The sequence below is a fragment of the Triturus cristatus genome, chromosome 12 (genome assembly GCF_964204655.1).
Source record: "Triturus cristatus chromosome 12, aTriCri1.1, whole genome shotgun sequence".
Classification (NCBI taxonomy): Eukaryota; Metazoa; Chordata; class Amphibia; order Caudata; family Salamandridae; genus Triturus; species Triturus cristatus.
The window spans coordinates 115,939,517-116,011,605 of NC_140595.1; the positions used below are offsets into that span (position 1 = coordinate 115,939,517).

The following is a 72,089-nucleotide window of genomic DNA, read 5'->3' on the forward strand; positions in this document are numbered from 1 at the left end:
ACTCGCCTTTTAGTTTCCTACACTCGGGAGTATACCACGATTGTTTATTAGCCACATGGGGCCTTATGGGCTCTACCCGTGAAAAGACGTCGAGGAGTTGACTTGCTAGCTGGCCATGAATTGTGACAGGGCTGGATGTGCTCTCAGTAGTAAAGCAGTTTAACACTGCTTCAGCCATTTCATTAAGGCAAGGTAATGCCAATCTATAAGTTTCTGCCAGTTTCTCTGGACAAGCAAAAATGCTAGGCCACCTAACTCTGCGTCTGTTATTAAGCAGTATTAGGGGTTGGGGAGACATGGGTACCGCAGTGCCATAACTTGTGAGTCCCCAACTTCCAGATTTAAGTTTCAAAGTGAGGGCGTTGTGATCGCTATCATCGCGAACTATCACCCTAAAATCAAGCACCTTATCCCAGGATTTTATTTAGATGAGAATGTAATCCAAAATCGACATTTGTCCTGTTCTGTTAAAGGTAGTTTGTCCAGGATGATCTGATTTGAATCTGCCATTGCAGGCCCTCAGAGATAAAGAAAAGGTAAGAGCGAGGATTTGTAGCACTAGTGGGGTCCAGGCTTTGACCGTAGGAATCAAAGGCTCAGGGATATTCCGATGTATATCTTCCGCCACAAGGTCGTTGTGGTCTAGCAGACTTAGCGGCTCATATTGGCAATTAAAATCGCCACCTACTATAACAGAGTATTCTGGATCTAAAGTCAGGGTAAAATCATTCAAAGTTGAAATCACCTTGGATTCCCTTCCACCTGGAGAGGGTCTTGAATAAACATTCAAAAGGGCTAGATGGTTATTTCCGGGCAGATCTAATAGGACACATTGAATGTCATCAGAACCCGTTTGAAGTTGCCTAGCTATAGCACCCAGGTGGATTGCAACCCAGGTGCTGAGGCCTCCAGAAGGTCTCCCCCTACCACTTGATAGTGCAAGAATATCAAAAGAAACAAACCACGCCCATTGAAAATTTTCCAGAGCCCATGTCTCTTGCAATAGACAAATATCAAAGGTGTCTATAAAATTGCCCCACTCTTCGCAAATCAGTTTATTCTTTAATCCCGCTACATTCCAAGAAGTGAGATTAATATCAGTCTTAGACTCTCCGTTAGTGGACAGGTCACTTGGGGAAATACTTTCCCTACCCACATTTTCGCGGTCGTGTTCGTGCCCCGGCCCGCCCAATAGTGTCAATGGAGGTAGATCTTCCAAAAGTACTGTGAAACATCCCAAAGGTCGATCTTTCTTGGAATTTGGGCTGGACGGTGGGGCGGATAACACAAACTGTGGATGGTCATCCCCCCCACCAACCTTGGTGTTATGTAGCCCTTTCTGCTCCTTGGTCAAGGTTGTAACAACAATGGGGGCCAGACGTCAATCCACCTGATCCAGAACACTGTATCTGTTAATATGGTGGAAAGTTTCAAGAGTGGGTGGGCAAAAATGATTGTTAAATTGGGTCCCAATGGATGGAAAACCAGCCTGTGTCCTCCCCAAATCATCCACACCACCTCCCCAGGGGGCTTCGCGACCAGAAAAAGAGGGACCCAGGTAAAATTAGGTAAGAGGGAGGGCTTTTATGGTTGTTTCAGAACTGCCAAAATTACGTGACTGCGTGTTACAGATAAATCTGGCTGTTCTAAAATCTCTAAAATTAATTACAACGCAGTCACCCTGTATATCTTTAGTTCTAGGACCCACCCAATCTAACCGTCTTGCGAAAAGAATTTCACTCCTGCAACGATTGGGAAGGGGTTTGTGGCAGTTCAGCCAGTGAATACACTTATTTTTAAGCATACTAAAGTCCTCCCTTGTACCCTGGGTTAGAGAGGGGACCCCCGTTAGGACCACCACATAGGAGGCAAATCCAGACAAGGCAACTTTGGTGTAGTTAAAGTGTCTGGGTTTGAACAACTAAGAATATTTTGAGGAGGATCAAGGGTCCCCAAATCAACTGGGGGGTTAATGGTAACATGATTTACCTTACTCAATGTATTCTCTATTAAGGCTCGTGTAGTTGGGCCATGTGGTGCTATTTGGGCGATGGTGCCTGGTCTATCGCACTGCAAGGAGGATTGACCTGCTAATTCTGGCCTTATGTTAGGTAATTTGGGTACAGAGACATTTGGTCCGACTGGATCTTTAGCAGGTAAAAGAAAGTCAGTGTTAACACCCTCCCACTCATTTAGCTCTTTAGCCCCCGAAGGAGCAACAAACAATAGTTCAAAAGCAGAGAGTTTTTTATCAATTAAATCAAGTCTGTTGTACATAGGGAGGCATGTTGCAGTGAGTAGCTGTTCCAATTTGGTCCAAAATTCTCCTCCAAGCTGCACACCCAGGGCACACTCAGTGCTTTGAGTCACCAGGTTGTCAGAATCTGTATTAACTGCACAGTCTAAAGCACCTGATTTTGCCCGTTTTGGAATTTTCGATCTTTTGTTGGGCAGGGCTGTGCCTCTTCGCTTACGTCTAGCATCCTGCTGTATCGGTTTGGCGTTAGATGCCTCTAAGCGAATTGGTAAGCCAGATCTGGTTGTCCCGACAGAGGTTATAGGTGTGGAGGGATCTTGGTCAATAGACTCTCCGTGCTCAGATAGGCAGTTGGTACTAGAATTTACAGCAGAGGATAGGCTGTCTTGGAAATTGGGAACTAGTACTTGACTAGCGGTACGGAGATTTATAGGTGACTGCACTAAAGCAATGTTACCCAGTGAAGACCGTTTAGTAAAAACTTGGTCCAGCGAGAGCCTTTTTTCCGTTAGCTCGATTTCCCTCTGTAGAACTGAGGTAGCCCTTATAATAAAATTATCCAGTGTACCAACAACTCCAGACCCAGTGAGGGACTTACTCCCCTTCCCCGAGCCTGCAGTTGCCATAGCCAATGATCCTGCGATGTAGGTACACAGAGAGGGGCAGGATTCCTAAAGGCGTTATAGGCAAATATTACAAACAGAACTCTGTACAGCACAGAACATCGATGACATGGAGAAACAAGTAAGGACTCACAAAACCGAAGAGCCAGGGGTTATGCCCCGTCCCCTCCTCTGCCGTACTCGGACGGGCTCAGACAGGCCCGTCCTTTGCCCGGGCTTCGCCCCGCTCGCGTCCCGCTCGCGCGCTAGTAGGCGTAGGTTATGTAGCGGGAGGAGGAGGGGCCGGGAATAGGCACCAGGTGCGGTGAGCAATTACGAGGCAAGGCACCCTGGGCCTCGCAGTCCCAGCAACAGCAGCAGCCTCCAGGAATGTCAGCGCTATGCAAAGTTTCCCAAGAGCTCCTCGATGAGATGGCAGGAAAAATAAATTCAAAACCAAAGTCCGCGCCTGCGAGCGGCTCCCGCGAAGCGGGGGCCGCGAGGCGTTTTGTAGACAAGGTAATGAGAGGAGGGGCCGGGAAGAGGCACCAGGTGCGGTGAGCAATTACGAGGCAGGGCACCCTGGGCCTCGCAGTCCCAGCAACAGCAGCAGCCTCCAGGAATGTCAGCGCTATGCAAAGTTTCCCAAGAGCTCCTCGATGAGATGGCAGGTAAAATAAATTAAAAACCAAAGTCCGCGCCTGCGAGCGGCACTATTTTTTTAAGTTTTGTAGAGCGCGAAATCGACCCAAAGGTATTGCATCACCGTACATGAATACCGGTTACATTACATATGGTTACTTGAATTTTTTAGGCACGGGGAGAATAAGTGATTTGCTCATAATCACAGGATGTTGAGCAGACACCAAGATGCCAACCTGGTTCCACAGTTACAAAGTTGGAAGCTCTGGCATAGAGCTACATCCTCTCCTGAGAGGGAGGAGAGCTGTAGCGGGTTGCAACCAATTGTGTATTGCTTTTCTTGCAGTTTTATATAGCACAAACTCACCCCGAAGGAATTGAGTGCTTTACATGAGCACCAGTTACATTACACAAGGACACATTCCTTTTTGTAGGCAGAGGGAGATTAAGTGATTTGCCCAGAATCACAGGATGTTGAGCCAACGCCGAGATTCAAACCTGGTTCCCCAGTTCCAAAGTTGGCAGCTCTGGTTGTTACAATACATTACCCCCACCTCTGTCCTCATTGTCAAAGCCATAACTCATGAGGCCGCCGTAGTGTCTTGCGAGTTAGAAATGATGGAGCCCTTTTGGTTCCTGATGGACTCCATAGAACTGTGACATAAGTGGTATAGCAGAATGCAATGAAGGCTGGTTTAGAAACTTAAGTTTGCAGTTACACGCAGTTGAATAAAGACGTGTTAGAGTAAGCTCCGTGTGTGGCGTAGTCCTTTGTGGGTACCAGGCTGGGGAGGATGCTACAGCTGGTGACGAGCCAGGGGATAAGTAACCTGAAGATTTACATTGCTCTTCCAGAGTTTGCTATGGTCCAAACAAACTGCTCATGCGTGCCACACATGTTGCATTCGAGGTGCTGAACTGACGCTGAACGCATGTGGAGTCAAAGCGCAACTCCAGTTGCTGTAAAGTAGTTGAAAACAATGAAAACTTTGCAAAGAAATCTTCATATCGATGACTAAGAACCTGCTGGTCAGACTATACATAAAGGTACCGCACTGCTACCCAATATACAGTCACAAGCAATACAGAGTGATAATGCTAATAGCAGATGCAACCAGATTTTGAAAGAGCCACAAATAGTGACAGAATATTGAAAGATAAAGCTACGATCAGAAGCACTACGAGGCAGAGATCAAACAGGTGTCAGACAATGCAAAGAGATGCCTGAAAACAAAGCAAGTAAAATACAAGAAATGGTCATCGGCTTACCACAACTGAATACTAAGAGTCATATCACCGCATTGGGCAGAGTAGCCCCAAAATAAGTGCCCAGTGTTGTGTTTGCAGCGCTGTTTATACCTGAAGCGGAACGCAATCAAAGATGCTGGGTAGTAACTCAGAACAACTCCATAGATCACCAGCAAAGTGAAGGGCTCCCATGGAGGCCAAAAGGGAGCTGAGAGTTCCACCGATTGGCCACGATGACCCAGAGGCCAGAACCGCACAGGGCCTTAGAAATGGTATTCGTGAAGCAGGTCCTAGCGGACAGTAGACAATGTCAGAGAGAGCTTCACCCTCAATGTCAGCCACTCCCAGAAATGGTTACAGCACTGCCGTTTTCCTAAAACCACTGTTACTGTTTGAAGCATTGGCGATAGATTGAATGCTTGGATAGAAACATTTGATGATTTAATTGATGCACTTGAAGAGACTGATAAAAAGATTATCAAGTATCTCAAAAATCTTGCTAGGGATAGCGTAAAAAAAGTCATAAAGAAAATGCAGAGAACCATGGAAGAAATCACATATTGTCAGATTCAAGAAGTTTAATCCAATTCCAAATGTTGATTACAAAAGAGAGATCTTCAACCAAGAATGGCAGAAAGTTGGTGAAACTATTGAGGAATTTGTGGAGAGACTCGACACAATAATCAGACATTGCGAGTTCAATAAGTTTAATGCGAATAAGCTATGCGTCTGATAGTTATTGACGGATGCTTGTCAGATTCATTCAGACGACGAATGCTGAGAGAAACTCTTCGTCAGAGCGAGTGTTAATGGGTGCCAGAGCTGAAGAGCGAGCTGATAAACAAGCTGCTCACACAGAGGCCAGAGTTGTCCAGAATTAATCTGTCATGAGTGCGAAAAACAAGTCAAAACAAAAGACTGAAGAACACAAAGTGATATATACATATAAAAAGAAGTTGTGTTTTAGATGTAGATTTTCGTTTCCACACAAAGGTAAATGTCCTGCTCTTGGATAGATATGTAAAGGCTGTGGGAAGAACCATTTTGTGACGGTTTCCAAAGCGAAGGAAAAATTAGGTGTGTCACTGTGTGAAGACAAAATAGCCGCCAGGACGTCCTAGAAGCAACGTTCAACACACACCCACAAGGCCAAGCGGCGATATCAGTTAAGACAAATCGACACTGAACGATGCCGATCATCATCTAAATCAATGTCAAATAGTTCTTCTGTGTCAGCATCAAGTGAAAGTGATAACAATAATTGTGCCATGTCGATGTTTACCTCAGAAAAACACGTACATATTGGTTTGGCCACTTGGGAAGAAAGATCGACTGCCCAAGCACCAAAGTTGTTCAAACATTGTCCTAAGATTACACTGAACGTAAATGGTTGTTTAATACCTTTCATTATCAGCAGTGGTGCATCAGTAAACATTATGCCTGGAGAGAAATACAATGAATTATCTCCATTCCGTAACTTATGGCACTGAAAACCAAAGAGTATACATGGGCTGCATCGACGCCCTTAAAAAATAACACGGTTCCTTTGTAGCAACAATGAAACACAAGAAAACAAAAATGCAAGCACCAATCGATGTGCTTCAGGGCACAGCTCCAAGTGCCTGTCTACTCATTTTAAGCACAGCCACTAATATGGGACTGATCTTTGTGAAATACAACATGATGCTCACCCTGAAAGAGAAAATCATTCCCTTCGTTATTTCATGATTAGGGAAAGCTTAAGACTATGAAAGTGAAGTTACGTAATAATAAGTTAATCAATCCTGCTGTTCAGAGACATAGACAAATTGCTTTTCATCTGCAAGAAGCAGTTGAAAAAGAACTTGATGTGATACTTAAACATGATATTATTGAACGTTCAACTAGTCCAACGCCATGGTAGTTGTGCATAAGAAGGACAGTGAACGAGCTGTAAGCATATGTGTTGGCATAAGGCATCAGGCAAACAAGGCAATTGAACTAGAACAACATCCAGGTCCATACATTGCTGACATGATCATGCAACTGAATGGTTCAAAGGTCTTCAGTCACCTTGATTTAAATAAAGGTTATCATCAGATAGAACATGAACATTGCAGATAAATTACAACTTCTACAAATGTTTGTCTGTTTTGATACAAGCAGTGTTATCCGCTGCCAAACTGTTTCATGACCTCTTTCGACGTATCATACAGCCTGTCATGAATCCGTTCAATTACAGTGGTGAAACATTGGTGTTCGGAGCTACACAAAAAGAACATGATAAAGCTCTTACACAAGTATGTGATTTACTTGCTGAAGCAGGTTTGACTTTGAATGTAAATGTGAGTTCCATAAGACAAAGATAAAATTCTTTGTCCATATATTATCTGATGGGGATATGACACCAGATTCTGCTAAAGTACAAGCCCTGTCACATGCTGATCCCCCACAAGATGCTTCTATGGTGCGTTTATTTCTTGGCATGGCCAGTTACTGTTCCAGATACATACAAGACTTTGCCACTGTAAGTGCTCCGTTGAGAGCAGGTACTGGCGGTACAGGTAAGAGCGGTGGGGCGGGGGGAGTCGACAGCAGACAAAATAGGGTAAATAAATTTAAATAAATAATTTAACCCACTTACCTTGCGCTAGCCGCATCGCCAACTCAGCCATGCAGCAAGCGCAAGGTAACTCGGCGATGCGATGTGACATGTGTTTTTTTTTCTATTTCGTCATCTGTCAAATCACCCCCGGCCGGCCTCGCCCCACCGGACCACCACTCTTACCTGTACCACCTGCGTCTGGTTGAGAGACTTGATGAAAAAGAATATTTCATTTAGTTGGTCACATGAATGTGAGAAAATCTTTAAAAGAATTAAATAAGCCATTGAAATTGGCATACTTCAATCTGAAGCTTCTTACATAGATTGTTGATTAAGCTAGCCCAGTCGGGTTGGGTGCTATCCTTGCCCAGCACAGCAGGCACCCGAATGGTAGAAGACATATTAAGGCATAGGCAAGTGGAAGTTTGTCCCAAACAGAACGTGGTTATTCACAACCAGAATAAGAAAGTTTAGCCGGGGTATGGGCTTATTAACATTTCCATGTATTCCTGTACGAAAAATCTTTTACTCTGGTAACCGATCATCAAGCTTTACTGACTATATTTGGCAATCCAAATGTCAAAATGCCTCCTTGCATTGAACAATGGGGTCTACGGTTAAAAGAGTATAACTATACCATTGAGCATTGTCAAGGATGAGTACCCAGCCGACTACTCTTCCAAAGTGCCTATACAAGGTCACCTTACTCAATCCAAGACGGCTGTAGCCTGTGTTAACTTCATTGTAAAATCAAACAAACCGGCTACCATTTCGTTTGCCCAGATTATCACAGCCACAAGTCATGACAGTGACATGTTATAGTTGAAGGAAATAATTTCACGTCAGTCATGGAACCAACACACTCGACTGCTCACCAGTGATGGTGAATATCAAAAATGTTAAGGATGAACTGTCCATAACTTAGGAAGGAGATATACTACAAGGGTCGAGAATTCTGATTATTGATTAATTGATGATCTTATAGCCCCAGCATTGGCTCAATCAGGGAGACAGTGTTTACAATGCAGTCATCACATCGCAGTTCCTTTACAACGGGGTTGTTATGACCGGGTTGTTAGAGCGCGATGCCTTTACAACGCTAGTCATTAGATTGACTTGCTGTAGGGGGTGCTCTAACATAAGGAATAGTATAATTTACTATTCCAACACCTTCCCTACGGTTGCGCAGGCTGAAGTTGGAATAGTGAATTATACTATTCCTAAGTCCAGCCCGCCCCCTACAGCAAGTCGATCAAATGACTTGTGCTGTAAAGGTATCGCGTTCTAACAAAGCGGTCGCTGTAACGACCGTGTTGTAAAGGAACGTGATGTGAAAGCATGCGTAGTATCATGCTATTTTCGCTCAATCATTGCCCAAAAAGCATGAACTGTCTCCAGAGGATTCGGAGGATTAGGAAGAGGGTCCCAGAGCCAGATATGTGCAGGGCTCTCAGTTTCAGGACATGTTTAAACATATGAGAGAGATGTTGTGTTTTCAGGAGGCGCAACTGTTGGAGGATGAATTTATCTCACAATACAGAACCCCAGCAGCAGAGGACTTACCTATTCATGAATTTATTTAAGGGGTCTTTTTAAAAGAATGGAAAGACATTGATAAGACCAGTTTTCCACACTTCCTGGCAAAAAGATATGTGCTTCAGTCATTTGAGAAGAAGTTCCCACACCAGCCTAAAGTTAATTTGATTTTGGCAAGTAGGGTTCGACCTGGTCTTTGGCCTCTGGAGAGGCATCTTTGGCAGATGCTGTCGATAAGAAAATGGAATCCTCATTAAAGAGGGCATATGTTGCCTCTAATTTTTCAATTAGAGCTGTTAGCTATGTAGCATATTGTTCTCAAACATTGCTAATGGATTTCCAGCTTCTGTCTGATGCCCTTCAGGAGCAGAAGGATACTACTGCCATTTTTAGGTAATCTAAAAACGTTGGCACAGTTTTTGTAAGGCGCCTCAATTGATTTCCTATGGTCTTCTGGAACTGCAGCTGGAGGGTCTATTGTTGCTGGTCACCATCTGGGACGCACATTGTGGAAATTAGATCAATCCCAAAAAGTGCTTATCCTGCAGCCATTTCATCCTTATCAAGGGAAAAAATATTTTGTCTAAAAGAAATACAATCAGGCTTTTTGGAACAAACAGCCCTTTCTTGGCCAGGGTCAGAGTTGGAGAATACCAACTGCAGCCCCAACCGCAGCTTCACGCAAACAAATGACAATCAATCCGATACGGTAGCAGGAAGAATAGCCCACTTATTTCCAAATTGGCAAAACATAATTTCGGACAAATGGGTGCTCAACATTTGCTAAAGAATCATCTGAAACTTCAGACAATTCATCTTGGAGTACAGAACCTTCTTCAGAAGGGTGCAATTATTCCTGTTCCACCCAACCAACATCACCAAGCTTTTTATTGCACTCTCTTTTTTGTGCCGAAACCAGACAGAAGTTTCCGACCCATCCTGTATTTGAAAAACCTCAACGCTCTTGTCCAGTATCTTCCATACATAATGGTGACGCTGCAGCAGATCATCCCAGCAATCTCTAAGGGGGATTAGATGGCCACCATAGACTTACAGGATGCTTATTTTCACATCCCTGTTCATCCAAACTCTCAGAAGTAACTTTGTTTCACGGTGGCAGACCATTATGCTCAGCTCAGAGTGTTGCCTTTCGGTCTGTCCGCCTCATCGAGAATCTTCACGAAGGTACTTGCTTCAGTGGTCGCTCGCTTACATTTGCTTGGGGTTCAATTGCTTCCATATTTAGATGATGTTCAACAGACCATTCAATTGCTGTCATCTCTGGGACTGATTTTGAACCAGGATTTTGAACCAGGATAAATCGAATCTCCTCCTAGTACATCAGAAACAATTCATGGGGCATTGTTCGATTCAGAGAAGGCAAAGGTTTTCCTGCCAGAAGACAGGATGGAGACTCATGAGTCGAAACTCTGACTTTTGTTGCAGCAGAAAACAGCTACAGCCAGGCAATGGTTTCAACTTCAGGGTCTTGTGTCAACTTGTACCGCAGTTGTTCCCGGGTCACGTCTTCACCTCAAACCATTGGTGCGGCGTGTTCTGCCTCACTTGTCTCCCACTTCCCTAGATCACACTGTTCAAATCCCGATTACAACTTCGATCATTCTAGATCTCTAGTCGTGGCTGTCACCACAGGACCTTCTACAAGGGACCCCAAGTCAGATCCTCTTCCCCTGATAATTACAACACACGCCAGTGAATGGGATGGGACAACTCTGGGTTCTCAGGAGGTACAAAGGAAATGGTTGGAGTCAGAAAGCTCAAATTCCTCAAATTGGAGGGAGTTAGCTTCAATAAGGACAGCATTGTTAGCCTTTGCGAATGTGATGGTGAGGCAAGCTGTCTTTGTCAGGACAGACAACAAGGTGGCAAAGGCAAAGACAAGAGGGACAAGGTGTTCGGTTCCTGCTTCTCTGGTCCAGTAAATCCTAGCTTGGACAGAGAAGAATCTGTACTCGATTTTATGCGAAGCGCTGGAAATCTTTTACTTCCTGATGTTCAGTAATGGATCTAGATCCAGTGGCTGGGGATCCTTGTAGGACTGGACTTTCTTAGGGATGGATTTGCTAAAGGCCTGTCTCCTTCCACCTTGGCTTCCCATTGGGCATTCATTAAATCTTGTAGAGGGTCTAGGGGAAATCTCATAGTCTCCTCTAGTTCAGAAGCTTCTTAAAAGCTTCTGAGTGAAAACACCTATCAAGTCCCCTCCTCTGCCTTTCAGGGCTCTTTTGTTGGTTTTGAAAGAGTTTAAGAAAGAGCCTTTGAGCCACTGGAACAAGCAGTCCTGATTGGTAATCTGCAAAAGTGGCTTTTTCATTAGCTATTACTTCGGGTAGGAGGTTGGTTGAATTGTCAGACCTTATCATTACTTATCCATACTTAAAATTATTTTCTGACAAAGTTGTTTTGCGTTCGGATCCATCTTTTAAGCCAAAAATACTATCTGTTTTTCACACACATCAGGAAATAATTCTTCCGGTCTTCACTTCTGATCAGATTGTTCCATCCTCTCTGGATGTGAAAAGGGCCTGGTTTATTTATCTGGATAAGACAACGCCTTTCAGATCCCCCCATTCCCTATTTGTTTCTTATGGGTTGTCTTCTAAAGGGAAGAAGGCTTCTTCAACTACCATCAGTAGGTTGGTCTGACGCCTTCTGGGTGTGAGGTTACACCGAAAGGTTTGATCCAGGTCTACTAGAGCAGTAGGCGCCTCCTGGGTTGAAGCAGGGGGCGTTTCCCTACAGGAAATTTGCCAATTTGCTACTTGGGCTACACCTCATACTGTTCTCTCTCACTATAAGTTGGACAGGTTTTCTTCAGACACTAATAATTTTGTTTTTTCTATGCTCAAGTTGGCGTTGCATTAATTCTGTGAATACATATTTCTATTTTTGCATCATATAATAGTGTCTGTTGTTCGCTGCTTTGGTCATTGCTCATGGGGTTATGGCTGTGACAAGGAGGACAGACGTGGGGTTAATGAATAGATTACTTACCGGGGATCTTCATTACCCTTAGGATAGTCCTCCTTGTCAGAGCACCACCCTGCCCCCGTCACCCTTCCTGGGATACAATTATATGTGGCTTAATTACTTACAATAGGTGTTTAGGGAAAGGACCCTTTTACCGTATTGGTGTGCTCTTTTTAATGGAAATAAAGGAAATCTTAGGTAGCGTTTCACTGTCGAGAGGCGAGGCGGCCTCATGGGTTATGGCTATGACAAGGACTATCCTAAGTGTAATGAAGATCATTGGTAAGTAATCTATTCATCCTCTCCCCGTGATTCCAACCCTGACTAAAGTTACTGGTCCTACAAGCTTTAAAACCCTTTCATTATCACAAAACGTTCCCGACATTAGCGCCATGGCCCTAACTAAATGTTTTGCAAAACACTCAGTTCTGCAAATTTGTGCCACTTCGTTTGACTGCCCGGCCTTTTTGCTATCCAAATCCAACCCTAAGGACAGTTGTACATAGACTTCCGTTTGCGATTTCCTAATAGCAAATATTTGAGATTCGCCATTAGGAAATTGCAAACAGCTATAATCAACAGTGTGTTTTACAGTGTTTGCAAATCCCAATGGGTCGCAAGGGACCTGCCTCATTAATATGTATGCGGCAGATCGCAATTTGCAACCCATCGGGAATGGCTGGCACTCACAGGGATGGGGCCTGCTGGGGTCAGCAGACCATCATATCTGTGACTGCTTTTTAAATAAAGCAGTTTTTAGGTCTCACCTAGCCAGTGCTTGTGCTGTCTCTTCGAGACCTGCTGTATTCAGGATAGGACATGAAGCTCCGCCCATCTTTTTAATTGGCTCCGGTCTCTGTCCTTTGTTGGTGGCTATTCATTGTTCAATAGCCATAGTAGTCCCTCCTTAGTACCGCCTTTTCTCTTCTTGTAACCTGCCATGAGGACACCCCCTGTTACATGTGTTGTTACTCGGTAGGCTTTAATTACAGCCTCCCAGCACTATTTTCTTAAATAGTGACACTTTCTTTTTACGTTTATTTTTTTTTTTTTATTGGTGACACCCGCGCTTTAGCTTTAAACATCTTAAGCTAAAGCACGGGTGGCGCACTTGCTTTAAAAGTAAACAAATAGAAAATAAAATGTGTTTTGTTTTCTGTTTACTTTTGAAACAATCGCGGCACCCGCGCTTTAGAGTACGATGTTGAAAGCTAAAGCGCAGGTGCCGCAAAGGTCTCGCATTTGCGAGAGTTTGAGCTATTGGCATTGTAAATGACAATGCTTTTTATTTATGTGTTTACAAAACCTGTAATTCTGCTACGCTTGCAGGTTTTGCAAACACATAAATAAAAGGCCTTTGCAGGGCGAGGCCAAGGCACTTACCTCTGATCGCAATAACTCATTGTAAACAACGGCAATGATGTTTTTAACTAGAACATAGAATAAAGAACAACGCCAGGGCAGAGCCGAACTCTTGAGAGGAAGACTTTGTGTTGCTGCGGTATTCGGGGATCTATGACTTAAATCCCCCACACGTTTAAAAGTGTGCATTCATTGCTGTCGGGTGATATGCTAAAATACACGGAAAACTAACAAAATAATGCCTACAATCTTTGTACCTGCCAACTGGCGCTATGTGCCTTCCCAAGACCAAAGCCATGTCTGGTACACTGACTGCACATTTCCATGCCATGTGAAATGCGGTGTCACAGCAGGGAGATGCCTTCTCCCATGCAACTATTTCATGGAAAGGGACGGGGCCCAGAGTGCAGTTTCACTGTAGTGGTACACCGGAGCAGGCTGCTTTTCTAATTGCCCACAGCCCTTCATACAGCGTTTACAACCCTTCCCTGACCCGAATGCATTTTGTTCTTCATTTCTTGCTACACATTGTGTGTGTAATGAGCTAAAAATGCATGCAATGTAAAAAGAAACACAGTCTGCCCCAAAACAAGCAATCAGTGTATCACTTCCCCAGATACATTGTGACTTCGTTGCTTCTTTAGTTCCTCGTAAATGAAAAACACAACTTTATTGTACATAGTGGAAGTTGGATGAACCACAGGTTTTGTTACAAACAGTAGTATGCGGTGCGACCCTACGGGCAATTGTTTTTTTGTGCTTTTTTTTAGTGCAAACTTGAAACAAGATTTTTACAGCGCTTTACAGGAGGACATAAGCAGTTTAAGTGATTTGCCCAGAATCCCAGGATGCCGAGTGAAGGCCGGGGTTGGAACCTGCTTCTATCGTTCCCAGGTCACCTGCACTGGTCGCTAGGCCACGTGTCCTCCATCAATTTTAACACAAGCTGATTACACTGACTATGTATATTGAATCATTTATTTCCAAGGGATGCAGTTCACGTCAGCGCCTCAGGTTCTTTCCCAGCACCACCTCCTGCGAGACCCTTTCCGGGTCATAGTGCACTTCTTCTCGGACCTGATCCCAGGCCACCCTCACACCCTCACAGTTGTTCAGTGCCCGCACCTATCCAGGCTGAGGAGGCCCATGATGTCCTGCCAGACGCCCCGATTGTGTTGGACTTTCGAGGTCCGAGGATACTGTACCATGCATAGCTGTCTTACATTCTTGCTGTAGCTGTTGCCATTTTTGAGTTTTGTAACTCTACCTTCAATAAGATTATTTAGACCACATGGATGGGAGAATGGGTCCCTCTTAAGATAATTCAAAAGAAGAGGGCTGGCAGAGGCGCAGTGGCTTTACAAAATTGTTAAACCACGCCCTCTTTTCTGTATCGTCACCACAAATGGAGCTGGAAGTCCTCGAGTTATGGCTGTCTCCCCCATACCCATTCAGGGAGGAAAGTCACCATTAATCATCCCTGTGGTTGTAGGACCCCCCCCCCCAGTATGTCCCAGTAGTGAGGACTGAGGCCATGTAATTGTGACATACTGTTTTCGGCTCATTCTTCATGCCATCTCTCATAAACAAGGCCTTTACTGATGTAGCGTAACGACCAGAGCTGCAGACTTTGGAGCTGGGGAACCAGGTTCGAGTATCAGCGTCGGTGGTGCTGGGGAACCAGATCTGAGCATCGGCGTCGGCTTAACGTCCCGTGATTCTGGGCAAATCACTTAATCTTCCCGTGCCACCAAAAATAAATGTGTCCTTGTGTAATGTAATTGAACAGTATGCACAGTGCTTTAAGTGGGAAAAAAAAACTGGGGGTGCTCTAAAAGGGGCGTGGTTAATGTCTTGAAAGGGCGTGGCCTATCCGAGTAGGGGCGTGGTCTAAATCAAAATAACTAGCACTGTGTGCTTAAGAAAATCATGAAGTCGCATCCAGCAAAGGATAATAAAATAGGCAAAAAGGTATATTTATTAAGTATAACCCATAAAAATACCAAACACTTTAAAAAACATGTAAAGAATATTTATATTACTTAGAAATCTATTGCAGGATTCCCCAAAACCCTCGAAGATATTCAGTGTGTTTGTTTTGCTGGGGTTTCTCACAACAATTTTCTTCAGCAGACCTTCTACCTTTTGCAAGCCAACTCTTTACATACAGCTTTGGGTCAAATGTTTCAAATGGAGGACCATTGAGTTTTATCCATAGGCATGAAGATTTTTCCATTTTCTTTCACACACGGCCAGATGATATAAATTGAGGATTTCTTAACTGTGACCTTTATCTGTCACATGGCTGTAGTCCATAATTATATACTTTAACTCCTGTCAATATTTTAGTAGGAGGACACACACAATTTTCTTTTGTTAAATTCAATTCATGCTAGATGTGACATTAATTTTTGTAAAATTACAGTTTATGAATCTTATCCTTTTTCAGCTCAGTCCAAATGGACTTCAGTACCACCGCCATCGAATCGGGGAATGGGACCGCTGGCCTTCAAGGTGGAGGCCCCACGATAGGCATTACAATGCGACTGCCACTACGGTGTTCGCAGTGCCTATCTTTTACATTGCAGCAGGTGCTGCTGGCTGCATCATCCGCCGCAAAGTAAAAAAAAAAGGAACATGTTAAATATATCGGTGCCTGCCACATGGTTCAGTGATATGTTGTGGGGCATCATAGATGCCCCCCAGGACCCATGTCTGAGGGCCAGGGGTAAAGGGGCCTGCTACGGGCCCCCAATGTCCCTTTCGCCAGCATTTCCATGGCAGGTGAACCGCCATTGATAAGCTGGCGGCTAAGGGACATCGTAATCCCTGCTGCAGTGCATGGTAGGCACCACCAGCATTGTAGGAACCACGAGCCCCTCCACCACACCGGCGGGCTCAAGAAGCCCGTCGGGTGCGTGGTGGTTGGTCTGTCCGACCGCCAGGTAACCACCCGTCATTGTAATATGGCGGGCTGTGACGCAGTCACCAATGGCGGTGGGACCCCCACCGACGGGGTGACGTGGTGGTCCCACAGCCATTATAATCACCCCCTAAGTTTGGTGTGCATGCAAATCCTACATTGCCAACCCCTGGCAAGTTGCACTGCTAGTGCTGGAAAAAGGCCAATGGAGGTACCAATGGGTGAGGTGGACTGGCCTCAAGGGTCTTGTGACCTCAGTGACAGATTCACTGTCGATCTAGGATGTGCTTCTTCATATGCCTGCCCGTAAGACTGGAATTGAACTGCAGTATGGATTGTGGTGGACAGGTCCACCTGCGGGTGCTAAGACACCTGGGCTTCTAAGGTCTATCGGGCCTTCTAAGGTGTAGCATCGGAATAAGCTCTGTCAGGAGTGTGGTATAGTGAACTGGTCATGAAGGTCTGAACATGGTTCTCCAGTTCCAAATTCAGCAGCTTTGGCCAGAGTGCCACATTCTCTCCCACACTGAACACCATACTGCCCCACTGAGAGAAACTCGCACTGCCTTCAGCACAACTCAATTGTGCTGCGACTAAATTCAAATTATGCACTAAGCAACAGTAAAATGCTGCCTGAAAAAAAAGGAATAACACCCTGGAAAAAGCAAACACTCATAGGGAATGCATGAATAACCAAAGCTTGCGAACTGTAATCAGAAAAAAACATGGTTACATTAACGGTTTTAAACTCATTATTCAGAAATCAGTAAGTGATTTTGCCTGAAAAGTTCAAGACATGGCTACTGGACCAGGAAGGGACCCCTTTCAATGTCCATTGCTTATATCCTTTCAAAATGTATGCAGTTTGGTTTAAAAAAGACCACATCCCCAAACACAGAGCCGCATTTTATAAGCTAAAATAATTAAAAAGTTGGAAACGATCATATTAAACGTTTCCACTCTACCCATCAACCAGGTATTGCAGTCCCTTTAGGAATGGCGCACTTACCCACCCTGGGAAAACAATGTTGTTCAAAGAAAGAAGATAAAAAGAAACTAGCGCTTTCACTGGCAAACTCTGTAAAGTGGCGCTAATGTGTGTGGGTGTAAATAACAGTCTGGCCTGTCTGCTGTCCACTCTGTATTGCTTTATTTAGGTATTTAACTATTTTTTCTCTCCATTCCGAGGTTTTTCTTTTCAATCGAAAATGGTCAGAAAATGAGGACATTTACAGCCAAAGAGTTCAGCCTTTTTTGGATCAATTTCACAGGGGAACAAATAAAGAAAAGGAGAGGCTAGAGAGAGTACCTTAAGAGCTGCCTCTTGAAATCAGCACGTAAGCAGGAGCGAGACAGAGACAGAAAGAGATGGAGGAATAAAGAGAGGAGGGCAGCCGCCAGAGGCAGGTCAGGAGTAGTGGACACGGTCCTTGCCATGAAGGAAAAGAGACAGCGTTTATTTTTTCTCCTTTCTCTGCCCTTCCCAGAACGGCTGAGCCTTCCTGCAGCATAACAAAAGGCAGAGGGCGGGTGGCCTCTGACTCCAGGCAGGTCAGGTGCAGGGCCATTAGGTAGCGCTTTCACGTGCTAATGGCCCTGTGATAACAGAAGGGAGAGGGGAAATTCCTTTGTCCCCTCGTCCCCCCCACCCTTGTCCCCCGTGTCCCCCCCACTCCAAAATCTGGGGGGGATATATCCCCCGCGTCCCCCACACTTCCTACGCCCATGAATGCAGCAACAGTGGGCAGAGTCTGAGCACCGGCAGTTTTTTTTTGGGCCCTCAAAACGGGTCCGAAAAAAAAATAAATAAAGAACGGACTACCTTTAGTAGCCACGAAAATAGAGCCCGATAGAGACCCGTTTCGAGGGCCCCCCCAAAAAACTGCCGGTGCTCAGACCCGGCCCACTTAAAGCCCTGAGTATGCAAGCAAAATTAATAAACACAAGGTGCCCATGTAGACATAACATACCTATAAAATATATAACCAAAGAAAGAGGAAAACAGCAAAGAAACGCAAAGGAAAAATATATTAATACTATGATGCAATCAGTAATTCCAAATATTACGTGATGACAGTGTGAGAAATGGCACACGTGAGACAACCTCAAAAAGCAAACTTGTTATGGGTGGGATGGTGAGGGTTGAAACAAGGCTGTGTAAAAAATTTGGCAATTGAATAACGCTCTGTAATATAAGCACTATATGAAAAAAACAAGCATTGCGATGTAATAGGTCTGACATTACTAAAAGTTTGAGCTACTGGCGTTGCAAATAATAATGCAACGCCACTAGTTTAAACTTTCAGTAATGTGAGACCTATTGCATTGCAAATGCTTGTTTATTTTGAAATGCAGTCCGTCTTCCTTGAAGGGAAATGGGATACATTCAAAAAAGAAAAAGTTTATTTTCATTTGTTAAGAGTAGTTAGTAGTCCGTGGGACCACTGCCTGCTCCTCAAAGATGTTGGCGCCCACATTCAGAAAGGGAAAGGGGTCAACACCTCCCCGAGTCGGTAAAGCATTAATGTTTTGCAATCTATTCCGGCCACAAAACATTCACAGATGTCCCTGCGACTTGTCATTAGGAAGGGACACCCTTGGCACACCCCTTCCAAATAGCGATTCAGTAATAGCTTACGGAATCGCAAATATGGCTTTGTACATCTAAAAAGGATTTTTCAGGGCGCAAACGGCGATCCGTTTGCGAGCTGAAAAAAAGCTTCATATATCTACCCCCTCCTAGTTACCTACCATTCCATGGCTGAGTATCTCTCAGTTTCCCCCAGTGCTTGAAATGGAAAAATAGAAGTGCAGAGTACCTGCTTGTTTCTGAGAAGTGCCAGTACTCTCTAATTAAAAATATTATGGCTCTCTTGAGAAGTGCCAGTACTCTCCCTTTCAAAATAAAAAAAGTTCCGGTACTCCGTACCGTGCAGTACCGGCCCCTTTAAAGCAGTAGAACTTTCCCCGCATGCTGCCCTGACAGCTGGGCCACTGCAGGCCTCCGGTGCTGCATCTCTAAGTTAGTGACTTTCCTCAGGAACACGCGCATCGGTGCAGGGAGATCCGCCCCATGACCTGCGCAGGGCGGTGATTCGGTGAAGAGCAGGAGGAGGAGGCGGGATGGGAAGAGGCGGTGGGAGCGGGGCTCACACACAGGGACACGCCTGCAGGGGGCGGGACCAGCACATTGCTTCTCTCAAGGTAGAGAAAGCACTTCCAGGGTAGGGGCCTCCCTCCCGCCTCACTGGCAAGCTTCGGAAATGGAAGCCCTGCGGCTCGCCCTGTGACCGCCGCCGGGATCGCGTCCCCGAGCCGGGCGATGATGATGGCCTGACCGCGCTGGACCACCGGAGAGAAGCGGCCCCCGGGAGCCGATGCAGGTACTGTGGACAAAGGGGCTGCGGCGGGCCCTGCTTTCTACCTCCCGGGGGGCCAGGGGTGGCGATTTGAAACCTGCCTTAAATGGAAGCAGGGGGATTGTCCGACATTCCTTCTTTGTTGAGGGTCGTAGGGCTGAGGTTGTGCGCTGCCCCACAGTCCACTGACTCCGTTCCAGCCCTTCGGAAGCAATGACATCACGAAACGCCCCCATTATCCTCGCGACCACACTTCCCCTTATGCTTGTGTGTTTGTTTGTGATGTTTGTTTTTGGGTTGCGCTTCGAGGATGCCGCTGGTGAAATGGCCACGCACTTAAACAATATATATATGCATTGTATCGTATCCTCCGCAGACTATATCACGTTGATGTTGTCTGGCACATTAGGCTTGGAAATCACAGCTCTACGAAGCTGCAAGAGTAGTTCGGGCGCTATATAAATCCATGCATATTACTGTAATGTGCATTATGCAGATGGATGGCTTCAGAGGTGTAGGGGGCAGAGGTAAATGTGAAAGCGCGCAGAGCGCTATATGAATACACAGGCTTGAGGAGCTACGGAAGGAGGCCGGGCTCTAGCAGGTGCAGGGATGGGACAGACAGGTGAGGGGGCTGGCACCCGTTGTCAGGGGGTGGGTGGGCATCCGTTGTCAGGGGGTGGGTGGCCTCCCGTTGTCAGGGGGTGGGTGGCCACCCGTTGTCAAGGGGTGGGTGGCCACCCGTTGTCAGGGGGTGGGTGGCCACCCGTTGTCAGGGGGTGGGTGGCCACCCGTTGTCAGGGGGTGGGTGGCCACCCGTTGTCAGGGGGTGGGTGGCCACCCGTTGTCAGGGGGTGGGTGGCCACCCGTTGTCAAGGGGTGGGTGGCCACCCGTTGTCAAGGGGTGGGTGGCCACCCGTTGTCAGGGGGTGGGTGGCCACCCGTTGTCAGGGGGTGGGTGGCCACCCGTTGTCAGGGGGTGGGTGGCCACCCGTTGTCAGGGGGTGGGTGGCCACCCGTTGTCAGGGGGTGGGTGGCCACCCGTTGTCAGGGGGTGGGTGGCCACCCGTTGTCAGGGGGTGGGTGGCCGTTACAGAATAATGACAGGCAGGAAGTGGAGGGTGAAGGCAGGTACTAGTGGCGCAACGTGAACAGAAGCAAGAGGAACGGCCGGTACATTAGTTGATTTCTTTAGCACAGTAAACGACAGTGAGTGTGGTCTTTATCCAGCCACCGTGGCCTAGGGTAACAGCGGGACACATTTCCCTGTAGACACTTCTCTATTAGACACTCTGGGCCCCTTTCAGAAAGTGCAGGCGGAGATTGACGCTTCTGCGAACTTTAACTTTTTTCGCAAAGATACCCATAAGTACTCCTGGCCAAGCACGCGGTTCTAGGTACACTTATTGGAATTTCATGTGAATTTTCTGATGGCACCTGTTACCCCTGAACAAATGCTTTTTTTTCCGTGCAGGGAAAACATTTTTTTTTTTTTGCTGTGGAGAAAGTAATTACAGTGGCCTCTGATCAAATCTAGGAGTGATCCATCCCCCTTCCCATTCTGGAAGTAGAGGTACTCCCAAGAATGAGCAAATCCCTTCCAGAGTGGGAAAAGGACAGAGGGGAGTTTGTGAATGTCCACAATCGTACATTTTTGTAAGCTTTCTTACACTTTCCAGGAAAACCACACCATGGGAATGCGTTGTTTCTCGGTGCTCCTGAAGCGACCTTCAAAACCCTCCAACAGGTGCAAAACGCAGCTGCGAGAGTCCTTATGGATGTTCCCAGAAGGCAGTCTGCTGCTCCGGCCCTCAAAGCGCTTCACTGGCTCCCCGTGAAGGAGCGGGTGAAATTTAAAGCGCTATGTACAGCCCACAAAATTTCACATGGCAAAGGCCCCCCCATCCTTGCTAACATGGCCCGTCCTTACAAACCCCCACGTCTGCTGCGCTCGGACCAAAAACACCTTTTGCAGTTAGCGAGAGTAAGAAGAGCTCGTTCTGGGGGTAGGCGTTTCTCTGTGCAAGTGGCCTCTCTTTGGAACTCTCTGCCCCTCAAGATTCGCTCAGAGCCCAAGATCCTACCATTCAGGAAACTTCTTAAGACCCACTTGTTTCCATAGTAGTGATTAGCTGAGTCTCTCCTTCTGGTCTGTTGCGCCGGGATGCCCCCGGGTAAGCTGAGCGCATTATAAATTTCATATTATTATTATTACCATGTAACGCCCACTTCCCACCCTTGAGTGGAATTTGCAACTGAAGAATAGTCCTCACTCGTGTCTGAGAAATCTGCACTGGTAAATGCATAAAAACGTGCCAGAAATGGCTTTGGAAGCTCCTGGTAGGATCACAGAATGTACATTCTTTATTTAGTAAACTTATGTTTACTAATGAAATAACTTCTGTGACTAGGGTTCTTTGATCTAGTCCTTGGAGTTCCTCTGACAATCCGTTGTAGCCAGATTGAGTTGGGTTGTGAAGTAAAAGGACAGGAAAATGGTAGCCTTGTTTGTATGGAGCCATCTGCTCTCTCAACATAAAGCCCTGATCCAACTGTTCTGCTAATTCTGTGTTGCTTTGGAACTTGGAATCAGGGTAGAAATATTAAAATGTGCTATGTTCATCAGGGTAGCCTAGTGTATTGATGCAGTATTGTTGTGATAGTATCGGTGAGGCCCAGGGGGTTTAACGTACATAAGATGGGACCCTTTTTAGTTTATCCAAGGTTAGACAGCGTATCAGGTGGATACGCCCCTAATTTCCACCAAGAAATCCTCGAGATAATTTGAAAAAGACAAGCTGTACCTGAAACTAATAATTATTTTTCAGGATTGAATGTCCAAATGCTCTAATTAATCCAGTGCGTTGTATTGTGATCATCAGGATTCAAGCCTGATGTGACAGATACAGCAGACACATGTTTCGCCCATGTGGCTGGCACGCCTAGGCTTTCTCAAGGCAAAAGTCAAAATAAATGGTCCAATCCGTTTTTGTATGCAGAAACCATAATCCTGCATTAAGGTTATAACACACCTTCTGCTGTCATCAGGGTAGGAACATCCAAATGTGCTATGTCCAGCTGGATACATAATCTGACAAGCAGGGCATGAGGAGGCTTACAGGGCAATGGAAAGGGAGAGCAGTGTGGATTGCTAGGTGTACTTGAAACACAATATGTTGTAAAATAACCAACAGTTTTAAGAACTTCAAAACAGAGAGGCGAGGGTGTGTATGTTTGTTTTTGTCTGAGTGTGCATGTAAAAATCCCAGGTGAAATCTGACAGACACCGCAGCATACCGGACTGAAAGCACCTGTACCCAACTATTTACTAGAGAATACATTTATTAGGGGGGTGCAACACCCCCCTTACGCTATTATCCTGAGCACTTCATGTCGAAGGGAGGGAATTGTAATTAGGTGCGAAAAATAAGATATCCCTCTTAGCACTTATTTTAAGTCAAAGAGAGGAACCCCTTTGTGTGGTACTCTGTCTACACATCCATGATGCGGATGTGTTGCTCCACTAGGTTCAGTTAGACCTTATTTTTCCAAACTGTAGTCCCTCATTGTGAGTGACGCCGCAGTGCCAGAATGGGTTGCAAATGCTAGTTGCAAATGATCTCAGTATTCGAGCAGTGCGGACATCTATTACACTTGCAATTATTTATTTATTTAGTTGTTGTTTTTTTTTTTTTACCTCGGTGCCCAATTCTCCTGGTAATACATCGAAGGGAAAAACGAGGTGAAATGAGGTAGTGTGCACAATTCCAGTGCGGAAATACAGATACAGAATGGTATTCCCACACCTCCATTCCAACCCAAAAAGGCACGGAATTTGGGTGGCTGATGGGATGAGCTAAAAACTCTGGGAGTGAACCTGCAAAGGATGAATTTACCCTGGGGCATTTTTACTGTAAAATGATTTTTGCGCATGTTAGAATGAAGCCTAGGAGGCAAAACCTTGCCTAATCTTTTGTAGTAGTGCCTGCTACTGGGGAGTGGTGGCGAGTCGGGCAGGGGGCTTAAAAAAAAGAAAAGGGGGAAAAAAAATATAGAAAAACCCATTTACCTTCCCGGCAGCCGGCTCACGTCCGTCCTCTTCATCCACGTCCACAACGCACGCAGGAACAGTAAGCACTCAGGCTCCGTCCCATAAACCAATCACAATGCTGCAATTCAGTGTTGTGATTGGTCTGAGTGCCGTGGTTCGGCGTTCAGACGGGGGATGGGAGCCTGGGTATGTTCCTCTCCAGGCTGTGTAAAACAGCCAGGTGGGGAATATGCAACGTGCGCATGGCTGTTTGGCACATTTTATTTTTCTTGTGGGGCGACGCTCCTCCGCCTTAGTGGAGGAGCCGCCCCTGATCTTTTGCCTCTTGATTTAGGCGCTCCTCACACCATCAGCAGAATTACTGGCTGCTATTTTCACCCTAAGGTTTCACTGCACTTAGCTACTTTCCAACGAGAAATTATCATCCAGTTATACGTTTTCAGAGACTGAAGTTTGCATACCCATTTAACTCACTTTTTCCATGTCTAAGCCTTTTTATTTTTGCTTACTTATGCCAATTTCAAAAGGTATTGTATTGTGAAAAGTTAATGAATAAAAGCCAGATGTGTTTAAAAAAAAAAAAAAGCGAGGTGTGCAGTAATTTGCACTTTTAGGAACAAGTTGATCAGGCACAAACAGTGTTTTTGTTGAAGTATTTCACTAAAAGTCGTAGTTATTATTTTTGTATCAAACGGTAAATGAAGCCACAACTGCTATTGATGGGTCTTTATTAAAACTAAAGACTAGTAATTGATATCTACACCCATGTCAGTCGCAGGGTATCTTCGCGGGGCATCCTGCCTAGCTTGGCATCATTTAGTTTTCAAAGCAGAGCCAATTTCTTTTGGCACAGTAACGGTCTGTACTTCTAGAATTTACAGCTTTCTGCACATAAGGGCAAAGAATAGATGATGGTTCAGTGCAGTTGTATGATACAACCACGCAGGCCTCAACCGCTCATGCCATAACAAAGTGGTCTGAACTACGACCGCTTCTTTACCATGCATGCCCTAACCACGAATTTCATTGTAAAGATAGGATTGCTAAAGGGATATGCATGGTAAATAGCCCACCTGCCTTGCGCCCTAACACCTGATACCTCAGTCCTGTAATCTACCCTGCCCCAACACCCGTTCCTGCCCCAAAAACTAGACTGACCCCCCACCTTGAGCCCTAAAACCAACCCCATCCTACCCTTAAAACTACCCCTGCGGCCTAAAACCCTGCCCCAGCCAAAAACGACCCCAACCCCCTGCCCTGAGTCCTAAAACTGACCCCTGCTCTGCCCTTAAAACTAAGTCCCCCGCCCTGAGCCCTAAAACTGCCTCCCCTGCCCAGAGCCCTAAAACCTAGCCCCAGCCCTTAAATTCTCTGTTCTCCAGCTGAATTTTATCAGGTGTGAAAGAAGAGCAATTCCAGACTGAAACGTGCGCGTCATTAAATGGGCTGTTTATACCAGATTATCTTCTGCAAGTTTGAGTCTGATAGCATTTTCTAATCAAATGTTACAAATTGTCACATTATATTTTACATAACACTGGCTATGTTCATAATTCTTGGCTTGACAGTAGATTGTGTATTCTGAATATCCTCTTTCCCATATCGGTTCTCAGGTCAGTTGCACAGGGATTCTGTGCACACGCACACGTACACACGTACACACACACACACCTGACGTGCAAGAGCAGCAGATATGTAGAACCCATTTGGCCCAGTCTAATCTGTGTGCTGCACCCAGAATAGAAAGCAAAATACGACATTTTTAGAAGAGAAAGCTGGGGGGAGCATGCTCGCAGCCTTTCTTATGTTTAAATTAGTTTTTATTGTTGCAGCAGAAAGCATGTAGAGCAAGCTTTTCATCAGCTGACATAGCGTCAACATTCAGCCACTGTCAGCTATTTGTGCAATTTATAACAAGGACTCCCCAGCCCTCCCCCCAGGTGCCCGTGTCATCTACTATTACCATCATGGTCTTACAGCATGTATTCCTTCAGAAGTACACCCCGGTAAAGTTATGCCAATGGTTCAGTCAGGTGCAACAAATTTAGATACCTAGGGTAGGTAAGTTCTGCGAGTTAGTGGGAAAGAAGTGCAATGAATGGTTGCCAGGGGAAGCGGCGTTTACTTCGCATGCGTTTCTTCGCATGCCGTTAGTACGCGGTCGTTAGTACGACCGCGTTGTTAGTTAGCATACCGTTTGTACGCAATTCGGAAATACAAATTGCAGTAAGGGGGAGAAGGTGTTGGATTTAAAATCCAACACCTTCCCTAGTGTCCGCATAGACTGGAGTTGGAATAGTAAATTATACTATTCCAACATCCAGCACCCCCTTACTGCAATTCGTAGTTCCGAATTGCGTGGAAACGGTATGCTAACTAACAACGCGGTCGTACTAACGACCGCGTAGAAACGGCATGCGAAAAAAAGTTATATATTCGTTGCCAGATCTCCCAGAACGTGTCACCTTGTATCTAGAGTGTCAATGAGAGCCTCTCCATGCCCAGTAAATGCCAAATTCGGTGGAGCCATGTCTGTCTAGTCGGGACCCTGACTGTGCCTCACAAGGCTAGTATTGATTGGTGTGCCGCCCTCGCTCCAATGCGATAGATCTACCCTTTTTGGATTTAAGTGTGAATGTCAGTGGATTGGGAAGGCCCAGCACCACATATGAGGAAAACCAGGGTAGTTGGGTGTTAAAATGTGTATAGATGTCTGAGAAAATTTCCTTCCAGAATTGAGTCAGTCTGGGGCACTCCCAGAGTGTCCCAGGGGAGTCACAGCATCTCCAACACATGTCTCCCCGTTCCAGGGTCCCTCCATTAAGACAAACTGGAGTTAAATACCAGTATGCGGCTATTTTTGTCGCTGTTTCTATACTGGACGAATTGGACGCTGTGCGTCTCGCCCGATACTAAATGTCCCACCACCCCCAGGGGATAATTGCCGCCCCAATTCCCGTTCCCATATCAACTGGGCTGGGGATTTTGAGTCAGGCTCCTTGTCCATCAACATCCCATATAATTCAGAAACAATTGTGCCTGTCCGATTCCTTGCTAAGAAGCCACCTCTCAAATTTAGTCGGGTATCGCTGGGCAGCCCCTTGCACCTCCGGCTGCATCAACCAATGCCCAATCTAGGTATACCGTAACCTTTCTCCGTCAGGTTTTGCATAGTCTGCACTCAGGGTATTGAACTGTATGGGGCCTTCTACGTCTAAGAAATGGCCAATCGACCTACATCTTGACTTTTGCCACGTGCTGAACGAGGCGCAATCCAGTCCCGGGGTTGAAGTCCTGGTCCCTCACCACCAGGGTGAGCAGGGAGGGGAACAACAAGAGGCTCCCTTGTAATGCCACTGCATCCCAGACCCTGAGGGTGGGAGCAGTAATCACAGATGGGTAGAGATTAGTAGGCCATTGGGACCGGCTCATGAAAGGGTCACAGCCTTTCTTGAGGATATGTCTCTGAGACACATCTGAATACTGTTGATACACAGACTATATCTTTCGTTATCTGTTCTTTTCAGCCATATGCTCCTAAAAGGCACTTAGGAACCTGAAGCAAATCAGAGACCACGTTCCGGTCTTATAGGGTGCACAAGGAGCTATTTAACTTCTTCAATATTACACTTTAATCCTATCCAATGCAGATGACCACCTTTGCTCCTTTTGCCCGCCTCCTCCCGCTTCACGGCGGAGCCCTCGACTCATCACCCATGCTCCTGTGGACTCTTGGCCTGGAGGTCTGCTGAGGTGTCGCCTGGAGCCAGGTGGCCATGGATTTACATGTGGAGTCAGAATGAGTTAAGCAGGTGCAGGGCTAGGGGCAGGATTGCAAAAGGTCTGACTACTGCTTGGAGAAATCACCACACAAAGGTTGACTTTATTCTGATAACATTTGCATAACCATACGTTCTGTAAGTGCAATGCTTGAGGAGTGAGAACTGTTGATCTGGAAAAGACAGAAAATATTCTGGTCCAGTCCGGTGAAGAGCTTTATGTACCAGACATAGTGCCTTAAAATTGATCCTGTTCTTAAAGGGGAGCCAGTGTAGAGCCTGTAAAGATTGAGAAATGGGAACAAACATAGGAATTTTCAGAAGCGGTCTGATGGCTGCATTTTGCAGAGATTGAAGTTTTTTCACCAGATGCGTATGAGTGCGCAAGTACAAACGAAGCATTGCAGTAGTCAATCCGTGAGATAACAAGCGCCAGCATGACTGTCTTTTGCAGTTCCAACGGAATGAATGGAAAAATTGTCTTTTAAGCCCTGAGCAGGAAAAAGCAAGAAGAGGTGATTTGGTTTATTTGCTCTGAGAAGCACAGTTTAGTGTCAAAGATGACTTCCAAATGTCTAGCTTTTTGAGCAAAAGAAGGAAGGGAGCCAAGGTCAGAGGGCTACCATGTTAAATTCCAGAAGCTGGAATGGTTCCCAAACAGCAAGACCTGAGTTTTATCTCTGTTAGTGTAATTAGTTCACTGAAAGTAAAACGAAACAACAAAACCCAGAATGCATTAGACTGTTATACACAGGTCCAGGGCTGAAAAAATTGTCCATAAAGTTGTGGAGGGAGGCTGACACCCAACTCCCTGAAGAAGTAGGTGCTGAAAGATTCTGCAGCCTATCACACAAAACAATACCCCCCCCTCCCTTCAGCGCCTTGAGACCCTCACGGGTGAGTAGCGCGCTCTATAAATGGATTGATTGATTGATTGACTCAATAGCTAGAAAATCAATTTGCTCCCAATAGCAGTAGTTGTGCTGTGGAGCGGACCACCACATTCCACTCAACACAGGATTAATTAGTCAGAATATCATTTGCCCATCCCGTACAAAAAATGATGCCACATAATTGGCAACACCACGTACAAACAAACCAGTGTCTGTGAAACAGGATTCTGGCTAACTTAAGAGTTTTTAAGGCAAAAGATAAAGCCCTCTGGCTGCACCCATCTTATGAGAATGATACATTTTCTATCTTAACACATAAAAATACTGCCATAAGTCCTAACATGACAACTTTCTGATTTGCCTACAGATGAACCCGTTATTCAAATTTCACATGGAGCGTAACCCAGTCCAAGACCTGGACCAGACTACAACACCCAAACAAGAACTATCATATGACTACTCACCAGGAACTCTAAACCTTTTTTAAACATACGTTCTGTAAAGCTCACTGTGCTACAGGGTCACACTAATGGTCGCTGTTCACTGTACAAAACCTTGTTACAAAACTACTGAAGCCGCCATTCGAGTTTGCAAACTGCATTACTTTACTCAACTAGCCAACTACAGAGCACGATGGCTAGCCAACTACAGAGCACGATGGCTAGCCACCAGCTACAGAGCACGATGGCTAGCCACCAGCTACAGAGCACGATGGCTAGCCACCAGCTACAGAGCACGATGGCTAGCCACCAGCTACAGAGCACGATGGCTAGCCACCAGCTACAGAGCACGATGGCTAGCCACCAGCTACAGAGCACGATGGCTAGCCACCAGCTACAGAGCACGATGGCTAGCCACCAGCTACAGAGCACGATGGCTAGCCACCAACTACAGAGCACGATGGCTAGCCACCAACTACAGAACACGATGGCTAGCCACCAACTACAGAGCACGATGGCTAGCCAATTACAGAGCACTATGACTAGCCAATTACAGAGCACGATGAATTTGTCAGAAGTTTAGCCCTGGGTAAGCTGTGGGGCATACTCAGTTAGGTTTGAGCACTGGCGTTGATTAACCGAAACCGTAGGTCCTGTGGAAATGATGTCATGTGCACACCAGATGACATCACAGGAAGTTAATTAGATTAAGCAGATAGACTCCTATTCAGTGAAAAATCACCCCACTACTTTCATAATCTTTTTGTAGCAAATTCAAGGCCTACGCAATTTATGGTGCAGAATCCCACCGAAATTGTTCAAAATTATGACCATGAGTTTTAATCTCTTCAACAGAGTGTGGTGCGCTTCCAGGAAATGGTTAACCCAAATCAAGGTAAATGGTTCTTAAACCACTTTCCCAAATATTTTGATCGATATACTTGCTTTTGGCTATAGGATTGTTGGCGTTTTTTTTTTTTTTTTCTTTTTTCTAATGAAAACTTGAGTGTTTGTTGTTTATTAATGTCCATATTTTTAGACGAGCCCATATACAGGTACACTATCTTTCTTACAGTTGCAGAATAGTGAATTTCATATTTGTTAGCTGTCGGTCAATTTCAGAACCATAGCATGTCCCCCCCCCCAGTTTAGCCATTAGACAACCTATTCAATCATTAGTGTACTATAACCACAACTTCCTCCTCACTCTCACATGCACATAGCTGACCATGGTATTCTACTACATACACCTACTATGCTCAACTGTCAATGCACTTTTACCAGACTGCGACTTACATCCACACAACCACTTCTCCCCTTTTTGCTGTTATATGGATATGCCTGTTCACCACCAGTAGGGTGAGTATGTTGGTTTTTATGAGCTGTGAGTTTTGGTGGATGAGATGTGTATGGTTGTATCAAATTGCTTGTCTATTCCCTCATTTGTACTGTGCCTTTTACCTGGCAAATGTATATGTTTCAGACGTAGCTAATGCAAAGCAAGAGCAGTTGAATGCATTAATAGCCAGCGAATTGCCTATCCAAGCTGTGTTGGGTGCATGTTCAAAGTTGGGTCTTGATGCGTGGTGTTGGAGGACGGTATGTGGTGTGTCTTGGTGGTCAGTGCTCTTGTGAGCACACTGAGACCCAATGTATGAATGATGGATTCTGCATGTGGTGAACAATCGCCATCTCTCAAACTCTTTCACAGAAACTGTCATTATCACATGGAAATACCTCTTCCACCACTGGGCCGTGAGGCCAAATCTCCCCTCTTTCCAAAATTCCCGCATCTTCCCACTCTTTGAGTCAAGCAGCCTTCCTTTGCCGAAACATTCACTTTACTCTATCCTGGCTGTTACCTCTGCAGATTGAGTTCTTTTTAAGATTTTAATTTTGCCAGCCATTTGTGCTGAAGGCAGTTCCAAATATTTAGCTACATGTGACCAAATTTAGATACACTATTCTCAAAAATATTTTAAAATCTACACTCCCATATTTACTACCTGACATTGATGCAGTTTTCTGACTGCAGTCCAACATTTTGTAATGTGCATGCCAGGAAACCAATGCCTGTCACAACAGGCATACTCCTCAAAGAGTACGTTTATCTCATGCACACTTATTAACTTCTTTCTTTAATTTCAGCACTGTAAATCTACTTTTCCTTGGTAAGAAAACCCTTCCACTAGACTCCAAAATTTGGGGGATATTCCCTTCTGATTCCAGACTTGAAAAAGATCTATCAATCAATCAAGAATTTATAAAGCGCAACAGCTACTCCTAAGAGTTTCCCTGCGCTAAATAAACTGCAAGAATTTACCCCTTCCACTGAGTAAAGCCCTCCAAAAGGGCCGCTCGAATAACCAAGTTTTTACAGTTCTCTTATAGAGATATTCCCTCCTGATCTTGTGGCAGTGGAGCAGGAGTTGGTTCCATGCTAGAGGCGCAAGATAGGAGAATGACGCCCCTCTCCACTTTTTTCCTCTGATCCTTGGCACCGAAAGCAGGTTGGCGTCAGATGAACGGAGGGCTCTAGACGGATGATAATGCTGTCGCCTCATCGAAAGATATTGGAGCCTGTGCCATAGAAAGCTGTGTGAGCCAAGGCTAGTGCCTTCAATTGAATTCTCTCCTTAACAGGTAGCCAATGGAGCTCCCTCCGAAGGTGAGCAATTGACAGACGCCCAGGCACTTTTAAGAATAGTCTAGCTGCTGCGTTCTGAACAATATGCGGTATCTTGAGCTGATAGTCGGGCAGACCCAGGTACAGGATATTAGGATAATCTATGCGTGACGTGATTACAGCATGGATTACTGTCCTCTGTACCGCAAAGGGAGTTGTCTCAAAAACATTTTTAACAATCTTAATAAGGCAAAGCATGACCCGACTATGGTAGGGATCTGCAAGCGTATGGAGAGGTTAGAATTAAAACCTAGCCCCAATATTCTGTGCCGAAGTAGTGGCGGGCGGGGGGGGGGGTTTCGGCCCCCTCTGGCCAGCATTCCTGGTCCCAAGTCAGTGCGAGCCACCCAAATAGCAGGATTTCTGTTTTTCCAGTGTTACACTGAAGTTTCCATCCACTTAAAACCTGTCTTTGAAAAGAGTACATTTCCATGGTAGAAAAAGGCCAGAAAATTGTGTGACTACGCCAAATTTTTAGGTTTGTCGGTGTTCAAAAACAACCAGATTTTTCCTTCCCGGGACACCTGCTGCCACCCACCGAAGAACATTTTACAAACAGAAAATTCTGTGTGAGTAAATACTTTTACAAGTGCAAAACCAACTTATATGAATATTTGCCCATGTAAATTTTTGTTGCAGATTAAATAGCTTTGTGAAATTGGTACCATATCTTATATATATATATATGAAATCCCAAAGTAGTGAAATAGATTCGCAAAAGACATGTTCTAGTACCACTGTCTGCATAACATATCCATTTGGTTATTTATAGGTTACATCTTTCTCCGCTTCCAATTAAAAAATATTAAATTAGCTTTCTGTTCACACCTATGTTGTATCACTACATAAGTGTAAAAAGAGAACGAATTCTATTTTCTACTTCCGAGCTGAGAACACTGGCTGAATTTATAATTCAGAGACGGTGATTTCCATCTTCTTGTCTTGCTAATTTATATTCCAGGGAAAATGGCCCCCAGCCTAGTAGGGAATACCAAAAAGTTTTGCAATTGATACAAATTAGTCCTTTGGCAGGAGCTACTGATGCCTGGGGGCCTTAAAGTGTTATGTGTTTTAGAACCAGAACTACATCATCCTACTACCTCATCAGTGAGGTTAACCTTTGTTATGTGAATCTAGAACGTTATTTATTACCTAGTCCTATTCAAATGTCCGATGCTGCGTGCTGGGATGATTAAAAAAAAAAAAAGGCAACAAACGTTTGAGTACCTGGATGGTCTACGTGCAGAGAAGTGTTCACTCTTTTAGGCATAAACCAGCCTGACCATATGCGAAGGCCAGTGCGGCCTTGACACATTTACTATAATATCAAACAAGCAGGCACCTGCTAGAGGTACCCCAAGCTCCACTACCCTTTCAAAGGTGGCATCAAGCCTGTACTAGAGTGGAGCTGGGGTTTGGCTTTTTGATTTTGGAGTCACCTATGTTCTGTTGTGAGATCTTGGACACAGAGCTACTTCAAATGACGCAAGGAAAGGCCTTTTTTTGGTGAGTGGTTTTGGCCATGTGCTTCATGGTTTATTCATATTAACCATCCTGATGCTGAGTGGTGGCACTTAAAGAAAAAACAAAACTGACATAACTTGTACAAAAGTAGCATATGTGCTAAGAATTGTCATTCAGTCAAATAGGCAGAAGTGAACCGGACTACACGCAAGGTCTGGTTTGATGGTGCATATTGCTCCATACAAGACAGACGCTATTACCTACTCCACCTTTACCCTTCTATCGCTGCAGTGGAACCAGGTTGTAGTGCAATCTCTCCATATCCTAGAAATCCTGTATTCGTGAGAAGAGCCCCACGCCACCCTCCACACAGTTAAATCTGCCAGGCAATCGGGATGTGTACCCACCTATGAGATTTGTAAGCGACGCGATACAGCTCTCTGAACTCCATTGCCACATTGTTTAAATGCAACACATTTGCACAATAGAGGTACATTCTCGCTGAGTCCACTGATCACAGTTCTCCACAAACATAATGAGACTATAGTCTTTGTAAGAAACATCAGAGCTGCCTGAAAAGTCACCCAGGAATTCTAAAAACTGCGCGAATGGTAATTCTAGTGGCACTTAGTGTGCTACACAAAAGCCAATGATCAATAGCAACAAACGGCAATGCAATATGGCAGACAGGTTAGGGCCTCTGTTATAGGGTGAGCTAGGTTCTGTACCCCCATTGACCAAACTTTGTGATCCAGGAAAAGCCCCATAATCCCCTGAGCTACCTTGGCATCATCAAAATCTCAGTTTTAGGCATATATAAAGCAAGCATTTACAAAGCCAATAGGTCTTCTCTTGTCTCGCCAGCGTCATGTTAGGTTCTTTGGAACATTGGGGGAAGCGGCTGGACGGTTGGGCTGAGGGAAAGGCATTTGATGTATGACAACGAAGATAAAGAATGAATAAAGCTGCCATGCTCTTACCTCAGTTTGTTGCATCAGTACACATGCATAAAGGCACCCCTTATTAACACTGTTTGCAGATTTCACTTCTTTGGAAAGATGAAAATGATGCTGATAAGGGGGAACAAATGAAAGCTAATGATTAAATAAATTACATATGTGACCGCCAAAGATATTGTTAGTGGGCCAGTAGCATTTAGATTTTTCCAAGTATTTAATTTGTAGATAAAAATGAGTATGTTCTAAACATGTATGTAATGTGAGTCAAGCCTCTATAAAGATTTCTCTGCTGCAGGAATATGTCTCGTAGGTTTATTTTATTGAAGCCCAGGTTGTTCTTTCCTGAAATGAGTTAGCCACCTATATGAACATGGCGGCCCGTGCACCAGAAGTGTACCATACCAATAAACATTCTGCTGGCTTCTGTTGAGAAATGATTTCATTGCGTGGAATAACTGATCTTTAATTAGGCTGTCATTTTATCTAGCGTTATTTCCAGTGGTGGTGTATCTCAGAGACCTGATATTACATAGTTAGTTTTTCTTGTTAAGAATGTGTGATCTTTCTCACCTGGCTTTGGTGCAGAAGTTGTGGATTAGATGTCCTTTCCTGAAGATCTTACTGCACAAAGTTCAGCCCTACTCCTCCCGTCGCATAATGGGTCTTGAGCACTGGCCACACCATACCTGGTTTGATTAAATTCCCTTGTTTCAATGAAACACAGAATTGAGTTCAAGACTTATCTCCTTATTAAGGTCCTCCGTGGCCAAGCAAATTCCAATTTAATGAAAATATTGCATCCGGGTGCAACAGTGAGACTCCTAAGGGTAGCCACCCGAAACCATTGATGCCATACACACAGAAGCATACAAGCACTTTGGTGGGAGATCATTTTATGTTCAATGCTCCTTTCGCTCGACCTCAATCACTTTACAGCCCCCCCCCCCCCCCCCCCCAGTGCATAAGTTGGGGCTGGTTACTGTTTTGCCAAGGGGGAACATCAGACTTTGAGAGCAGTACATTCAGGGGGACTCAATGCTCTCATTAAAAAATTACCCTCCAGTTTCTTACAATTAAACATGGAGTAAAATTGTGTGGGATGGGGTGACCAAAGAGTGCTAGTGGGAGGATCCTACCTTTAAAAGCCTTGATGGCAGGGCGTTTGGAAGGGCTCCTTGGATCCCGCTTACGACACCCACTGTGGCTAAGGGATTACTGTTAAATGTCATCTCCCTTTGGGCAGGCCAAGTCAGATTCTCTGAAAACACAAACCCAAGATATGTGTACTACTAGGAGTTTCTCAGCCATGAAAATTAAGCAAAGTGGTGGACAAAAATGGAGACCTGGGTTTTAGATCTATTGCTAGGCAGCTCAGTACCTTCACGAAAGATGAAGACAACACTTTCGAGAGCCAATTTCTTGTTTTGACCAAAGACTTCAGCAGGTCGGACAGATTAAGAGAGAACACCAGGGTACTAGAGCTCACTTTTGTTTCAACACATTTCGAGTCTCAATTGTACAAAAAAGTGAAGTAATCCCACTGAACATGGGTCAAGAGCTCATGTTCTGTATCCAAATTATATATTAGAAACTGATCACTAGAACTCCGCCTTCTAGCTTTATCTGCAGATAAATGCTTCTGTGTGTGTGCAACGACTTACGATAGAGCACAGAAGAATTTGCTTAAAGTTATTTATGTTTTTTACATTTGGTTTATACTTTAAAATGTATATCACAGAAATATTGATTTGTTTCATAGAAGACATTATGTTCCCTTACTCGCAATGAATGGTGATCCCTCCTTGAAATTGGTGTCTGGTTCTGGGTATTTTACAATAGACCGATCAACATATGCAGACAACCAATATTTTTTTTTGTGCGATTTAATGTTGTTTATGTGCCCCACACAGCAGTTAGATGGAACTTGGTGTGACATCTGAAAGTCTGAATGCTATAGCAGCCTACCAGGCTTACAAGTCGAACACACTGAACATGTCTGTCTAAGATTGTGTACTTTTTGTATCACATTTTTGTAGTTAATTTTTAATGAGACAGGAGGCAGAGCAATGACCTTGGCCTTTGATTTACTGATAGTTCTAATAATAATTAAATCATAAAATGTATGCGCCTGGTAATTAACCCATTAGCTGCTGAAGCTTTTCCCTTCCTAGTGCTGTGCTTATATATTTTTTTTTTGTTGATGTTTCGAACACTTCACGCTTAACCATGCGTAACTCTTTTCCAACAAAATATATCCATACCAAATTTGCATCTTTTTCCCACATGTTGAGTATTCTAAAGGTACACAGTGTTTGTTGATTCCCCTAGAGGGACTCCAGAAAATACCCAAAATGGAGAAAATGTTGTTTATTGGCTGTCCGTCTTTTAAAATTTTATTTTTAAAACGTCAGACAAAACAGCTATGCAAGAAAGTATTTTTTTTTGTTTAAATGCATCATGCAAAGGTTTGCTATGTTAAGTTCACTATCTTCCATCTTGGTTTGCATGCGGCTCTTGTAGGATGGGACAACAGATTGAGGTAGGAGCAATTTCTGGAAATGTGCACTGATGAGGTCTTCAGAAAAGCAAATTTTCAAAGTCTCTACAGTTCTTGAAGATGGGTGAGTGCACGCATGTAATAATGCCAATACCAACTAAATCAGCAATGTACCCACAGTTAATCCAGTGTGCACCACAAACTGAAATGTCTATTGATGCTTCAATACTTCTCAACGTCTCATTTATTTTTCTTGCTTGGATTTTAATACATGCTTACAGACAAGTAAGTACATGTAGAAGTGGTTCAACTCAGTAAAGGTCTGGTGTATTGATGGGTGTCCCACATTCTGTGTCTGTGGAAACCTGTGTTGATAAATAAGGGCCTTAGTTACGGTACTTAAAATGGTACCAGGTACTTTAAAATGTTAGTAGTTTTACCAATGATTAACCAACACATTTAGGAAAGCATAATACGAGTCGGACAGGTACGGGCAACCGCACCGTAGGCACAGGAAATCTAATTTGGTGTCCAGGGTTGCGGACTTGGCTTCAACTCTGGCTTCTACACTTTACCACTGAGATCCTGGGCAAATCGCTTCAACTACCCCTGCCGTGATATCTTTACCTACATAAAACTGGGTGACTCAAGATGCAATTTGTTTCCCAGTGTGTCCTATATAAGAGTCTGCATTCATTAATGCAGCTTAGCGTGTGGGATTCTCAGAAGCACGTTTGGCTCTTTCTAACTCTTAAACCCTTTGGCTTTTTCAGTAGATTTTTGTATGTCTAGACCTTCAAATTAAGTCCTACCCAATATTAAGCTGTCTTCCAATCGACCAGGGCATTGCAATCTGAAGACTGGGAGTCCCTTATTTTGCTGTGGGGGTGAAATCTCTTACTACTTTGCTTATTGTTTGATTGACACCCAATAGATGAACAATTTTTCTTCCACAGAGAACAGTATTTGCTGTATTTGTTTTTTTTATTAAAAACTTAAGTTCCAGTTTTGTTACAGAATTTAGATAAGGTAGGTGATAAAACACCTCTGAAGCTTTTTAACACTGAAGGAAAGCTGCTCTTTCCCTTTGGGATATCCCTCCAACTGCATACCCTTCTGTTTTAGCTCAGGGGAGCAGTGCAGCCATGGCGTCGAATTGCAGTGATCTGGAGCGATCCATAGAAGTTCTGGTGAAAAACTTCTACCTGTACGCTGGGAAAAAGGAGAAGATGAACAGGAGAGATTTCCGTAAGATGGTGGGTGCAGAGCTGAGCCACATCCTTACGGTGAGTCAAAGTTTATAATGGGTGTGGCCTATGTTACTAATGGTATGTCCAAATACACCTATATCAGAAGCAAATGCTTTAAGTTCTTAGATAGAGCCTTCCTTTTGTAGAGAAAATAACAGAAGTTAGTTGGTATCCGCGTCTTCAGGTACTGCATGTCAGTGTGATGAGCTGTCCATTAAATGCGTTTGTAATGCAGATCTACCTTATACACTGCTGACCGCACGGGGCATGAGTTCAAGAAGGAGCGGGTAGCCACCATGATGGAGTGTCCACTGAATGGAGTTAGTTTGAGCTTCAGATTGTACATTGTCGTGGTAGCTCTGCCTGCTCTGAGAGTGCTCAGCGCTGACTCTTTATAGTTGATATAGCATCCTTTGATGGATGTACCACAGAATCTTACTTCTTCCCACCTGGGCTTCCCATCTGTATTTACAATCTCTGATTCACACAGGTCAAGCCTGTCTCTTTAACCTCTAGCACACCCAATGACGTGCACGCTTGATCTCAAACTACCACACCCCAAAGTTTTCAAATCCAACACCTGCAAACCCATGGATCCAGTGGGAGTACACGTAAACTGTGCTGCATTTGCGCAAATGCCAACATTGACTTTTTGAGCAAGCAGTTTTTGCTGCACATTCAGACATATACGTAGAAAATGACCCAGTCCTGATTTGCTTAGCCATGGGCAGCTAATGTTGGTATGTTCTACCAAAATGATAATTCTTCTCATTAACTCTTGGATTTATTTCAAGGTCGGCACAAGATTTTATTCTATTTATTTTGATGATTTATATAGCACTTCTGTGTCAGTGGTAAGGCACTTCCTCCTACTCGGAAACCCTGCTGATAGGAAGATGGAAAGCGAAGAGAAGGACTGTAGAAATAATATTGGTGTAGGAATGGCTCCTAAAACAACTGAGCGCCATGGAAGATGAGAACAGCACCAATTCCTTCTGGAATTCTGTTCCTAATGTTTGCATTTACCCGCAGAGTGAGAGAGTTCAGAGAAGGGAGGGCTTGGGGCCCGGTGGCTGCATGCGCCCTCATTTCCCTAAATGTGTGGGGCTCGTGGGACGCCAGGAACATGAGAGTTGGGGCAGAAGCCCCTAGCCAGCCACCAGGAGACTCTGTATTAGGGAACTTGATGGGCGAAGGCCATTTTTCATGTCCAGGCTATCCAAAGGTAATGTGTGATGACTGGGGAACATTTCATAACATTTCTGTCAAGTAGCCGAGTGGTAAAGAGGACATTGACCCAATGACGGGAGAAGAGATACTAAAGATTTTTTTGGTCCAGTGGTGATGACAAGATTGCTTCAATGAGTGACATCACCAGGGCTAGACTGGAAAGGGAGAGAAATGGTCAATAGACCTGACCAGGGAACTGATTGCGGTGGCATTGGAGGCAACGCTGTCACACACTGCCAGTCTCCAGGAACGCTCAATTTTAAATTAGTCATTTTAATTCTCTATTTCAGCTATGTTTCACCAGAAATGCTTGAGTAAACTAGGGGTTCGAGATGAATGCCCCAGATTTCAGCAGGGCCGGTTCACTTCTATCATATGGACCAAGACCGTAAAGGCATGCGTGACTATTGAAAACATGGAACAAGCATCTCCCCACCGATCGACTTGACTGGCCTTCAGGGCCCTGAGGTGTGCCTTTTATGGATGATGCTCAGGCTCCAGAAGACGAAGGGGGGGCTGGAATAGATACGCTGGTCACCTCTTGCTACTTGCTGCGAAATTGACCGCAGTGAAATGGACCGCCAATGTGACCTCATCAGTGACCACTTGGCCAAATAACTTGAAGAAATGATGCTAGATGGAGGTGGCACTAAATGCGACTGGAAGTGGCACTAATTTTGCATAGACTAACCACTGAAATTGACAAACTGGGGTAGCATAGCTCTAAAATTAGAAAAGTCAGTCGAGCCTGTGCTTGATTTGGAAAGGTGACAGGCACTTAAAACTTCCAAAGGATATGCCCAAAAGGTGGATACTCCAGAAGGGGAAGAATATAGAAGACGTTATCTGACTGCCAGTCATAATGGAAGGGAATTGTGGATTTAAGAGTAGGAATGGCAAAGGTGAGAGTGAGGAGCATTGGTATGAATAGACCCGGAGGCACTACATCAAGGATGAATGTACGGGTGTCCTTTTCGGTCCCTGGTGTGTAGTTGATTGATGTTTACGCATTCTCTTTGTGGTATTCTTCATCACCCAAGGAAGGATTTTTGGTCACTTTGTCACCTGCCTCCGGTTGTTTCAGGAGCATCTTTAGGCTACCTTTATGTTTTCTCAGAAACGGGGATCTCAATAAATGCCCCTGCATGTGTGGTAATTCCAGGAATGGGCACTATCTGGTCCATCCTGCTAGTCTTGAGTGCCACCTGTGGAACATAAATCTCCTGTTTTTTGCAGGCAACCATCCCATTTCCACCAAGAGCGTAGCAACCAATAAGTATGTTGATGCTAGAATGGCCCCAGTTCATAAATATTCACTACAGAGCCATCTGCAGAGGGAGTTGCTGTACCTGGCTTCAACACTGTGCATAAGCTCCCTGTGCACACAAGGGGTTTCTGCAGTGTGGGCTGCCTCTGCTGCTTTTCCAGGTTTACAGCTGCACAGTTAACTGGTCACCTTCTGTATGAGGAGCCTATGGTTTCAGCAGTCCAAACGATGCCCGCTGAAGACCGCGACTGCAGAACCGCATAGGCTTTTTATAATGAGCTTGAATTGCTCTTGTGCTGATAGAGCTCACAAACCCCTCATGGGGTCACCTTCTTATCCCACAAACCCCTCAGGGGTCACCTCCTGATCCCTGAAGACTGTTCAGAAACTGATCACCAGTTCTGTCGATGGAACTAAAAAGTGGTGCCATAGTTGGATGCCTAGCGTAGGCACCACCAACTGCCAGTGGCTGCTTCTCTGCTGCAGTCACAGGTTCAAATTCCTTCACGCCAAGAAAAAAAAGAAAACCTCGCCCAGTTACTATGGTGTGTGCTGGTACAATAGAATGGGACTCAAGGAAATGAGTCATTTGTTTCCGTTCCCAGGGATAAAACAACCCTGAACAACATCCCCTGCCTAAAGATACTTGTTTGGCATTTCAGCGGAGATTGAAAGACCTGTTTTTCTCCACTGCCTTTTGTTAGCAGATGTCTAGGGCTTCTCTCAGTGACTGTCAAGTCAACAAGGGCAGGGTTGAATTCTGCAAACACTACACAAATTATACTGGCTACCTCTTTTCCTGAGAGGGCTGCACTGATACCCTGGTGATGGGGTTGCCACTGTTTTACCAACGTGATTTGTGTGTTCTATGTGAAAGCTGTAAAAGTATTGGTAAAATCACCAACCGACATTTGTGTCCTTTTGGAAAAAAAAAACGCTTGCCACACACTATGAGTGGAAAACGCTGCAAGATCAATATTGAGTTGCCTTTATCCATGTCTTTCATTTTTTGCTTGGAATAAGATGGCCACCGTTTTCATCCTAGCCCATCACAGTTGGCTGACAATTCCTCATCGTTAATACAGTGCCTTGAAATTACCTGTTATGGGGATAGTGCCAAATTCAGAATAGTGGAAGACTGTGGTATTCAGTGTTGTCTCCTGCTCATAGAAGCGGGTAATTACAACGGGATTCAAGCTACTGTACTCAATTCCCTTGGTAACTAGGCATTTTCCTACTTCTAGACATATATTTCACCAGTTTTTAGCTTATTAAATATTCCCAATATAAGGGAATGTGTTAAGACCATATTCCTTGTAATTCCTGATTCGGCTTGAATCTGTTTTTGGGCAAAAACTCACTCTCTATACCCAATCATTTTTATTTATTGAGGTTCTTGTCTCTCGGACTTCATTAAAACTTATAAATACAAAGCATATTTAAAAAATTGTATCCACATTATCCAATACATAAATATGAAAACGAATTATTTAATCTGAGAAAAAAATATAAGAAGCAAGCAATGAAAGTACCATAAAATGTTGGCATCATAACATAGGGACCAGGCGAAATACAGAAAAGGAGGGTAAAAATGCATCTTCCAGTCATTGCATAGAAATATCAATTTTATATTTCTATATGGGAAAAGTCAGTGTCTGAAAGAAAGTAGGAACATCGCAGTAAAAAGTTATGGGGTGGTAAATTTTTAATCAGACCCCCAATATGCAGGACAGCAGTGGAGTGGATGCAACACTTGGGCATCACATTTTCTAGAGACCAAGAAGGCTGTAGTGTGACAATTCCTATGAAAGAAAATTGAAAACCCTTTGTGAGAAGCCAAATAATTGAAAACCAATTCAGTGGAAAACAAATTAATAGAAATACAATTTGTTCCAAAAATCGACAAAATTACCAAGAACAAAAAAAGAAAAAAACGTGTGGATCCCATAGATGATGTTGGCTGTGTAACACATTTTAAATATTAAAGTAGAAAAAGTAGGCAAGAAGGCAAAGGCAATTGGTGGCCAGGTTGGGGAGGGGGAATGAGGGTGTGGAACGGATGCACACAAGAATAGAAAGTAGGAGGAGGAAAAAAATAAACCAATTTTGAAAACTGATTCAATGAGAAAATGAAGTCAAGGAGGTGAGGTAGGGGTTCTCCCCACCGCGCTTCCGCAAAAACGTGACGTTTTCAAAGTAGGAAATGTTTCCTACTTATTTCAATATACTGGAATATCCAGATGAATAAGAAATGTCAGGAAGGACTTGTCTGATTATCAAGGGATCGAGAGGTGCTCCAGGTGAACTGGAAACAGCTGCCATTGAGGTGCATTTTCCACTTTAATGAGGGAAAGACAACTAATCTGGGCATTTCTGTGGTGTGGCGTCCTGCGGGTGTAAGTGAACACCCTCAAACTTGTGCAGAAGTTTGCTAGTAGCACCCAATGAAAACTAGTTCCAATAATTACTATTTTAGATTATTGAAGGGATTTATAAAGTGCAGACCTAGCTCAAAGGGCAGAGGATTGCCTTACACAGCAAAAATAACAGAAAGCGGACAAGGAAGAATGCATGTCTGTATGTTTACCCATTCTAACTGAAACATGTAGAAGGAGAAAATATGTATTAGAGGGAGAAGATGGAAAAAGACATGGATGCTATACAGGAAGCTAAAAAAAATGATGTGCGCATAAGTTGTGAGGGCCTTGGTTGCGTCTTCAGGGGATTTGGTTCAAGAATTTGCCCCCTAACTCCATACGACCTATGGTAATACAGAACGAAGATATTCTGCAATATGAGGAGGTGATGAAGTCGTGAAGCTGACAGAGATCAAAATCTCTAAGAAATGAGCGCAGATGGGACAGTTGAAAAGCCATTGCAAAGGACACCACGTCGCTTTCTACCTAGGACATCACTGTCACACATTGTTATTTCTTGTTTTGATGGCCCAGGCGGCACATCTATTTCACTAACAAACCTCATTGCTTCCTCCTGTGATCTACTAGAGAAACACAAGATGACAATCATTTCAGTGGCAATAATGGATCTGGGAACTAGGTTCTCTTGTTAAGAAGGCACCATTGTGTAAACAAGTCATTGCAATTTTAAAAAAAGCCTTTGTGCAGTGTTTCACTAGTCTCAGAAAACAATTGAAGCCAGTCTCTCTAACTAAACCAGCATTCAGAACCCCAGCCAAGCCACTGAGCATGTTTTTTAGGCAACCTGATAACAAAACTGATAACCATGCATGCCTTTGGCAAGAAACTTCTTCACACTCTTTGATACTCAACGTCGCTAACCCTTTCCCATTACACCAGCTAAGACAAAAGTGTGCAACAGAATGGTACCTTTCTTGGAAGGCCTGCCTGCAAAAAAGTGAGCTGTAATTCCATCTTATAATATAGGAGTGGCCATCACGGACACTTCTTTTGTATATATTGTTAATGGAACATTGTTGACACAAAAGGCTTTACTCAAGGTTACTAATGTCTACTATGTGCAAGCTAAGGTATTCAAAATGTAAGGTGGAAAGAAACTTTTCAAGAAGTCTAACGAGGTTGTGTAAACAATTAAGCAGTTACAAAAAGCAAGCTAGGGCTTTGGCTCCCTTACAAACCAAGCATTGGTAAAAATGAATGGATCTGGTATTTTGCAAACTACGCAGTGCTTTTTTTATTTTATTTTTATTTTGCTATTTCAAGCATATTTCCCCCCCAAAAATGTGGCTGTCACATGCTGGCATTACAAATTTTAAATGTATATATTTTCACCGAGGGCACGGTTTCACTAGCAATATATATTCACTGTTTCACTAGAAATATATATATATATATTTTTTTTTTTAAACTGCAAACCTTTTAGTGTTGCCATGTACTTTTATTATTAGTGAAGGATAAAAGAATAAATCGCTACATAGCTAAGCACACAAATCAAAGGCAACTGCAATACTGTATAGCTTTGAAAAGGAGGTGAAAATAAATCATCATCTAATTGGACACTCAAAGAACAGGCAAAATAAATAGGTGTTTTTTTTAAGTTAGTATGAAAATCAATAAAATAAAACTCATGCTCTCTGCTATGGTGGGAGGAAAATGTAAATTACAATTTACAAGACAAATAGATGAACCCCTCTGACCAAAAATCTATCCTAGTGTGTATATATATTCTGCATGATTTGTTTGAAAACACAATAGCTCAGCCAGACCTAAAAAGGACCTACTAGGTATTTTGTGTTTCAAGATAAGTGGTATCCAAACCCCGTATTCCTGCTACGAACACAGGCCTTATCTTACGACTCAAAGGTAAAACCTTACAACAGATGTCATTAAATTTTAAAGTAGTTCGAATTAAGAAACTTAAATCTATAGTTAACTATATGTACTTACCTTCCCAAAACTGGGGTAGTCGATATGCTGACATACAACCACATGGCAATTGGTGAGTGTGATGTTGTGGCTTATTTTTTTTTTATTTTTTATTAATTTTTGCAAAGTTAAGCACATAATATCAACGCAACCATCCCATTAGTGTACTTCGGTATCAAACATCAAGAATGCACAGTACAGTGGTTCCTCGCCTAGTGGCTTCTTTCTTAATGGAATTCATACTAATGTTTGGAGTTTGAGAAAAGATGCATCTATGTTTTGCAAAAGTATACTTCAGTGAGACCTTTTTTCTTTCTTCCTTCTACCCAGAACACACAAAGCAAAGAAGGAGCTGACAAACTGATCAAATCGCTTGATGCAAACGACGATGGGAAAATCAGTTTTGAAGAGTACTGGACTCTTGTTAGCGAGATTGCAAAGAAACTCAGTCAACAAATGGCCATCCAGAACCAGGAAAGCGGTTAGTGGAGGAGCTACAGAACCCGTCACCTGATATGGTCATGTGGCTGGATAAAGTTACACATGACCAGCTGTCTTGGCGCTCTCAGCAGTTCTTCTAATCCAAGACTTTGATATATTGCTGAAAGAATCCAGCAATCACCGATTCCAAAATGTATTCCTTAGCTCGTATTTTAGCGAGGGTAGGTTTGCGCCTGCAAACAACAATCGACCATCGTGTTCTTAACGATGGGTAAATGTGACCAATGTATGCATGAATCAATAGAAGTTCTGTTTTGCACATGTTTTTAGTTCATTTCAGATCCAACCTTCTTGGATCTAGGTGAATTTCAGATACCATCGTTCTGTCATGTCTAACTGCGAGAAAAGAGTTATGTTAGAAGTTGTTGGAAAGCTTGTTTTCCCTCGTGAATCTGTTAGAGATTCAGGTGCTGTCACCGGTTTGGATTCAGATACTTTTTTCCTGAAAATCAGAAGTGCTACTCTGGTTATAATCCTTTTTTTATTTGATAGCATTACAGGTGCTGAAAGTAAATCTTCCTCAAAAGGTCCTGAAATGAAGCTTCCTCAGAACATAATTTGTTTTGATGTCGAAGTTTCTGAGTATACACTTCAATGTAGCTGACATTTTTATTGTCTCTGTCCCAATATTCTATTGTGGACCACTTGGTATCTGTTTTCCAAGGTCTTTAAAGCCAACGAACTTCGACCTTTCTATTGGTTTCATTTTGTTTTTTTAGGTTGATGTGACCAACCATCCTCTTTTGCATTGTCTTCCATATTTTGCTTGGTCCAAATCTTCATAATTATTTGTTTGGTCTGAAAAGACTTTGAATCCAAAGGAGGCCTCTGAGCCCTTTAAGAAACAGAGCTGTGTTAGGGTAATGTTGCTTCCTTGGGAAATACAATAGCCAACCAGTATTCTGACACCATTGCTTAGACTCCAAAAGCATTCATTTTATAATTTTTTTGGTTTTTCAGTAGAAAACGCACACAATCCCCACACATATTCATGGTATTTTCCCCACGGTGATCAACTACACCTACTTGTCTGCCACAGGTAAAAAATAAATGGTGCCCAAAAAGTGATGGATAGAAATGTTTGAATAAATCTGGAACACTGGTAATAACTGACTGAAATGCCTATTGTCATTTTTTAACAATTTCGTCTTTCGTTGTTCAAACCATAAAATGCCCTCAATTTAATTTTTCTAAGTCTACTGTGTATCACCGAATGATCTGATGTTAGAAGTTTGTGTTTGGAATAATCTAATCCAAGAGTGTGCAAACAACATCCTCTGTTTACTCTAATCATTCGTGCATCCAGTTTGAACATTGTGTTGGGTATTATCACTGGATCGCAGTACAATATCAACCTACATCCTCTATATGGACTACTCGTATATCATCATGGTGAGTAGATGTGGAGTTACGAAGAGTCCGTCTATACTTACTTGTATACACTTACTTAGGTGATAAAGTGGTAGTAGATGTAGCGTAAGTGATGTATTTGTCGGCTGATATTTGGACCATGATAAAATAATATACAACCTGGTGTTGATTTAAAAGATGTTATAGGCTTTGAGTCAGTGCCATAGTGCGTCAGTGTAACCATCCTGATAGTCTTCGTATAAAGAAACCCAAAAAGAAGATGGCGGAATTGTGTAAAGCATGGCCCAGTTACTGTAGCAAGTTACTTAACAACTATTATAGGCAAGTAACAGTTTTGTTATTGGGACCGTGGCCGCGGAGGCTAAACACAGGTGCCAACATTTTGTAGCAGTGGTACCCTATTGCCATTTCTGAGGAACGGGTTCAAGCTGAGGCAGGATTGGTGTCAGCAAGCACCATCTTCTCCATCATTCTCCCCCCCCCCCCCCCACCCCCCTTAATCTCGATCTCTTTACACCAATAAAAGTGGGAGGCATGGAGGAGCGAAGGCTTAGGTCCTTCAGTCACAGCCCTGGAGGAGATTAGTTTTTGGACAGAAGAGGAATGGAGGAAGATGACACTTGGCCGTATCCAGACCACAAGTTGCTGGATCTCTGCAGAGGGCAAGGTGCCACGTCCAACCATTGCCCCAGTTGTAAGGTAGATGGCCCTCGGGAATTTGGTTTTCCCTAACTGTTGTGACCGAGTACGTGGACGATAGATGCGGTGTGATAGGAGTGTGAGAGATGCGGCACCCTAACAAGTGAGTTCTGTTCAGCCTTAGGTGATGGAACTCTGGAGCTTTTGTAGCAACTTGTAGCAATATTAGTAGGTGGCAATATTCCCTCCTGGTGAAGCTCTTCCAGTGCAATTTTTTTGTTTTTTTGTTTTATGTGTTCCCCGGCCTTATCGTCCTTGGCCCAGCAACCCCGTCTCTGTTGGGAGGAGCAGTACCTAGATCCGGGGATAGGGGACCCCTCTTAGCACAGCCTGGTCTTGCCCCTGCCCTGGGTGGTTTCGCTTCTCCAAAACTCCAAGATTCTCAAGTTCTGAGAATCACTCCTAAGCAAAATGTTGCAAATTCTACAAACTCCTACCCATTATAATGGCAATCAGCCCAGTGGAAACTCATTCAAACAGCACATTAGAATGCCTCAACAATGCGCATGAGATTCTGAACATATATTCCATTGGCCCATTCTGACTTTAGCGGTCTCTTCCTTTTGATTCCCCACAACTGTCATTTCAACATGCAGAGCTATTTCTAACCAATACCCAGGGCTTTAAGTGGCCCGGGTCCTGAGCACGGGCAGTTTTTTTTTTTTAGGGGGGCCTTGAAACGGGTCTCTATCGGGCTCTGTTTTGTGCCCTGACACAGGCAGTCTGTTTTTTTTTCCGGACTGCAGTGACAGTGGCACATCGATGTGCGCGTGGTAGGCGTTGTAGAGCAAGATAAATCCTTTAGAGAGTCCTTTTCTCTCTGGGTTTCCCTTCTCATTTTGAAACTCAGGAGCAGCAACATTGTCGTGGTGTCACCAGTGCTTTCAGTGGAAGTTTTTTCAATATTATATACAAGCCGTAGTTGCTGCATATTTATCCTATGCAACTAGCAACCGTAGACAAAGCCAATAGTCCTAACTTGTAGGTATGATGTGACTTGTGGTATCACATATCTGGACACAATGACGGGAACAGCAAACGACAGTTTTTTCATCCCACTTAAAGCCCTGCCAATACCCGTTTTTGATCTGACCTTTTTAGGTCGAGCCAGGGCAGCACATGCGCTGTTCTGCGAGGCATGCTGTATTCGAGTATGGACTTGAAGCCCCACCCACTCTCCGCTCATATTTGTCATTGGCTTGTGTCATTGTCCTTCGTAAATACTGGCTTCTGATCCATTAATAGATAGCTAGTCTAGTCCCTCTTTAGTACCGCCTTGTCTTCATTTATAACCTACCATGAGGACTCGCCCTTTTACTTCTGTTGTTACACGGTATGTCTTATTTGGTCTGTAAGCACTATTTTCTTTAATGAGTTTCTGGTACTGCAGACACGACATTCTTTCCTGCATCATTCAGCGCACCATGCGTGCTTTCACTTTCCAAGCAGCCCGGGACAATGGCGGCCGCTTCTTTGAAATGAAATAGGTCTCAAATTTACAAGGGTTTGAGGTATTGGCATTGTAAATGGCAATGCTTTTGTATTTGTGTTAATTATCAAAACGGATAAATAAAAGGCATTGTCATTTACAATGCTAACGGCTTAAACCCCCGCAGATGCGAGACCCATTGCATTGCAAATGCTTGTTTAACCCTGTTGAAATGGTACAGCCTCCCCAGGTGAGGCAGTTTGCGTTATATAATTATTTTGCCACTGAAGCAGTCAACTTGTGGCCAATTTGAGCCAAACTCTGAAACAGTCTCCATGGAATCTGCTCTCCTCTTCCGACTGCATCTGAAGAGCTGGTGGACATTAACAGGAGATGACGTCCACCTTAAGGCTGGGGCAGACAGAGTAGATCCAGGAGAGATGGATCCATAGATTACTGGACTATCATCTGGAAATCAACGAAGCCTTTATTTGTGATGATGTAGAATAGTAACTACCCCTCCCCTTCCCGACAAGGCCAGGGGGCCGGATGCGATACAAAGGTTGAAACCTACCGGGGCTCTGCGGATCGCAGCCGGGAGGGGGCGAGTTTGTACATGGAACTGTGTGGGGCTGAACCAATTCACTTCGATCCAGAGAACGTGCCAGTGAAATCAAGTGAAGAGGGAAAGGAAATTGTTGCGAATAGCGTTTTTTTTTTTACCTTTATTGCTGGTACTACATTTTCCCTCCTGGTGTATACACAAGTCACTTAACTCTCTTCGGATCTGTTGAGCACGTGGTAACTGCCAGCGCGCGTCTCCCGTGGAGACGGTACGTACACACGCACAGACGTTGGTTTGGTGTTTACGCAGGGCTCCTGCCCACGCGCCCCGTCCTGTGTGCACAGGGTTGGCTGTATGTGAAAGCAAGGGCGCCAGCTCCGCTGTTTGACGCGGGACGGGGCAATGCAAGCTGAAAAAATAAACTGTAGAGAAACAGGTGATCCGAGAGACAAACATGCCATAACACGGTAAAAGCGAATGTCGCCGCCTTGGGGCATCTCGGCGTTTAATAACATGGTTGTGTTGACACAATGGTACTTCTTTTTATCGCACTCGGAAGGATGAAAGAGGGAGTGTCCGTGGCAGGATTTGAACCCGTGGCTATGAAGTCGGACCCGGGTTTCTCGATTTGATGCAGTGGTTCGCTGACCCAGCAGACCTGACCTATTCGTTTATCTTAGTATGTCAGTGCCACAGCTTGTTCTTAGCTTCCAGGCACAGCAAACAATGGATGTTACTGTTGCACAACTCCATCTTAGTCGTTTAACCAAAATGTGAAGGAAAAGTTGTCAGCACCAAGGCTTTTAGAAACCATGCACCCCAAGGTCACACCCATGTTTTTGGCCTGAAGTACCATAACCAACTGACCAATCTGTTTATTTATAGTGTACCATAAGGTAGGGGGCATCAGCAAAGAGAAGGTGCTTTGATCTGTTAGGGAGCTTGCTTACTTTCTTCTCTGTAAATTACACCTTGCAGCATTCCTTTTAGGATGACCAGTGCACATATTAAACTAAACATAGCAAAGTAACACCCTTGAGGTCAATAGGAAGTATCTTTCTTCTGCTGTACATGAGCGCCCTCACTAAAGCCTCAGTACTGAGAGGTATTGAGTTCAGCCCACCTCAGCCATTGGCTGCTCCAAGTGTCATTCATCTTCATCATTCTATGGTTGGGTGCAACTCAGTCGTGATGAATGAAGTTTTGAAATTGAATTGAGGCATAGTGCCATTTTAATTAGTGCAACAGCGAGAAACATTTGCATGGGTATATGTGGCATAGCTGTGTGTTGTGCAGATGTATAAAATTTTTCACATACCATCAGCAGTTATAAGGCACAATATTCACTTAGTGTGTTTCTTTGTTGCAGAGGATTCTTTCTGAAGCATGCACATCTTTTCACTTATCTTTCTGTATTGGGTTTCTGTATTGTTCGGAAATAAAGCTTACTGACCAATGCTGAATGGTGTATAAACGGGTCCGGCAGTCAACAATTGTAAATTAACAACAGATGGTGATAAAACCTCAACACTTCATTTTTAAAATGCTATTTTATATAGTAAAATGTAATATTTTCTTTAAAATATTACAACTTGATACACATTTAAACACACTAGTAATTATCCTATTGATCAGTACAGAGCAGTGTATAGGTGTTTATCAGCCGTATAGTCGGCATAGAATGCTAGAATTGATAGGCTAAAAACGTCAGATTGATCTGAGCAAAACAAAAAAAAAATATATACATATATAATATATATTTTTTTCTTTTTCCTTTCAGGGCCGATCAGGGAATATAAAACATATTTGGTGAGCCCAAAAACAACTAGCCTTGCAGATGTTTTACAGAAAATAAAAAATATTCTTGAATCAAGGGCCCATAGATACATACGCATTTAAACAAACCATCTTAGGTTTTTAATACCCAAGGACAGATCAGTAATTGGAGAGCATACAAACAAAATACACTTATGTAAAATGTACTTGAACCCAGTTAACTGGAACCAGTGAAATACAGGTAATGTAGATGTGGTAAGTTTATACCACAGGCTATTAGGACGTTTAGTATTTCACATACATTTTATGTCATTTTTTCTGTGACCGGTTCAACAGCATTAGACAATGTGAGGAGTAATCAGTCCTGATCGGCTCTGTTTGACTGAAGAGAAAATAGGAGTCGTAAAGCGGTTCCCTTTAGTAAGCAAAATGGCTCAGTGGGTTAATTACTTATCGCTAAAGGATGAGATGGCCTGCAGGGCATTAGTTCAAGCCCTGACATGACCAAATCCTCCTCCCAGATTTCACTGTTCTGTAAGCAGGTATTAGTGAAGAAGTTGTATTTACATGCCTGGCAACAGCCCAAAGCGTTACAACAAACAAATGATGGACGGAATGCTGACAATGCTGACATTCTCCCCCAGTCAAGAGATCTGGGTTAAATCCATCGTTCTTTTGCCCACTACGCCACCCCAGTTCAGACATGGCCATATGCAAATCAGTCTTGACCCTGTGCCTCATGGGAACAGTCAAGCTATCCTGGCTGATGACTGCTGATAGCCAGAAACCGGTCCTAGGATGCTTGATTCCGGTCCAGGGAAGACATGGCTTGGCAGTTCGGGCTGGACTGTTCCCATGAGGCACAGGGTCAAGACTGATTTGCATATGGCCATGTCTAAACTGGGGTGGCGTAGTGGGCAAAAGAACGATGGATTTAACCCAGATCTCTTGACTGGGGGAGAATGTCTGCATTGTCAGCATTCCGTCCATCATATGTTTGTTGTAACGCCTTTCGCCCTAAGTGGGATGGGTATTCCCAGACGTGGGACCCGTGCTCACTACGCCACTGGAGTCAAGCTATCCTGGCTGATGACGGCTGATAGCCAGAAACCGGTCCTAGGATGCTTGATTCCGGTCCAGGGAAGACATGGCTTGGCAGTTCGGGCTGGACTGTTCCCATGAGGCACAGGGTCAAGACTGATTTGCATATGGCCATGTCTAAACTGGGGTGGCGTAGTGGGCAAAAGAACGATGGATTTAACCCAGATCTCTTGACTGGGGGAGAATGTCTGCATTGTCAGCATTCCGTCCATCATTTGTTTGTGGCAACAGCCCAAAGCACTGAGATCCCCTATAAAATAAAGTGTATTCTATCCATTGTGGCTGGTGATGGTGCCACTTGGCTTTTTGCTTTCGTTTAAAGACACATTTTTGTTGTCCTGTTCAGTATTGTGTAGTATATATAGTGACTTTACAGTACTTAACAGAACAGATGTTAGTAATAGCCAGCAGGGTAGAGGTCGCTTTATAGTGTACATGCAGGATTGTCCAGACTGTTCTGTCATGACACAGGGGTGTGAAGTGTGTCTTGCACCCAGTAGAAGAAAGTTTCGCTGCTGCTTACTAGCCTTCAGTAGGCCATCTAGGCCGGGGCAGGAAAATGTCCACAGCGCGTCTATTTTTTAAGAGGATACAGGCCAGAGCTGTATAAACTTACAAAGCCTCCTCCCATTCCAAGCCCCACCAGACCACGTTTCTGTCAATGAGCTTCACACCCTGGACCTGCTGCATCTGGCACCTTTACTGACCCACCAAGAAGGGACACTGCAATCCCTTCGACTAGCCCCAGTGGAATAACGCAAAAGGGTGGGCCCTCCATTCAGAATGTGAAAAGGTCCCCCAGAGTATCCCATACCTCACAGATGTAACATAACATGTATTTGTAAAGCGCACGTTCACCCGTAGGTATCTTGGCGCTGAATAACAGATGTTTATTGTTACCCAACTCAGTGGTACTCATTTTACCAACCTCAGACGGATGAAAGGCTGAGTGGACCCTCCGGGATTTGAACCTGTGACCATGATGTTGAACACAGGCCTCTGCAGTAGATGCATTAGTCCACTGAGCCACCAGACCCGGTTTTGGCCATGGGCTGAATGGGAGCCCCGTAAGGTTTGGGGAGAGCCCTTAAAGGGTTGTGGTGCCCCCTAAGCCGCAGGGGTCTGCGTTACGCCCCTGCCATAGTATATTCCATCACCAACATTGCCTCCCCTCCCTTAACATCAGACAGCAGGAATTTAAAAGACCGCTATAGTGATGCCTGTATGAAAGAAACATTAACATGCTGTCGGCTGTAATTTCTGTAGCCATGTTAGGAGCACTCATAGGTTGGGTAGCCTGCAGCTCGTAGCTATTCTTGCATTCATTTATCAGCCGACTAGCAAATCTATTTTAAAGTACAAATGTGCATTGCTTCAGGTCCCCTTGGAAGCTAAACTATCGACTCCCATCACCCTGCTGTGCCATTGACGCGACACTAGATATGGGTCTGTCATTGCCATGACCAGCTGGCAGAGCTGTAAGTAGGATGCAGACTGTAGATGTGATCTGATATCCTATTGCCTGGCTCCTGTTTTATTCAATGCTTTGGGTCATGATGAAAAGACTCTCCGCTTGCTAGCTCGTCCTTAACACACTTCTGAGCCACACTGCCCAGATGTTTTTATCCCTGGAGGAGGGAGATCACGTGGCAGTTCACCGCCTTTAACATTGACTTCGCGTGTGAAGCGTACTTTTTTTTCCTAACTAAATATGGTTGCATCATGAATGCTAAAAATGGTGTCAAACATTGATTTTTGACTAGGGCACTAACCCACTGTGGGGGAGGCATTCAAGTTGTATGTGATGGAACTCTATGATGCATCAAACAGTTTAGCATGATTTGGAATGGTTGGAAAAAGGAAAAAGACTTTTGATTGGTAGCTGCAGAGTGGGCTGCTCTGCGAGAAGTTTGCTAGGAAACTGGTTAACAGCATCGTCGTGTGCATGCAGACACCTCCATTCTCGTTTTAGGGGCTTATTATGAGTCTGACGGTCCACGGACTGCTAGACTCATGGGGGCCCGGCGGTGGCAGTCTTCTAACTGTCCTATAATGACCTGGGTGGTTGGGCCTCCCTGCGACCACCACAGCCACTGTGGATCGCAGATCCCTGGCGGTGGCGCGGCAGTCTTGAGTCCACAATATGCTTGCCAAGCATATTACAAGTTTCTCCACTGCCACACTTTTCATGGCGGTGCGACCGCCATAAAAAGTGTGGTGGTGAGAAAACAAAGGGGGCCCTACAGTGTCCCTTGGCACCTCTGTGCCTTGGGGTGCATGCAAATGGGGGGCACATGGTGTGCCCCCCCTGTCTCCATGCACCTCCATGTTCCTTCACGGAACGAAATGCACAACATTATGCTTTTCGGTCCGTGGAGGAACATGCTTTGACGTTTCCATTGTGGTACCTATTTTAAAGTCAACACTGTAGGAATGCCAAAGAACTGCCCGCCAGTGACTTAAAGTTGTAATATGGCGGTTGGTCTGTTGTGGCTTTGGCGGTGTGGGAGCATGGCAGTCCTGCTCCCACACCTCCAAAGTCCTAATAAGGCCCTGAGGAAAGTGATGGCTCTGGACAGTTTATTTTTTTCTTCTTCATGCATGGGTTCACTTTCTTCACACAAGGAAGCAGTTGACTGGCACAGCACTCTTCTGTGAGCTGTGTTTACTAATTAATTAATTTATTTTGCTTTGTACTCCCCAAGACCAAATGCAATGCATTGCTTGACACTGCCCCTTTTATGTCAGTCATCTGGCGAGTGTTAAGCATAATGCACATCAGGCAACCAAAACCGTTGTGCTTTGCAATGGTCATATAGACTATCCAGATCTCACCTCTTGAAACCATTGCGGAAATTGTGGCCACAATTATTATACTGGTTGTTATAGGCGCTGAACCAGAGTTATAGGCCCATAAGGAGGGTGAGGGCCTTTAACAACTGGTACAGCCCAAGGCAGAAGGGCTCTAAGGCTACTGGATCAGTCCACCCTCCAAGGGTAGACTGTTCTAAACTAAAAAGGGAAAAACAGAAAGTACGTTGGAGCAAAAGGCTTACACCAGCCATTATAAGCCAGAAGCTATGCCATTGTCTTCAATGGAGCTGTCAATATTGCAGGTTCTAAAGTCAAGCCACTAGATGGGTATTTCTTTCTCATGTCAAAGGTTAATGCTTAGTCTTTTATTCTTGTACATATGAGGTTACACCGTGGGTGGCAGGTAGATGCCATATTTGTTTTCAAAGTTCTTCATAGTGCAAACCTGGCCCTAGATATTAGAGCGCCTCACAAAAGACCCAGAAAATGTTATTCATTTTCAGCAAAGAAAAAGTAAGTGATTTTCCCTTGACTCACAGAATGTTACTTGAGCCAAGGCTGTGTTTTGAACCTGGTTGTTAACACAGAAGGGTCAGCAGATCTACCCACTTGGCCACAACTCTTATGGAAGCTTGGCGTGTTTTGGGCTCAAGGTTCCAAGAGGACCAGGTGCTGAGCCAGGGCCAGACGTTTGACTCCGATCCTGGTTCAAGCTTTCAGTGCTTACCCACCTCGAGGAAGCCATTCTTGAATGTTCTTTCATTCTCACTCTCACAACATAACTGTTTCACATTGGAAAATATAGTGCAGATAAAACCTCAGCCCAGTCTGGCCCGTTAACAGGTTCAAACAATCAATCACGGATTTTTGAAGCGCGCTACTCACATTTGAGGGTCTCCAGGCATTAGGGGGTGTGGGCGGTGGGACGGGGTTCAAGCAGCTCCGTGCTCATCCGAAGAGCTAGGTATTTAGATCTTTTCTGAATAGATGCAGTGTCAGGCTTCGTCTAATGCAGACGAGGAGTTCGTTCCAGGTCTTGGCTGCGATGTAGGAGAAGGATTTACCTTCCGTTCAGCTAAACACCATATTCCTTGGGATGATGAACAACTTTGTGTTCATGGGTGTTTGTGTTTTATTTGCGCTGTCACTCCCATCATCAAGCATGGTCGTATTCTTTTAAGTCTCAGTATGTGCTTGTTGACTTCAAATTAAATTTATTTCTGTCTCGCAATGAGACTCTGAATCGTTGGTGAAAGGCTCCAAAGGAAGGTTTTCAACAAACTGTTTATCAGCAGGGATCTAGGTCTGATCGTTTTTAGGTCGAGCCTGGGCAGCGCATGCACAGCTCTGCAAGGCATGCTGTAATGTACATTGTGGCTTGAATGCCCTCCTCTTTTTTTCCATTTGTTGCCATTCGTGCCTTTTTTAAATGCATGCTTCTGTTTGGTCGAAAAGCGTTACAACAAACAATTGATGGACGGAATGCTGACAATGCAGACATTCTCCCCCAGTCAAGAGATCTGGGTTAAATCCATCGTTCTTTTGCCCACTACACCACCCCAGTTTAGACATGGCCATATGCAAATCAGTCTTGACCCTGTGCCTCATAGGAACAGTCCAGCCCGAACTGCCAAGCCATGTCTTCACTGGACCGGAATCAAGCATCCTAGGACCGGTTTCTGGCTATCAGCCGTCATCAGCCAGGATAGCTTGACTCCAGTGGCGTAGTGAGCACGGGTCCCACGTCTGGGAATACCCATCCCACTTAGGGCGAAAAGCGTTACAACAAACAATTGATGGACGGAATGCTGACAATGCAGACATTCTCCCCCAGTCAAGAGATCTGGGTTAAATCCATCGTTCTTTTGCCCACTACACCACCCCAGTTTAGACATGGCCATATGCAAATCAGTCTTGACCCTGTGCCTCATAGGAACAGTCCAGCCCGAACTGCCAAGCCATGTCTTCACTGGACCGGAATCAAGCATCCTAGGACCGGTTTCTGGCTATCAGCCGTCATCAGCCAGGATAGCTTGACTCCAGTGGCGTAGTGAGCACGGGTCCCACGTCTGGGAATACCCATCCCACTTAGGGCGAAAAGCGTTACAACAAACAATTGATGGACGGAATGCTGACAATGCAGACATTCTCCCCCAGTCAAGAGATCTGGGTTAAATCCATCGTTCTTTTGCCCACTACACCACCCCAGTTTAGACATGGCCATATGCAAATCAGTCTTGACCCTGTGCCTCATAGGAACAGTCCAGCCCGAACTGCCAAGCCATGTCTTCACTGGACCGGAATCAAGCATCCTAGGACCGGTTTCTGGCTATCAGCCGTCATCAGCCAGGATAGCTTGACTCCAGTGGCGTAGTGAGCACGGGTCCCACGTCTGGGAATACCCATCCCACTTAGGGCGAAAAGCGTTACAACAAACAATTGATGGACGGAATGCTGACAATGCAGACATTCTCCCCCAGTCAAGAGATCTGGGTTAAATCCATCGTTCTTTTGCCCACTACACCACCCCAGTTTAGACATGGCCATATGCAAATCAGTCTTGACCCTGTGCCTCATAGGAACAGTCCAGCCCGAACTGCCAAGCCATGTCTTCACTGGACCGGAATCAAGCATCCTAGGACCGGTTTCTGGCTATCAGCCGTCATCAGCCAGGATAGCTTGACTCCAGTGGCGTAGTGAGCACGGGTCCCACGTCTGGGAATACCCATCCCACTTAGGGCGAAAAGCGTTACAACAAACAATTGATGGACGGAATGCTGACAATGCAGACATTCTCCCCCAGTCAAGAGATCTGGGTTAAATCCATCGTTCTTTTGCCCACTACACCACCCCAGTTTAGACATGGCCATATGCAAATCAGTCTTGACCCTGTGCCTCATAGGAACAGTCCAGCCCGAACTGCCAAGCCATGTCTTCACTGGACCGGAATCAAGCATCCTAGGACCGGTTTCTGGCTATCAGCCGTCATCAGCCAGGATAGCTTGACTCCAGTGGCGTAGTGAGCACGGGTCCCACGTCTGGGAATACCCATCCCACTTAGGGCGAAAAGCGTTACAACAAACAATTGATGGACGGAATGCTGACAATGCAGACATTCCGTCAGCATGTTTGGTCAGCATGTGTAATTACTCCTGCCTTTTGTAGTTTTAGATCCTCCCTGCGGACTGCCCCTGCTACACATGGTCTTACATTTTTAAGTTAAGCCTGTGCAGCGCATGCGCTGGTCTGCGAGGCATGCTGTATTCAAGTATAGACTTAAGCCACACCCACTCTCCGCCCATATTTGGCATTGGCGTGTGCCATTGTCCCTCGTAAATGCTGGCTTCCGATTCGTTTATAGGCTTGTTCGTCCCTCCTTAGTACCGCCTAGTCTTCATTTGTAACCTTCCTTGAGGACTGGCCCTTTTACTTCTGTTATACAGTATGTCTTATTTAGTCTGTAAGCACTATTTTCCTTAACGAGTTTCTCCTACTGCAGGTATCGCATGCTTTCCTGCAACAATCAGCACGCCATGCACGCTTTCACTTTCCAAGCAGGCCAAGACAATGTCGGCCGCTTCTTTGAAATTAACTAGATCTGGCATTTACAAGAGTTTGAGCTATTGGCATCGTAAATGACAATGCTTTTTATTTATGTGTTAATTATCAAAACATAAATAAAAGGCTTTGTCATTTACAATGCCAATAGATTAAACTCTAGCAAATGCAAGACCTATTGCATTGCAAATGCATGTTTTTTTAATTTACGTTGCTTCCAGGTACTATTTTTAGGTCTCGCCTGTGCAGCGCGCATGCGCTGCATAGGAGAGACCTTTAGTCATCGGCACAGCTTTGCGGCCAACAACGTGCACGCGTTCCATTGCCTTCAATGGCAACGTGTGCACGTGTGGAGATTCACTTGCGGGAGCAAGCGGCTGGCGCCATATGTTATCCATTATCGCGGCGCCAGCCGCTCGCTCCCCCAAGTGAATCGCGCAGGCCCCCTCCTCTCTCCCCTTGCTGCCGCGCAATCTTGTGCTTATCCTTAGAAAGTAACCAGGATCAGTCTTGTTTCTAGGCTTGTCCTCTTCTACTATCGAGTGCTTCTAGGAAAGCATGAGTGAATTGTAGGACCGAAACTGCGATGTTGGTTTTGTGTGTGCGGAGCCTGGGAAAAACCCACAGGCGCACACCCGCTCTCTAGACCCCATACTGAGATTACCAGTTCTCATTACACTGGTACCACCATAGGCTGGTTTCCGGCCTTTGGTGGTGAAAGAGAAGGGCTTTGTACCTTTGGGATCCCATTGAGGCTCCGCGGTACCCATGCAATACTGGCTATGGGATTCTTTGCTTGGGAAACCTATCCTGTCAGTACGAATAGACCACAAAAATGTTCCACATGAGAAGTCATTAAGGGAGACGCGGTGAATGGAGAAATGTCGCTGCAGGAGGCATGTGGAGAGCTTCTGTGAGCGAGTAATTGGCCGCAGGACATACTTTGTTTTAAATGTAGCTTGTCTGCTCTGTGAGCCTATTGGATGAAGCTAGACTTTGACGGCATGAAAAGTCCTGGTTTTATTGTGCTTTGTATCTGCAAATCTGGATTCAGAAAATATTATTTAATGACTACTGCATGTATGCTGAATGCTGGGCAGTTGGCTGAGTAAGAAGAAAAATCACCATAAACTAATAACGGGCATGTCTGATCTGTGCAATAGAGAGCCATCCAAGCAGCAAAGCTAAGTGTTAGCGAAAGTAAACATCTTCTGTTTTATCCATATAGTGCTCGATCCGATTGTACGTAGTGTCTTTTTGTCATGATGCACACACTCAATTGTTCAACATTTGTTGGAATGATGATTGCATTCCATTGAGGGGAGGTCCTACTTGCTCAACATGTCATTTGTTTTAGAAAGTTTCCATTCATCTTTTTATCGGTGGATGCGATTTTGTTTAACCGACAGTCCTGTAACTGAAATCCATTGGGACATGTTTTCTGTAGCTGTACACAACAGCTTATCATTAGCTTTGTTGACCTATGTTCTGTATTATGTAGAGCGCTCGAACACAGGAAAGGGATGTCTTTTTGTTGGGTTCATTTGTATTGGAACAACACCAAGGCTGATTTGCATTTGTTTGCTTCCCGCCTGGATGGTATAGTCAACAAAAAACAATGGATTGGAATGCGGCCAAATCACTTTCCAGAAGCGGAGGCTTTTGCAAGAATTCAAGTCGTCACCATTTATGTGGTAAAGTTCAGGAATTTGACAAGGCTTGGAAAGGCCACTCCGAGCACAAAATGTGCACTAAAGGCGTGCTGCAAAAGCAGGGTTACTAGGAGCTAGTAGGCCCAGAGGTCGTCAGCTGGAGGGTTCTATTAAGTGCTGCCTTGAGTTTTTAAGACCCTACCAGGACCTTCCTGTGTCATTGAGCAGGATCAGCTGGTTGGCAGGCCTGTATCTTGGGATAAAGCGAGCAGGTAGTCCTTAGATGAGGTGTTGCAGTAGAAGGGACTTTGAAGTAAGCAATTGCAGATGAGACACCTTTTAATGTGATTTTAAACAACAGCCAGCTCTAATTCAAATCATAAAACTTGGGCAAGTGATCAAGTGCATTCTGCCACTAACTGAAATAAAGCTGTGCTTTAGGAAAAGAGATGTAGTTTGTGACAATCACATACCCCCTAAAGTGCACTATCCCTACATCTCATCAGAAATTCAGAAGAATAGGCCCAAATAAGCTTCTTCCGTATGCCATGTAGTTTTAATTTCAAGCTGCTAGTGTGTTGAGAAGCTTGTGTACTAAGAGGAGCGCCTCGTTCCGTTTTTGGAAGGCATTGAGCGTGCAAGGGTTCTTAAATGATTCAGGAACAGTGACTCCCAGCCATCAAACTGCATTCTCCATTCCAACCTAACCAACATTTGACCAGTCGTAGCAAGATTAGTATCACATTTTGCTGCTATTTAGCTACATAATCAAGATTATTACACTGCCAGTAAGAGAGACATTTCTTTAGCATGGGCCCTTCAGTTTTTTACATTGGGCTTGTACAAAAGTACTGTGTTAAATTGTCATATTTGATGGTGATTTCAGTACCCCAGCATGATAAGCAGCCTCGCTGGGTTCTGAACCCGGGCCATAAAAACCACTTCAATTACCTCTGCGCATACAGTGTAAGGTGCATAAAACCTTATCAGCTTGACATGGGTATGTCCACACTATATTGTTGTTGGCACACTGATGTCAGAAACCTCCTATGGGATGACTCAGTCAAGTGATTGTGCATGTTCTGCTTTGTGTATAAATAAGGTGGATTTATTATTATTATAGAGGCTTTTGTAGCGCGCTCTGTTACTAAAAAGTATAGTATCCTGGCGCGAAAGAAAAGGGAGACAGATCATATTACAAGCGGAGTTAGAGAGACATCCATTAGGCAGTGATGTTAAAAAGGTGGGTTTTTAGGCCTTTCCTGAACGTCATGATGGATGGGGATGTTCTCAAGTGAAGCGGAAGGGTATTCCAAGCTCTCGCTGCTCTGACAGAGATGGATTGACCGCCGAGCCTGCTATATTTAAACTTTGGCACAGTCATTTGGTGGAGGTTGCTTGATCTAAGAGGGCGATTGGGAACATAAAGGGAAAATCTTTTCCTCAAATATGCTGGACCCGTTTGATGAAGTGCTCGGTATGCTAGCACGAGGATCTTAAATAAGATCCTTTGAGCAACTGGGAGCCAATGAAGATCTCTAAGGGGTTGGCGGACACTAGATCTTCTGGGTATGTTGAACAGCAGCCTAACCGCGGCATTTCGAATGACCTGGAGGCGGTGGATCAAATAGGCTGGGAGTCCGCAGTAGAGGGCATTCGCATAATCCAATCTGGATAGTATAAGAGCGCGAATGACCGTCTCCTTGGCCTCTCTTGGGAGCAGAGGGAGAAATCTGCGCAGGGTTTTGAGGGTGGAAAAGCAGATTCCAGTAAGTTTTTTCAGGTGGTCCTCAAACCTGAGATTGTTATTAAACCAGACTCCTAAATTTTTTGCAGGTCCACCAATAGATTTGGGACATGGGAGATCGGTGGGCCAGAGGGAGTCGCTAAAGTTATCTGGAAAGGAGCCATACAGCAAGATTTCCGATTTACTCTCATTGCATTTAAGCTGGGCACACGCCAGCCAGCGGAAAACCGATGATAAACAGAATTGGACCCTCGACGTGTCCGAGTTGTTTTTGGGCCAGGTAAACAGAAGCTGAGTATCATCGGCATAAGACATAATTTTGGCTCCTAGCTGTTCCGCAAGATAAATGAGGGGGGTCATATATATATTAAAAAGCAGGGGGCTTAGAGTGGACCCCTGTGGGATTTCCTGGCATTTATTTCTTCTGAATTTAGATCAGTTTTCTAATCTAGATTACATTTCTTTTTGGTGTATATTTGGACACATGGATGGACTGCAGCAGATCTGGCAAACAGAATACTGCACATCTGACTACTGCTGTGTTTCACAGTGTCATGGTCTTGATGGTAGAATTCACTAGCTGTGTTGGAGTAGCTATTGACCTTCTGCAATGTTCTGGGAAGGAATCTGCATTGTTCTGCTTACCTTGTGAATGGTTCATTTTCACCACTAAATTCCAGATATCATTTTAGGAGCTTCAACAAAAGTATTTAAATCTATTACACATTGGAATATCACATTGATAATAAATACACCTTGAAGGTCAACACTCGAGCCCTGATGAAGTTTACATGTAGTGAACGAAACACTTTGGCTGTTCTGATCCATTTTTAAGAAAACTAAAGATTGCCTTGGATGACATATGATGAGATTGGACAAACATTTGTGGATACTGATTGTGCGGTGCACTTCATTCACATTTATTGAACTTTTCTTAACTTTTGGGGTCGCACCTCTATATCCAAATGAACAGGTGATAAGGAGGGAGGTGCGATTGTTTCTTTGGCTCACTGTTTCATTGTTTTGTATTTTGTGAAGATGTATACGATACGTTATTTAATTTCCAGGCGTTCTGGTGTCTTTGTCAACAGCAAAATCCTATTACCATGAGGGTGAGGGTTACAGTGCATGTCTGAGGTGTTATATGATTACATTTTTAGGTCTCGCCTGAGCCAGCGCATGCGCTGCTCTGGTGAGACTTTTAGTAAGTGGGCTTCAAAAAGCTCACCACGCGCTTTTTATGTGGCCTAAAGTGCGCGGTTACACGCACGGTTACGCGCACAGGCGCCATCTGGCTTTCCTCTCTCGTCATGGCTCATTAAGCGCATCGCTCGAGGGCATCCTTATGATTGCAGTGCCAACAGTGTGTTTTTCTTTTGCGTTTACAAGCACGTGTGTGGCGTGTGCTTTAAAAAAATCAGCATTAGTTAGTCACTCCTGCACGGCTTTTATTTTGCTTGTGCTTTAAAATATTATCATTAGTTATTCAATCGTGCACATCTCCTTATTCATTTATTTGATCCAGCGCCAAATTAAGGCGAAGTCTTCATTTCCACATATTCTGACTTGAACGTATAGGTGTTGAGAACGGAAAATCCCGCACGTATGCTTTGACTTTTCTTTCAGTGTTAATCATTTAAAAAGTATTTATATAACATGATTAGAGTACTCCTCCTCTGCCGCGGCTCCTCTCTGCGTCCTTCTCCCCCACACGCATCCTTTCTGTGCCTCCCCCTTTCTCTCCCCCCCCCCCCCTCCCCCCTCGGTCTTGGTTCTGAACCTCGCTCTCTACCGAGTGGGGAGCACAACAAGACCCGGCCCACTTAAAGCCCTGCCAACCTCGCTTTTTCCTGCTGTACTGCTCTACTCTCGCTCTGTACCTCTAGTTCCTTCTTTCTAATTCCGTAGCCCCTCCTCCTCGCCTGCCTGTCATCTCTGCTAGGCTGCTGCGTTCACCTGCGCCTGACAGAAGACAGGAAGCAGTACTGTTCTGTCGCTACCGCTTCCAGGGGGAATTTGTTGTCTTTAGCTGCCCGTGTTTACAGACAGGGGGATCTAGCCCAGTGTGAGTGCTGCCGGCCTCGGAGATGCGGGGACTCTCCGGCCCACGGGCTCTGCTGCTGCCCCACAGCCCAGGCTTCCTTCTGCTTCTCTGCTACCATCTCTGCCTGGGCTCTGGCAGCACCGCTATGCCGCCCGCATCACAGCGTAAGGACAGGGGTGGGCAGGGCACCGGGTAAACAAAGGACTGGGCACAGCTGTAGTTCATTGAAGTAGTGCATGTGGGTTATTCAGGCACTTTTCGTCTTATTCCCACACACCGTCGGTGTTAGAGCGGCATTCCTTGTGGTGCGTGTAGGACTTCAGAAAGTGGTATGCGGGCAGTAAACTGTTCCTGGGCTGTGTTAATCACTGTATAATTTAACGCTTCACTCTTCTGTCGAAGCCAGGAAGCGTCCCTTTGCATGGTAGACAGCAAGTATGAAGTTAAGTTCCTGTGACTGTAGTTTGGGGACAGCATTGATGAGCCAGCACGCTGTTTGACTTCTTTACAAAACCTCTGATCTAAACCGCACAATTCAGTGACTTTCAATGGGGACAGGTGACTTCTGCTACTTTTAGAAGGTAATCGTACACTACTCACTAACAATGCTGTGGGTCTGTGCTGTCAAAGCCAAGAGGTCCAACTGGCATACTTCATTGAAGAAGAGATTAAACGCATCGTCAGGGGTAGTGAACACTATAAATGTAATTACAATTTAAAAACATCTTCCATTATAACTGACGTTTCCATATTCTTAAACACCCTACAACTATTGGGTTTGTCCTGAGATGCCACAGACCCCGTGTATAACACTCTTTCACGTGGCGTTCTGTGCCCCTTGTTAGTTGTTAGACTGATATTGACATGGCAGCATTATACTTCAATGATGGTATGATTAATGAAACACAAAGATTACTGTGTAGCAAGGAACGCCAAGCCTACTTCTCAGTGTTTCTAAATTGTCAGCAATGCATCTCCTTGTCCAAGTTATACCAACCTATTATAACAAGCATTGGCATAGTCAATAGGTGTCGCCTTTGGGAGTTAAGCAGCACAATATAATTGGTACAATAGCTTCAACTGTTGCATGGCTAAACACTTATAAGGTCCCAAAGGCGAGACCTATTGGCTATGCCAATGCCTGTTTTTTGTTTGTCTGCCTCGGGCTTGTGTTCACGGACGTCTGTGTGTTTCCATTCCTAGTAAATGTTTACTGCTTCCTGAGTTTCCGCTCGTAGATCGTGTGCACTTTTGTTTGTTAATAATTGCAGCCATTTGTCTGGGTTGGATTGGGATTAGAAATCAGCCCGGGCACGCCCCCAAAAAAAGTGGCCCACATTTGCATATTTCCTTTTCTCAAAGCACTGCTTCAGAGAAGTTTTATAAACACCTGAAAACAAGTGAGGCCATTCCTGCTCAGGCCCCCCTGCACCCGCTCAGTATGCACACATTAATTGGCCGGTCCAGCGAGAGATGGGGAGTGGCACCTCTGCCCCTTGATAAAAGGGAAGTAATGGAAGCCCATCTGACTCCAGAACGGCCACTCAGGGCCCCGCTGGCGACATCTGAACACACCAGACACAGCCCAAATCGCCCCCCTAGGCTGCCAAAAAAGCAGCCCACAGCTGGAACTTCGATACCGGCCCCTTGGCCATTGCCGCCTTACCAGTCAAACCCTGCCCTTTGTCTAACTCTTCATCCTCCCACCACACTAGGCTCAGTGGTCTTGCCATGCCACTGTGTCACAGCGGTAGTTTGTGTGTTGCAAAACATACCTTGGCCGTACCTGCTGAAGTGGGTGTGGGTTTATTGTACCTTGGCCTGCTGCCCTCCACACCCCAGGCATTTGCTCCTGAGCATGCAGTATTCCCTGGAATCAGCTTGTGGTGGCATGTTACTCATCAGCGCGTGGACTTAGACTGCACATTTTTCTGGCGCTTTAAGAGGCGCATTTTGGAGTGTTACAATGGACAGGGGTGTGAGCGAAGGGCTTCTCTTTGTGATGTTAGAGGTAATGTATGGGGAATTTATGTGATGTGCGATAGAGATCTCATTGTACTGGCGAGGGCAGTGGTCAGAAGGAGTAGACCCCGCTCGAGTGCACAAGACGATTAATCAGAGAAACAGGCAGAGACTTAGTTCAAGTATGTGTGTATATGGTCTGTGACCAGGGCAGTGAGCGAGGCTGTACTCCAGGGTGTGTGGCAAGTACCCGGTGAGTACATCCCTCTGCAAGAATATGGGGCGAGTAGCCTGGAAAGCTGTAGGAGCACCGCCTGCTCTGAAATGCCCCCTGAAAGAGTTTGCTTTCATGTGCACCCTTTGCCCTTAGATGAGGGCCCGTTCTCAGCCGGGTGCCATCAGTGCTGGGTGGCACGCATGAAAGCGACTCTGTACATGCTGGCACTGCCCGTCAGTTGCCACTGCTACTCGCACCAAGGTACTCGCAAATTAGCATTTTTTAATATTGCGCAACCTCGAACCGAAGGAATTGGAGCGCTTTACATGTGCAACAGTTACGTTACACAAGGGCACATTAATTGTTTTAGGCACGTGGAGATTAAGAGATTTACCCAGAATCACAGGATACTGAGCCAACGCAGGGACTCGAACCTGGCTCCCCAGTTCCAATTAGGCAGCTCTGGTCGTTACCCCACATCTGCTCTCAACTGGCGTGTTGCCTGCTTGCTGGGAAGTCCTTATCAAGGATGCAGAAACATTGCATTACACAATGCAGCTAGCAAGTGAATGTTTCTGTGTAAGGGGTGCCCACGCCAAATAGGTCAACTCTACGCCCTTATAGTAGAAAATATCCTATATTCTCTATGCAGATGTGTCTTGTAAGAGACAACGGAACACTGTGAGGGAAAGCTTGTTATCCTGGTGCCTCAACTTTCACAGAGTAGGGTACGTGACCCAAAGTCTCCTCATAATAGTCTATCGCATTGTATGCAAAACTGGCACATGCCTTACAGGTTATTTTGGCCTTACTAAACATTAGTGAAAACCTGTCCACACAAATACACACTACATAATTCAACTACTCAACACATTTCACCATCTAATAATTCCACACCACACAAATCAACTCCACATTATTGTACTACATACCACATAATGCCATTCCATCAAATTCCACTCCACTCCATGCCACATAATTGCACTTCACATAATACCACTCCACGCAACACAATTCAACTCCAAATAACTCCAATGCACATAATTACACACCAACCTACATAATTACAATTCACACCACATATTTACACTCCACATAGTCACTCCGTTCCAAAACACAGTTACACTCAACAAAATGCAACTCCTCAATGTGCCCTATATTTACACTCCACCTAATTTCACACAATGCCACACAATTCATCGCCACACAATTCCATACCACGCAACATATTTACACTCCGTACCACATAAGTACACTCCACATAAATCTACACTATACCACATACCACCACTCCATATAATACACTCCATACCATATAATTCATCTCAGCATAATTTTACTCCGTGCCACACAATTCCACACAATGCCACACAGTTGCATTCCACAACACAAAATTGAACCCCACAACACAAAATTCCACCACACAACACAAAATTCCACCACACACCACATAATTCCACCACAAACATCCAATCCGCACCACATAATTCAACACCACACCACATTATTCAACTCAATACATGCCACTCCTCAACAGACAATACCACTACACATAAGTCCAGTACACTTAATACCACATAAATACTATCCACATCATTCCATTGCATACACATGCATTGATCCAACATTTCTCATATTGGTTCACTTCAGCTCTTTCAGCACGGTTTCTTTGCCACAACTTTTCAAAAAATCAAAACCGCAAAGGGAGGGAACAGAAGGGCACCCGTACTGCAGAAGTCCTTCCTTTCCAAAAATTAATCTCATATGGGGATGCATTTTACCTAGGCATAAAAAGAAACTAGGACTTTTGTGAAGGTGTACTTTTTAAAGCTGTGAACACCTACCTGTTTGGGATAGTAAGAGATTACCACGGCAGTGTTTCAGTATGTGGCGCCTTACTAAGACTGGCGTCCATGTTTATGTTTAGCTCCTTTGACATGTTTTAAAGGCTTAACCAATGCCCATAGGCTTAGTGAGTATAGGTACCGAGGTCCACTGACCCTCTGATAACGAAGGCAGTGTTTCAGTAGGTGGCGCTTTACCAAACCTGGCGTCCATGTTTGTTTCGCTCCTTTAACATCTTAACGCCCACAGGCTTAGTGAGTATAGGGACCTGAGGTCCACTGAACACTTGGTAATGAAATGACGGAATAACTCTAATTTTATATGTCTTCTTTACTAGCAGGGCCATTATGGTAGGCCCTAATGGGCTGTTATTATCTCCTTCTGTGACGTCCAGGCCTATGCGATACTGGCGCATGCTGCGGCCACTATTGGCTACTTTTGATACATAACCGAGTTTTAAGATGCTCATACTTTTTCCTAAGGGGTCATAACTGGTTCTCGGTTTTTCATGGACACTTAAGTATCGCAACATCAAGGGTCTGGGAGTATGTAATAAAGATTCTCTTAGGCATTTGCATATTAAAACACATGAAGGGCAGGAATACCTGTACTACAGATATGCAGACCCCACGGTTGCCACTGGAACTCCGCGTCAGCCTAGCTCCAAGGGCACAGGATAACTCGCGTGTATACAGGCTGTCCTCAGCTGTGTTACAGAAAATTGTGATTTTTTTTTTTATGGCACACTCTGATTATGTCACGTAGGCATGTGCGCATGTACCGGGTTTACCATGATAAATCATAGACTCTGTGTGTCTTATTCTTGCACATTATCTACTGTGTGATCACTACTATGGGTTGTCCATCCTACCCAGTTGGCTCCTCAGAGGTGCTTTCACTTACCCTGCAAGGTCTCTCTGACCAAGTTCTGGGCTAGTTTTAATATCACCAGTATCTGGGGTCACAACAGCAGTACTTAGTCTGTGTTTTACTCGCAGACAAAGTACTAAACCAACATTACTCACAAGGTACCGCATAGTTTTTCTTACAGGGAGATAACACTAGATAGCTAACTTACTGGCATGTATGTGCTCTTATTGACTATGTGAACAGTTCTTTTCTATTAAAATGGCATTAATGTTTTTTACAGGTACGAACAGTAAATCAAGTACACCAAGAGTGGGATTACTGGTGTTGTATTTACCTTTCATTATTTATCACCTTTCACTTCTTTTTCCGCAGTAGCACTTTTTCTAAGGTCCTGACGAAAGCCTCAAAACCTTTTTGGGTCCATTAGGCTGAAACACGTAGACCTGGTTTCGTCTGTCACATGCAGTTATTATTGCACACAGCAGGTGCACTGTTTTTTAATCCTGGCTCCAGGAACGAGCCAATAACGTTTCTGTTGCTCTTGGTAGCTAGTTTTAGCATCACCATCCCCACATTTCTAATTAGTTTGTTTGCACTGCGCCCTTTACCCAACTAGTTCAGTGTCTTCTCACCTGCAGGATTTAGTATATCCTTAATGGAGTAGTAATAAAACATCCCTGAGCTCCTCCCTCACAGTGAGGGAGTTGTAGCCCTTGGCAGGGCTAGGTGTCCCCGTCAAGAGGAGAATCCCAGATGATGAAGCATGCCGCCTCTGTGGGCGATGGGATTTTGTCCTAATTAAGGGACTCCCCCATAAGTACCTGAAGATAATCTTTGGTGTCTCTTTCTTGTTCAGTTTGGCACTTTAGACCTGAGGATTTCTTTTGTTTATTCATAGTAAGAGACCTGCCAACTCACACGGTGCCACTGTGTGTCCACGATATCGGCTCCTTTCACACGGTCACCCGATGAGAAACCGGTATCACACGGTGGCGGACAATGGAGTCGGAAACTCCTGTAGACTGTGTTTCTAACTCACATTATGGGGGTGTGGTTTACAGTGGGTGATCTGCGCAGAGCCCCAACTTCTCTCGGGGGCTGTGCCCCTTACTAAGCACTTTAGTTGCTGAGGGGGGCAATAGGTTCAAGGTTACACCAACTTCCCAGTCTCCAACCCCCCCTCCTTTTACTTTTCCCTCTCACACAGTGAGATTTTGTTCAAGGTTGTCAAGTCTGTAGTAAGGAGGAACTCTTCAACATACTTGACCAGTTCAATCTAGTGGCACATGACACTTGACCTAATGAACAGAAACTCGATAAGACAACAAAAATTGTTTTCTTGTGTGCTTATTCTACTCTTGTAATGCATACAACCGAATAACAGTACTTGTCAGTTCTTCTGAAATTGTGATGGAAATTTGTAAAGCAAAGAAGTTTTTTTTTAAAATGGGTGTGTATTGTAGTTCTCTGCAACAATGAAACACGTTTCATTTTTTACGAAAAAAATGAACTGGCCATAAGTATTTGCTGATGGGTTTTGGCTTCAAAAATATTGTTAACACATCATTCAGAAGGCACATAATATCAGCCATTATTCTAACAACCTCATTATCCTTTCAGAAAGATGCCCTCAGCCATGAACCCCCAAAGCATGGACTGCAATGAAGAAAGCAAACCGCAAGCACCATGTTAAATAAGCATTGGCATAGCCAATAGGTCTTGCCTTTGGGACCATATAAGTGTTTAGTCAGAGCTATTGGCTTCGCCAATGTTTTTGCTTAAAGAGAATACGTTATGTAGACAAACAGTGACCAAAAGATGACTTTTGGTGCCAAATAAATGTTTTAAATAAAGAGATGAGATGCAGAGTGAAAAGGGACAAGCAACCAGCGCAAAACTGACAGGCAGGTGAACAACAGAGAAAAAAGAGTAAATGGTATGTAGATAAAATGAAAAAAGCTTCCATGCAGAGACAAAAATGAAATGCAGAGAAAGAAGAGATAGACAAGCTGAGAAACTGAAGTGCAAAAAGAAAGAGAGAAAAGTGTCCTGTCACTGAATTGCGTAAATTCTCATGTGGGGGAATTGACAGAGCCCAATGTGCACAACAAAAAACACTGAAAGGTCACGTGCTCCATTTGGTGATTGCAACATCCCGTGAAACACGTTTGCCTGTAACAGCCGCTGGATCCATGCCTCCCTACGCCCCACTGTTCTTGGAAGGAGAGGCGTGCTTCAGGGTACCTTACCAGTAGTATGCATGAGGTATGGCTGCTGAACTGTGGCATTAACGCGTTGTTAATTACATGGGCCTCGCCCCTTTGAGAGATCCCCCCAGTTTTTTCATCCCACATAAAGCCCTGGGTGGCTCAGATGTCTGGACTGCATGAAAGAGTCAAACAAGGCATGAGGGGGCTTTGGCAGCTTTGTTTGCAGTATGCTGACAAACGGGGGCTTTTGCTCTCAAGAGGCAGGCATTATTCCACAGAAAATAAATGGAAAGGTGTTCTCAAACCCTTTAACATTGCTTTCAAGGCGCTGTCACGTCTGGAGGGGAAGGGGCAAGGCGGACGCATTGTAAAGGCTTTCTGGGCATAGGCATTCTGGGACTTAGTTTTGTTTTCCAATTTGATAAATCGTCGCTTGCTTTCATTTATTGATTTCCTGCTAATTTGTATCTCGCCCACTGAGTTTCGTTTACAACGCTCACTCAGCATCTCAGAATGTAAATGCAATGTCTCTCAGACACTAAAGTCTACCGCAGAGCTCTCCGGGGGACAGGCGGTGCGGTGCACTAGCTCAGTTCGAACTTTGTCATGGCTCACTCAACTATTCATCCTTTCAGGGCCGGTACACTCTGTATCCAAGCTGTCGACTCTGTGGTATGTTCTGGATGAAACCGATAGGTAGTGCATGGGGGCGTGGGGGGTATGGTATAGAAGATACAATTTTATTTCTGTAACTCTGACCTCGGCAGAGACTTCTAGGAGTGGGTCACCTGACCTGCAAACGATCAACGCATCATGACCTTTGCACCTGGTGTCAAAGGGCACATATGACGTGTCCAGTCCCACGCCCAAACCAATTTTCACATGTGCATGTTATGGGTGGCTTTCGTGTGCACCACTCCTGGCTACTACAGCCTTTGAGGGACCTTACCCTCTGGGCCACTGCATAGTTACCATTGCGTTCGCTTGCCGCACATTTAACCATATGTAGCATAATGAATAGAGCTCAACCAAAACGTTTCAAGATTTAATTGAACAGATGTTAGAAAACCAAGCATTCGGAGAGCCAACAGGTCTGGCTTTCGGTTCATGTCTGCTTTTACTCTGTCCACGAGAGAAAACAAGGGAGACAGTTGAAGGAAGAGCACAGGGTGAAAGAGAGCAAGTGAACGAGAAAGACCAAGAGACAGAGAGAGAGAGAGAGGGCAAGAGACAGGAGAAAGATGGAGAAGTGCGAGGGAGAAGGGACCGACAGATGAGAGGGGGGCCGGAGGGAAAGAGATGGCGATAAAAGAGTAAGCGATAAAGAATGCAGGGTGGTGCATG

The 72,089-nt window shown here is 44.6% G+C and overlaps 1 protein-coding gene across 3 annotated transcripts; it reads left to right on the top strand.

Moving 5' to 3' along the window:
- Positions 1–19,274: 19,274 nt before the first annotated feature.
- LOC146772808 (protein S100-A16-like) lies at positions 19,275–45,998 on the top strand. Of its 3 annotated transcripts, XM_085639155.1 has the most exons (5): positions 19,333–19,528; positions 29,523–29,562; positions 36,297–36,397; positions 37,399–37,559; positions 44,715–45,998. In XM_085639155.1, the coding sequence occupies exons 3-5, from the start codon at positions 36,394–36,396 to the stop codon at positions 44,868–44,870; spliced, it is 321 nt and encodes a 106-aa protein (XP_085495281.1). In that variant the 5' UTR covers positions 19,333–19,528; positions 29,523–29,562; positions 36,297–36,393; the 3' UTR covers positions 44,871–45,998. The 3 variants fall into 3 exon arrangements, with proteins under 3 accessions (XP_085495280.1, XP_085495282.1, XP_085495281.1); XM_085639154.1 differs by lacking the exon at positions 29,523–29,562 and having other exon boundaries at positions 19,275–19,528; XM_085639156.1 differs by lacking the exons at positions 29,523–29,562; positions 36,297–36,397 and having other exon boundaries at positions 19,275–19,528.
- Positions 45,999–72,089: the final 26,091 nt, after the last annotated feature.

Coding starts and splice junctions, on each gene's coding strand:
- LOC146772808 (XM_085639154.1), top strand. Junction 37,560..44,714: donor AGCTGAGCCACATCCTTACG/GTGAGTCAAAGT, acceptor CCTTCTACCCAG/AACACACAAAGCAAAGAAGG.